Raw genomic sequence first — 72089 nt, forward strand, 5'->3', positions numbered from 1 at the left:
AAAATGTTATAGATACGGCAGTTCCTGCATAGTTTTACACAACTTGAAAATTAATGCATTTGCCTTAGAGATGGGATATGAATAAAGAAGATTTTGCAAGAGAACATTAGAAATAGAGCAAAACAGAGAATCGTGCTTTGCAGTAGGATATTTTGCTGAGGAGAGGAAGGGGCGGGAAAGAGAAACGAGATGATATTGTGAAATACCTAAAACAAAGCAGTTTTTCCGCAAGTGAAGCAGTAATTAAGGTGACACAAATTAGTGTTTATTTACTGTACAAATGCTATTACAGGAATGATTCAGTTTACTAATGAAACAAAATGACATCACCAGAGAACATTTCTGGCAGTGCTGGAGTTCTGATAATCGTACAGAAAAGACAACCAAGCTTGCTCATTTTCAATAAAAGTTACAAAAATCAGATTCTGTGATTTCATAGAGACTTTTAAAACTACTATCACAAAATAAATTGGAGGAGAAAAATGTACAAGTGCTGGCACTGGTTAGGATCTGTAGAACAATCTCCACAGCTAGAGCAAGTCCTGTAAACATTTGAAAGTTAGAATTCATTATCTGGAAATGCTGTTGCTCATTTTAAGGGAATTGTGCTTCAGCAATGATAAGACCATGACTAAGTTTCAGCATTCCTTCCCACAGTAGACAAAAAACTGACAGCTGCAGTTCACACAATTGACACTTCTAGCTCGGTCACTATCACAATTGCAGCAGCACCACTCCATTAATTATTGCTTGATATGTCAGGATCTGCAAGTTATGATTATTTTTTTCATGATTTCTGATTTTCAGCATGTATTTCTCTACTAGAAATAAGCTACATCTTTAAATACCAAATCTTTTACAGTCACTAATGGACATTTGTTCATTCTGAAATCAACTATTCCTAACAAAAATCAAAAAGCACCCCATAACTATCTCCATGAAGCTAATTGTACATGATTTCAAGTTTAAAAGAATTGTAGTTTAGTTTATAAACAATGTTATAAAACATTAGTTTCATTATTTTCCTGTGTTTTTCAATGAAATCCAAGCAAACTATGTATAAAAAATCTCATGCTGCATTTCCAGTTACATCAGTAGAAATACTGAACACAGTGCAATACTCACACATACGACCATCTGATTATTGAGGTCTCCCAATAAATCAAGATTAACTCTTGCACTCATTCTACATTTAATAGACCCAGGCAAATTTAGTCTAAGTCAGATTTTTAATTCAACGCTCTAAAAAGTTAAAAGACTTATTCCTCTCCAAAAATACAGGACTTTAGTTAATATCTAGGTTAGAATTTTATAAGATTGTATAAGTCTTCACATTTAGAAACATGGGCCTTGTTGTTCCTACACCATATTTAACCTAAAAATGATTAGTGTTCACAAAAATTCCTTTAGTACCCTGATGTGAAATGGCAAAAGGATGACAGATGTTCAAGTTCATGAAAAAGTGGTTCTGTGCAACCGCGCAGTAGCATTCCAGAATGTGTAAATCAATGTTGGTTCGGTATAGAGTAGCAAGACGCCATTTGGGAGTCCTTCAGTTTTGGTGGACCAACAGCCTACTGCAGTTGACTTATAGATTATCGCCAGGTTGGTACTGGGGCTCTGTAGCAGTAAAGTAGTCTTCTAGGAAGGACTGTATATATTCAAATGTTGGTCTTTCATCAGGATCCTTTTTCCAACACTGTTTCATGAGCTCATGGAGAGACTCTGGACATCCCTGAGGGCAAGGCATTCTGTAGCCCCTTTCCACTTGCTCCAGAACCTCCCTGTTCACCATACCTAGGGAGGAGGTTTCAATAATTAGCAAATGACACATTTCCACAAATCAAAACATTTCCCATCCTTTATCCATAGTAAAAATTGCATGTTTTAAAGTGCTTACTGCAGTGATGACAAACCTGTACTGTGAATCAGTTAAATAGAAACTAAATTCAGGGGCAGATTTTATGTAGGACTCTTGAAAAATATCAAAGAATACAATTTTGAGTGTCTAGGTTGGCCTTAAAGCCCCAAAACTATTTTTAGCTATGGAATTATTTTTATGTAAGACAACTATTAACAACCATCATTTCAACTATCCAGCTCACAATGCAACTAATTTTTTTTCACACTTTCTTTGCAGTCCACATTTTGGAGTCATGACAAAGTGCAAAAGCTGGTAAACTGGCCTATTATCTTCTGAAAACATTCAAATAGACTATATTCACAATAGTGAGCCCCAGAGTCCCCTCTTCTAGCTTGAGGTCTTCATTTATATTCCATTACACACTTCTACATTGAATTTTCTAACAGGCTTGAGCCCATAAATGTAAGCTGATGCTCCAGTATAGACTGGGAAGCTATAACGCATCCAAAATAACGCGTCCAAAACACAAGACGACGTTATAGGTGAGACCACATTAAAAAGAGGCGTTTCAAAATCACCAAGCCACCAGCTAAAATAATAAAACAAAAACTGAAGACACCCAATCCAAATAAATTAAAGTTTCTTTCTTCTGGTAACAGAAATGTGAATATCTGCATGCATGTACAATCGCTCATTATTGAATGAAAGTGTGAAGAAATCACTAATTTTTAGCTATTCACATTTATTCCTTGCCCCTGCCTTTGTCAGACGTAACACGTTCTGAAGTTGCGTCACACCTGCAGCATTTGATTTTTCATTAGTTAGTAATTCTTCTAGGTAGTGGATGACTGTATGGAATGAAGGCAGCGGCTTCGTCTCAGCAGTGTTGTCGTCGTCGACATCATGATCTTCACCTTGCTGGGCCTCTTGAGAGTTTGGATCTTTCACACTGGCCAAAATGTAATCACCTGTCATTATCACATTGGCAGCTTCTTGGGTGCTGACATTGAGTCATGCATTGATGTAGTCAGCATTTAATTTGGCTCCAAGTATGAAGCTGGATCTGTAATGGTGGAACCAGTCTTTGCAAATTGATGAAGTCATCCAGGCTTTGACAGCACTTGACTTTAAGCCTGGTTGCAATTTTAAGTTTAGATGATGGAAGTAGCATGGTTTGGCGAATTTTATGATGACGAGCAGAGTCAGCTTATGCAGAGTAGTTTTGTTGCAACAAAAGAGGTATGATTTTTACAGCATCCATTCTTGTGGTTTGAGTTCCAATTCTGGACAGGTGTCCATTGGGAAATGAAATCGGATTGTCAAATCAAATTTCACATAGCTAACAAATGTAGAGCCATTCATGTTAATTTTTTTGGAAAACTGATTTGTCTGTTTAAATCATGGAATCTGGTAAAAATCCCAAACAGCCATGGATAATTTTAATTATACCTTGGAACATGATGCAAAGAAAATTAAGCCATCAAACAACTAGGAAAGAGCATCCAATGGAGCACACAACCTTTTTAACCTCTGTATGGGTGTAACTAATTTTAATATTTCATTTCTGCATAATTTGCTCTTTTTCTTTTCCTGTTCACCACAGTTAAAGTGGTAAAGAATATGGCTATTCCTGATTAGTGGCATTCCATAGCGGGTGCAATCCAATCTGTTGGATGATGGGATGGGGGCAAGAGAATAAAAAGAAACGAGGAGGGACTGGAGGTTCTGGCACACTTATGCTCACACTGAGCCTTTAATGGTTCTTTTACTTGAGTCAGCTGCTAGTAATACTCGATTCATTACTATGTTTCCTACTGAAGCTGTAGTAATTGCCTTATTTCAGAAATAAATATTTTTAATATTCTTTTATTTTTAATATCACACTCATCCGTGGCAATGCCATCATTGGATGGATAGTTGGCACTGCGCTTGGCATGGGCGAGGGAACAGCATGGAGTTGATGGTTAGCAGGCCGATAGAAAAGAAAAACCTAGTGCCAAAATATAAAAAACAGCACCTCTGGCCATTGTTTTTTTAAATTATGCATCAAAATCATGGAGCCATGCTACCCATAAAAAAGACAGAGGCTTAACTATGACAAGCCAGAAGTGAATGACAACTGTACTGATAATGGTGAGACTTCCAAGAACCAATTCAACAATTCCAGCTAAAAAACTGTTGGATCTGTTCCACTAGTTCCAAATTACATGCTGTTAGAATGATGTGCTGGCTTCCCAGGTGCTGTGGGGTCAACTGAAATATTATTTAAATATGCATCCTGGATAGGTGGTGCCTTGGGAAAAGAGCTCCATGGTATAACCATAAAGGAATATTGTGAAAAATTGAGATGCAGCCTCTAAAGCTAAATAAATAAATCTATGTAAATAAAAAATGTTGAAAGCTTTTAAAAGGCTGAAAATTGTTTTGAACACACTTCAACCGTTGCAAAAGCTTTAAGGTGTGGTAGAAGCAACTGCTGAGTGTGATAGGACAGAAATTCTAATAGGGAGGGTTGAAGCAAGTTGGTGGGAAAATGGGGCAGCAGCATTAGCACTGAACCCATTGCTTCGTGGCTGGTGAAGTGGACATGCCGCTGCAGGAGGCGAATGTGAAGACTGTTAATCCTGTTCAGAACTCTATTAGCAACATCCCAAGAGGGCAGCAGTTCATCACACCCATTAGAAATGGGAGAATATGCTCTAAATTTCTACTATACCTGCACCACAGGGAACAAAGTGGCCTTTAAGCAATCTGGCAAGACCAAGCAACAGTAACATGCAAATACCTCATGATGTAATGCCATCAAGTGCTGTCATCAGTCGTATTTGCAGTTTGCCATAAGAATCCATTACACAACTTAACATTTGTGTTCGTGCATCTCCAGCAAGTCATACAGTCAAGCTGCAATGTCCAGTTGACAGTCTTGCTAAACGCATATTTACTGTTGGCATCACACATCAAAGCACTAAGATATGAACCTGCCCATTTATCGACACCCTGGAGGAGCTCAAGTTAGGTTCAGAGTGGTCATAAGCTTGCATTTTGTGAAACGGTTTTATTTAGTGTATAATTTAACCTTTAACAATACTTGTTAGGAAAGACCACATGATCTGTAGTAACAAAAAGGAGTGTACCGCGGGCTATTTCAGCAGTGTAGAGATAGAGTTGAAGTTGAAAGCACACGTGTAGTTGCTGCTGAGTATGTTGTAAACAAACAATGTTTCCAATTAAGAAGTGTCTGCAGTTCAACTCTATTACTAATAGTACAACTCGGCCACCCTACAACAAATTGGCGACAAGGATAAAACAGGATTGAACAGAAGAAATCAAGTTAAAAAGAAATTGGCACTGTACCTCGCCTAGTGATTGTAAAAAGCAAGCTCCATTAGAATTGAAGAAGCTATCCTCTCTCATAATGCCACAATTTGGGAAATTGATCCTTTTGAACCAGCCACAGATGATTGGTCTCAATACACAGAACGCCTCGTGCTCTTTTATCAAGCAAATGAGATTACTGGGGAAGAGAAGAGGCGAGCGATCCTCTTGAGTACTTGTGGGAGCAAAAACTATGGTTTAATTTGAAATATGATGGCACCCAGTGCCCCTGATTAGAAGAATTTTGATGAATTGGTATACCTCGTGAAGTGTCACTTTCAACCCAAGCCCTCAGTCATGATGCGGAGGTTCAGGTTTAATTTGCAAAATAGAACCCCCGGTGAGACAACTGCATGCTACATGGCAAATTTGAAGCAGCTAACGGAACATTGAGAGCTCGGTACGACTCAGAGGTCGTTTAGTATGTGGTATGAAAGAGGTCACTAGTCAAAAAAGACCATTGTCCGAAGTGAATCTGGATTTCAAGAAGGCGCTAGAGAAAGCGCTGGCCATGGAAAGCGGCGTAAGAGATTCACAAGCAATTCAGGGTGCGCAAAATGGCACCGTCCTCCACATCGGGCAGGAAACCGCAAACGAAAGTGGTGTGCAAAAGCGAGACTCTGCCGAGAAGCAGGAAACAGCCCTCGCTAGCTGAAGAATAAAGAAAAATAACTTAGCAGTAAAATCGAAGAATAATTTTAATTGAGGTGGAAACAGTCTTTTAGCAATTAGCAGTTTAAAAAAAATCAAATGTCAAAGATATGGACATATAATGAGACAGTGCAAGAAAAGATTCAAGTAGGCTTGTAGACAAAAGAAGTCTAATGAAATCTACAATGTAGAAGTGCCTGAAAAAACAAATTCTGACATTTACTTGTTGTTTAATCTGAAAGTTGGAAAGACAGAACCAATATTTGTCACAGTGAAAGTAAATGGCAAACCTGTTAAAATGGAAGCAGACATGGGAGCTTCCACTACAGTAATTGGGGAACATACCTTCAGATAACTTGAATTATGGTGAACATCAATTAAGTTTGGAACGAATAGCCGCCAGGCTAAACAAGTATACAGGGTGAAGACATTCAAGCAAAAGGCATAAGCAGAGTAACTGTCCATTATGGGAGCCAATCAGCAAAGCTACCAATGTTGGTATTGAGAGGCAGGGGACCAAGTCTTCTAGGGCAAAATTGGCTAAGCGAAATCAACCTTGACTGGCCACAGATTTCAAAAGGAAGCTGAAAACATTCCTGTTTTGGAAAAGGAGCATGCAAGGACTAAACAATCTGAAGAAATGCAGCCTGTCTTAAGCCAAAACCTGGAAGAACAGCAGAAGGAGCTTGAAGAGACCCTGCTTGATGACCAAGTTCGAGACAAGGTAAACAACCTTCGCAAGGAAAAAAGAGAATCTGTTGAAAGACCTTCACACGCTACAAGATGCCCTCAAGTCAAAGTCTGTACTCCTGGAAGAGTATGAAGAGAAACAGAAAGAATTCAGCACTTCTCTGAATAAACTGAAGAATGAGTTGGCAGAAAAGACACAACAATGTTCCATTTTCTAGGAGGCAGCAAACAAATACAAAAAAGAGATGAAGAGCTGAAGAATCAGCTAAATGAAGCCAAAGCGGCTTTGGAAGCAAAAGTCACAGAATATTCCAAAAAGCAGAAAGATAATGAAATTTTGCGAGACTCAGCCATGTTGAGCTTGCATCAGAGAGAAGTCTGGCTAATAGTGAAATCAAAAAGGCAGAGTTAAAGTCTGCGTTAGAAAGAAGGTGGCAGTGGAAAGAATAAACAGGAATACTAATAGGGATTTAATTCTGGCAGCATATGAATACACTTTCGTACACAGGCCTGGCAATCAAATCGCAAATGCCGATGCCCTTAGTCGTTTGCCTTTACAAGAAAATGATGAGCACATCCCAGTTCCACAGGAACTTGTTTTCCTGTTAAATGTCTTAGATTCCTCACTGGCATGTGCTCAACAGATCAGAGACTGGACAAGTCGGGACCCAGTCCTATGTCAAGTACAAGAACAAGTGCTACACAGGTAGTCACAGGAGCCCCTACCTGATGAAATGAAACCATACTTCAACAGAAGACATGAAATAACCAGTCAGGGTGGCATCTTATTTATAGTTCCTCTAAAAGGAAAGATGCCACTTAGTTCAATTACACAGTACCCATCCAGGAATTTCCCGAATGAAGACCATAGCACGCAGCTATCTATGGTGGCCAGGGATGGATGGCGAAATAGAGAGTATGGTAAAGCATTGTGGGCGAGGTAAGCAACTGCAAAAGTTGCCAGTGACAGCTCCATTACACCCATGGGAGTGGCCAGGTAGATCCTGGGTGCGGTTAACATTGTTCTGAAGAAAGGTCCAACGTAGTCAATGTTTCTGCTCACTGTTGATGCCCACTCAAAATGGTTGGACCTATATGAGGTGAAGTCACCAACGTCGGATGCTACAATTGAGAAAGTACGTCAGAGTTTTGCCATTCATGGACTACCAGGAGTAGTCGTTTCTGATAACGGCATGGCATTTATGAGTGCTGAGTTTCTATGGTTTATCAGCCTCAACAGTATCGCTCATGTAAAAACTGCACCTTACCACCCTTCCTCAAACAGGCTGGCTGAAAGGGTGGTTCAAAAGTTCAAGACAGGCATGAAAAAGCTAACTGGTGATTCCTTGGCAAACAATGTAGCACACTTTCTTTTTCATTACAGGACTACCCCTCACCCAACAACAGGTGTCACACCTGTAAAGTTATTGTTGAAATGCCGTCTCAGGGCGAGATTGAGCTTAATAGTGCCAAATTTAGAGGGGGAGGTGGAAAGGAGTCAGAGAAGCCAGAAAACTAAATGTGACTGGCACAGTCGTGAGAGGAAATTTACCGTGGGAGAGCTGGTATATGTGCAAAAACTCGGGGAAGGACCAAAGTGGTTTCCGGGTGAAATAAGTGCGGTGAGTGGGCCTCAATCTTACCACGTGGAGGTGGAAGGCTGGATCATCTGTAAACATGTGGACCATTTAAGGGAGACAAATCATCAAGATATAGTTCCACCAGTGACCGTGACCAGGTCTGCGTTTCCTGTTGAAGATACTCACTCCAGAGCTGACATGTCTGGTGTTCATGTAAGAGTTGAGGATACAGAACTGCAAGTGCCCACCGAAGCACCTGATGTTCAGGCAACTCCGGAAAAGGAGGTGCCTGACAAAGAATTTGAAGTTGTGGAGCTGCGACGTTCCACACGTACCAGGAAACCACCTGAAAGACTGAACTTGTAAATTCCTTACCAAGTGTAAATATTATCTTGTCTTGAAAAACATGCACTTGCAAATATAAAATATGTAGCCGAGTTAAAGGGGGAGGAATGTAATAATTATGGTTTTATTTAGTGTAATGTACTTTTAAGAATAATATTTGTTAGGAAAATCACATGATCAGTGGTAACCAATAGGAAAGTAGCGCGGGCTACTTCAGCAGACAGTGTAGAGATAGAGTTGTAGTTGAAAGCACACGTGTAGTTGCTGCCAAGCATGTTATAAATAAACTTAATGTTTCCACTTAAGTGTCTGCAGTTCAACTTATTATTAATAGTACAACTTAACTAACCTACAACAGTACCAATGTGGTCAGTAGGTGCGAGGGAAAGGAGATGCAAGCAGTAACCATGCTGACTGACATTACTCACCTGTTTTATTTATGCATGGCAGCACATTAGTTCCTTTGCAATGCCTGCCAGAGATGAATGAGGTATATGTACAACAGTTGAACACAGTGGAGATCTTGCAAATTGGCTGCAAATGTTCCTACCACAGATGGCAAAGTTCCGCTCTCCAGACGCAGAGCAAACTGAAGGAGCTGTCCGTCATTAGCAGTCATTGCATCAAGGTCTGGGCAAACTTATTTTGGAACAAATTCTGCAGAATTATGCTAGGTGTTAATTTAAATATTTTTGCATCCATTCTTAATGGACCTTAATAAAACCTAAAGCAAGAAGTGCAAAAGCACTTCAGCTCATTAAGTATAGAACATTGAATTGCAGCTCAAAGCAAGTGGTGTGGAGTGTACTCTCCCAATTCTGTGCTGCCTGTGTTGGTAACGCACCTGCTCTCCTGGTGTACAGGACCAGGACATCTCTGAAAACCAACTTCCCTTCATTAACTGAAACATTCATCTAAATATATTCTCAGCATTTTATTGCAAGACCCATTGGTCAAGAATTTTGCCTTTGTTTACCTGGATATGGCACTCTTCCCTTAGTAACCAACTCTATCAGCAGAATTCCAAAAGACCACACATCAGATTTGATTGTAAACCGCCCATATAAAGCAGCCTCTGGAGCTGTCCATTTGATAGGAAATTTGGCTCCTAAATGAGAAGAATATTTTAATTATGGACTGGACCAGTATACCAATACAAAATTGTCCATGCTCTTAACAAAGGTAGAATTACCAAACTTTACCTTGTCTTGCTGTGTATTCATTGTCTTCAATCAATCGTGCCAAACCAAAGTCTGCTATTTTACATACAAGATTGTCTCCTACAAGAATATTGGCAGCCCTCAGGTCTCTGTGGATGTAGTTCATTCGCTCAATATGCGCCATGCCATCAGCAATCTTATTGAAAACAAAAGTACAACACATTTTAGCAGGTATTTCACAAGTAGTATGATATCAGCATTTCTAGTTAGAATAAAAAAACTGTCAGTATATCAGTAAAAATCTACTTGTACATATACAGTACTCTTTTACTACCATTGAGTATCTGGGAAACAAAAATTAATCACTTGTGACAATTAGCAAAGTAACGACAGGTCGAGTATCCTTTATCAGAAGCCCTTGGGGCCGAATGAGTTTCGGTATTCAGATATTTTCCGTTTATTCTTGGAATTATTGTTATTAGTATTATTCTTGGAATTTGCACATTGAATTTTACCATCTGTAGAATAAATACGACAGAAGCAATAATGAATAACAGATTTTGTTAATTAACGAAACTTATAAATCAATGACAAAATAAGTTTAGATAGTGTGATAGATGGAGAAACCTATGTTAGAATTATAGTTTCTGCTGATATTCAAATAAGGACTTTACTGAGTGATAGGATGTTTTCCAAATCTAAAACTAGACAGGCTGAATGGGGGAGGGAGATGGGTACATGATAGGAATGTGGATGCAGGAGATCCCAACTGTTACCATTGCAATGATATGAATTGTATTAAGATCAAAATCTTATTTTTGCCGAAAGATATGTACAATTTGCCGTGATCATGAACTCAGGCTTACAGATTGAAGTTACTTTCAAGCAGTACTTATGAGTGTAAATGCATTTGTTAAACTATTTCATAACTTCAAAAAAGTGGCCTGTTCACTTTAAAGTAACAACTCTACTAGATGAAGTTCATGCTTTGATTAGGCTACGAAAGCAAAAGAACCCAACAAAATCAAGTAAAACTCTCATGCAATGCCTTACACCAATATACTTGACAAAAAGCAAAGATTCAAGTTTCAAATTTTCAGTTTGGTCTCAATTTTATGCATGCTTCTATAATTATACAATTTAAAATCATTTTTCAAATAATGTAAGCACTTCTATAATAGACAATTTACTGACCTGTGCAGCCATATCAACAAGCTGAGGAAGTTTCAAAACTTTCCCATCACCTTCCTTTACAAAATCCAATAAACTTCCTATAACAGTAAATAAAGTTAACAGTCAGTTTATTTTTTTTACCGATCTCATTCGTTCTTTTTTGAATAATTTGGCCACAATTTAGACACTTGGGCCTGTTTTCTAGTGGCCATTTGATTTACTTTTAGGAGTACTGGATAAAACAAAAGCAGTATATCGAGACAGTAAAATGGGCTAACTGTCAGTACAATAGTGCTGGTTGAGTATTATTGACAGCTTGCTGGACTCACACTTAAAACATGCACAACAAACATTTTAGAAAGTTGCACTTTGCTTACAGTTAACCAAATAAAAACATTTGTTTGATACATATTAGCTCAGTTTATTAGCTGACAACTTACTTTCTGCAGAGTTGCACATCAGCAGAGCTCAGAACAATATATTTTACTTTATACTGAAATTCACATCCAACCACTAACGCAACAGAATGAGTTGCTTATCACATAAGCATTGATATGTGATTTAATGGAGCTGCTATATGAATTTGATCTTATCAACCCAGTTCACAGAGTCATGGCAAAGCACAAATGGTACCAAATTGCCAATTTTACACAAACAATTTAGCTAAGTGGTGGAAAGTTAAAACTCTAATGCTAATTCAGTTTTTGCACAGCTTTATTCTGTGTAACACTCAAATGCAATGGAAGTTTTTGCATTTTCTCCCTATTTCATCATCTATCTGCAGTTTCCCCCACTTCAATGCAGTATTGATTGACTGGTCCATTGTCGTAGACGCCATCTTTTGACCACTCCCTAATCCCTAACTATCATTCTTACCTCAACCAACACCACCATAAGTGGAATACTTGATGTCCTCAGGACATGAAGTAGTATTTTATAAATGCAAGTTTGTTTTTTCTTCACTGAATTTTAGTTACAAGATCCCTTCAATTCCCCACTTGGGTGCCCACTGCATAAATATTTTATTGTTGGCTATTTCAGATTCTATTAATCTACAAACCTGCTTTTCTTCTTACCAGCAAAAGAGATTACTATAGAAAGAACATATGAAGAACAAAAAGGTGCATGACACAAGAGTTCTTGTTATTTAACTGGAATTCACTTGACTGTCATGTGCATGTATTTATATATACAATATCAGTTTACAAGACAGTCATTTACAAATAATCTAACCTTTTGCCATATATTCCGTTACAATGTAAATCGGCTCTTCTGAGACAACAGCATACAATGGTACAAGTTTATCATGACGCAATTTCTTCATAATTTGAGCCTCTTGCAAAAAAGCTTCTGGAGACATGGTACCCGGTTTTAGTGTTTTAATCGCCACTTTTGTGGTTCCATTCCAAGTTCCTGAAAAAGGAAAAAGGGGATAATATACTGGGAGTATGTCCATTATTCAGATGTACTAATTTGGAGCAGGTATTTTGTGTTGTACCTGAAAAACTTAGTCTAATAAACAATTCTCTTTGCATGAACAAAACTGTAACTTGGACATTTCAACCACATCATCTGTGCAAGAATACTTGCATAGCTTTATCCCAGGAATAGAACAGTTTCTCTGCTGCTATGGAGGCTGGCTAAGGAAATTCACCAAAACCATTTCTCTCACGAAGCCCACTGCCACCTTGCGCTAACCTGCATCCATTGACCTCACCAGCCTCCTGAATCATGAAAAGCGTGTACGAACAGTGAGCAGGGTCATCCTTTCCTGACCTGGCACTGCTTCCACACCACTTTCAGTGGATACTTGCACCTCCTCTCCCCAGACCTGCAATTGACTTCCTTCCCTTAGCTTCAGTTGGTGGATCTGCTATTTTGAGGAGCTGTGTGAGTTAAGCTGGATGCTGTCCCGAGTCCCTCTACTGCTTTAGAGTGATGGACAGGCCTGTCAGTCCCAGCTATTAGTAGGTTTTCCTGCAGACCGACTCCTCAGCCAGGAAACTACAGTTTCACTCCTGCACACAATGTGAACTGCTGCTTTCCCTTCCAGAAGTTCTCCTTCGGAAGCTTCACTATAGCAGAACAACCAGTCATCATACCTTCCTCTTTTTTTTTCTATGATTGCCCTAATGCTGCTAAGTAGGATTGAGAAAAACAGTTCATTACTGAAGTTACACTTTGCTATAGTGAAAGCAGAGTGAAATGAAATGGGGATTTAGGTTGAAAAACTGTTAAGGGAACAATCCAGCAACGGTCTGAGGGAGGAGAGTTCTTAGCATCGTTACATTTTTTTAATTCATCCACGGGATGGGGGCTTCGCTGGCTAGGCCAGCATTTATTGCCCATCCCTAGTTGCCCTTGAGAAGGTGGTGGTGAGCTGCCTTCTTGAACCACTGCAGTCTATGTGGTGAAGGTACACCCATAGTGCTGTTAGGAAGGGATTCCAGGATTTTGACCCAGCGACAGTGAAGGACGGCAATATATTTCCAAGTCAGGATGGCTTGGAGGGGAACTTCCAGGGCATGGTATTCACATGTGTCTGCTGCCCTTGCCCTCCTAGATGGTAGTGGTTGTGGGTTTAGAAGGTGCTGTCGAAGGAGCCTTGGTGAATTCCTGCAGTGCATCTTGTAAGCGAAACATACTGCTGCTACTGTGTGTCATTAGTGAAGGGAGTGAATGTTTGTGGTTGTGGTGCCAATCAAACAGGCTGCTTTGTCCTGGGCGGTGTCAAGCTGCACTCATCCAGGCAAGTGGGGAGTATTCTACCACACTCCTGACTTGTGCCTTGTAGATGATGGACAGGCTTTGGGGAGTCAGGTGGTGAGTTACTGATCGCACGATTCCTAGCCTCTGACTTGCTCTTGTAGCCACAGTATTTATATGGCTAGTCCAGTTCAGTTTCTGGTCAACGGTAACCCCAGGGTGTTGATAGTGGGGGATTCAGTGATGGTAATGTCATCGAACATTAAGGGGCGATGGTTGGATTCTCTCTTGTTGGAGATGGTCATTGCCTGACACTTGAGTGGCATGAATGTTACTTACCATTTGTCAGCCCAAGCCTGGATATTGTCCAGGTCTTGCTGCATTTGGACGCGGACTGCTTCAGTATCTGAGGAGTCGTGAATGGTGCTGAACATTGTGCAATCATCAGTGAATATCCCCACTTCTGACCTTATGATGGAAGGAAGGTCACTGAAGCAGCTGAAGATGGTTGGGCCAAGGACACTACCCTGAGGAACTCCTGCAGTGATGTCCTGGAGCTGAGATGACTGACCTCCAACAACCATCTTCCTTTGTGCTAGGTATGACTCCAACCAGCGGAGAGTTTTGCCCTTGATTCCCATTGACTCCAGTTCCCATTTACTCCAGAGGATGAGGATATTTGTGTGGGCTCCTCCTCCTCCAGTGAGTTGTTTAATTGTCCACTACTGATAATAACCTCAGCTGTTGTCTTAGATTGTCAAGGATTTTTTTTTAAACTGAATATACAATGATCATTTTGGAACAAGGACATCTATCAAAAAAGGTAAAACTGATGCCAGTCAGGTGTCTGTCATTCACATTTGCACTGCATTTTTTAAGGGGCTAAATACTTACCCATCCAGACTTCACCAAAACAGCCTTGTCCAAGTTTAATTTCCAGACGCAAGGAATCCCGAGGAATTTCCCATGCATCTTTAGCCAGTCCCTGGGTTTGTGGTTTTACAGTAGGGCATACAGTAGTTAATCTATGGCACAAACCATCTGCATGATCTAAAGAAATTGGTTAAAAAAACAATTTCAAAGTTAGTAAGGTGAAACACATTAAAAAAAATGAACGGAGGGAATATACAAGGAAACATTTCATAATACTGCAATTAATCAATTAAAGATTTTATCCTATAGGATTCAGAATTTGTTAATTTTTATAATTTGTTAGAATATATGCTTTTTCTTTACAATGTAATACCACCTGGCTATAATGAACAGATAGGTTAATTTTAAATCCTGTCCTGGTTGAAGTTAATTTTTTTTAAAAAAGTTCAAACAATCAGCTGAGTCACCCATTCCAATTATAACAGAACAGTCATTATAAATCAGGTCATACTCTGAGATGTTGGAATGTTGTGCATGAATTAGTTGGAGGCAATTATGGAAATAATTACATATTCTATGCAACACATTTCAGAAATGTGGCACATTCATCAAGTGCTACTGATAGAAAGAGACTTCTCTATATATTTAGGCAAGCAATGTAGTTTATTTCTTTTTAAAATGCAATTTGCATTTATATAAGCACTTTTCATGATCACCAGATATCTGAAAAGCTAATGCAGCCAATGAAGTACTTTCTGAACTGTAGTCACTGTTAGAATACTAATTTTCACTCAGCAAACCCCTACAAACAGCAGTGTGATAATTCCCAGATAATTTGAAACGGCGCCATGGGATCTTTTATATCCACCCGAGCAGGCAGATGGGGCCACAGTTTAATGTCTCATCCAAAATATGGCACCTCTGACAATGCAATGCTCCCTCAGTACTGCACTGGAGTGTTGCCTTGATTTTGGTACTCAAGACCTGGAGTGGGACTTGAACCTGGAACACTGTGATTCAGAGGCAAATGTGCTACCAACTGAGCAATGGCTGACACACAGCACAAAGTTTACTCATGTTTACACCTGAGTGAATTAAGTGGTTCTTGGGATTTTGAATGTTGCACTTGTTTCATTCTTCCATCACTTTTGAAACACAGCATATATTTCTGAAACTCAATTATCTGAACCTTTTAGAGGAGGAGGTACCTGTGTAGTGTTTCACCAGCTTCTGTAGTGACTCAAACTGTGCTCTTGTTGTAATATAATAACCACCACTGTCAAGTTTTCTGATTTTGTAGTGTTTGACATTATCACCTTTTACTTCATCCCAATCTCTTATTGAAAGGGAATATGCACCTGAAAGATAATTTAGGAAAATTTAAACTTTAAAAATCATGTTTCCATTTTTAATAGTTTTAGTGAAAGCCCATGTCTCAGTTTTGATTTGTTCAGGTTTTCATTTGTAACAACAAACTAGATAGGAGGATAAATATTTTTAGCTCTCCTTCAATCAACATGACAGTTCCACGACAATGTCAGCACCTAGCTCAGGGATACAGAACAACAGAGAGGTAGGTCCTAACTTACTGTGACACTTAAACCTCAATTTCTTACTTTTGCAATTCTTCATTTCCTTAACCACGTTGCTGGCAACAATGCCTCAAACAATTGCCCACTTATGCTTCAGGCATGCTGTTGCTTGCAACCTGAGCCTTCAATCGCTGTGAGTCTTTGTTTTAGTCAGTTGATTGTATCCCTGCTTGCTCACTCCAGTGCCTCCCCTCCATCAACAGCAATCAATGCTATAAGAATACAGTCATTGTTCTTACACAGGTGTTTATGCACTACACACTTAAATGCACAATTTACTAAAAATGACTAATGTACATACTGTTACTGGAGACCTGTAATTTTTTAAAAGAAATTTGAACAACTAGTTTTTATGCTGCACGATTTCACAATTTAAACAAAAAACTTTACTGGACAAGTGCTCAACAAAATAGGTATAACTAACTTAACACTATATTCTGTAAACACTTGTACTTCAAATCTGAAAGTCTCAACAGACCACTTCCTATTCTACTTTTATTGCGTCCAAGAGTTCCCCTATATTTTACAGGACCTTGAGGGATCCTTCTCTTCTCCTGGGAGCAAGGTATGCCACAGCTCTCAGCAATTCACTGGTTCGCCTCAGAGTTCCCGCTATTCTCCAAGGAATGAGATTTCTTGGGGTCTTTCCAGTAGCATCCGGATAGGCGACCTCCAACACTCTCCTTCAATACTTCATGACTGTAGACTTCCCAGCTCAAGCAGGGGCCTCACTGCATTCTTGTTTAGTGACTCCAAATCATCCTTGGTTTCTGATTGCCTTCTCTTGGTCCAGCTGTTTCAAAACTCTTGGCTGATACCGTCTGCCTGTCTCAAAGGTGTTTCCAAGCTAACTTCAAATAACTGCTATCCTTAACTTCTCTAGTTAGCCATGGTTGTGTCACTTCTCTGGAGGACTTTTTATTCCTCAAGAGAATGTATATTTATTGAGAATTAAGAATTTTTTCTTTAAATCATATCCATCATATCTTTTAATCTAATTGCCCAACCTGAGCCAACATCCTCCCCCATACCTCTGTAATTGGCTCTGTTTAAACTTAAGACCCTTGCTTCAGACTTAATATAAAGTTTGAGGTTGATATGGTTAAGTACTATCATATTATGATCACTCTTCCCTAGAGGATCCTTTATGATAAGATTACTAACTAATCCTGTTTAACTGAACAATACTAGATCCAAAATAGCCTGTTCCAAGGTTGGTTCCTTGACATATTGTTGTAGAAAACTGTCTGAAATGCCTTCCATAAATTCATCATCCAAGCTACTTCTGCCAAGTTGTTTGCCAAGTTTATATAAAGATGAAAGTCCCCAGATATTGCTTTACCCTTGTTACATGCTCCTATAATTTCCTGATTTCTTAATTTGTTCATTGTTTGCTTTACAAAACCTCCTCCATAACTGTAAATCTTTTGGATTATTTACTGCCACATTAAGCATTTAAAATGGCTCTTACCTTTTGTGGTTTCACTCTCTCGAACTAAGAATGTGCCACGTGGATTTTCTGGATGTAGCAGCAATCGCTCTGCGTCCTTACGACCCATTTTACCAAAATACCACCTAGAAACAAATCATACAAAGAATGCATAACACTGGTTAACAATGTTGTCATACACTTAAGATTTCTAACGAAACCATGTATAAATCCAAAAACCAGGAAAAGCATGCTGCAGGCCTGCAAGCAATGACAAAGAACTGTGCTGTTGTCAGATTTCAAGCTTGAGTCTTTTTGCAATTTATATATAAAAAGATTTTTTTGCAAATTAGCTTGACCATGGGAACATCCCACTAGAGGATGATAAAATCAAGAAACCAGTTTTGTATGAGTGGAAAACCAAAAAGCTGAGGGGTTAGAATTGCAAAACTGAAGTGAGAACCATAGAAAAATGCTGTAGAAATGTTAGAGACCAAAGGTACATTTACGCCATAGTGTCAGTGCCAAGCAGTTTCATTTGCTGCAGTCCAGTTTTAAAGTTCTCCAAGATCCAAGTATCAATGTTTTGTTGTGCCACTGTAAACAATGAAACAACTTTTCTATTACCAAATTTGCCCTTTTATGGCAAACTACAACCTTTTAATAGCTGTTTCCTTGGTTTATTTTGTAATTCCCAGCCAAGTGTGTTTTTCCTAAGTTCGAGGGGCGGAGCACACAGCATTGGCCCTGTGTTACAGGCACACAAATGCAAAAACTAATCATGCAAAATTGGGGCCATTGTATACATGCTGTCTGAATATGGAATCTAGCTCTGACCCTGGCACTGAACAAAATGAAGATAATTAATTCTACTTCTCTTTGGAGTAGGTTTGCAGGCCTTAATTCCACATTTATATTTCACAAGTTTGCTGTCAGTGCAAAGCCAAAACTATAGCATCACTGCAGAAGTTAGTGTAAATGTAGTCAAAGCAACTGGTAATACAGAAAGGAAACCGAGAATGCGCACATGTACAAAATGTTTGGAAACCAAGTTGGTGATTTGCACATTATTAGGTTGGAATATTGGGAGAGGAGGTGTCATATATTAATATATAAAATTGGGAATGAATTATTGCTGTCTGATGGCAGGGAAAAAAGCATCTGTACTTTGGGGGAAAAGTGTTGGTTTAATCTGCAAGTGTCATGAGATAAGACTGACAAAAAAGCTTGTACCATCATTTAAAAGAAGGGGCGGTTGTGCAAAGCTCGTCTTGTGTATTTGACTGAAATACTTATACAACTTTGAGGTGTTGTAATGACGGGATACACAGCTATGTGGAATTCAGATCATCAGCCTATAGGCAATATGTCAAATCAAGATCACTGCTGAGCAAAGTACAGGTAACAATGGTTTTGAATTGTATTTGGAATAGTTAAGCAAGGAATGGTAGGCAACAACCGAAAAGCCAATTTTTGTTCAGGTTAGTGGCCTTCAAATTATCGTTATTCCTTGCGGTTATAGAATTGCTCAATTTTAATTAAATTTGTGAAATGTAAGAAAATTTGCTCTCACTTGCTTTAAAACATCTAAACGCTTAGTAATTATTTTTAAAAAATGATGTTCTATCAGATAGTTGTTTGTGGGTTACGTGTGAATCGATTCATAAAGCAAGCAAGCACGCATCGATAAAAGACTATTAAGTCTGCCTGTGAAATTGTCCTAGCCATGGAAGTGATAAATAACTAAGCAAATTTCAGGAAATGTAACTTCACTAGCCACTAACAATAAACAAAATTGCTGCTTCATGAGTGAGATAAATGGATAGCATGATATATTTGGGTGCAACATTGCCTTTATGACTTTCAGGACATCCAAAGCACTTTAGAGCTTATGACTTTCTGAAGTCATTCTTAAGTAGAAAACGTGGCAGCCAATTTCCACACAGCAAGCTCCCACAAACAGCAATGTGATAACATCCAGATATTTGTCTTTGGGATGTTGATTCAGAGATGAATATTGACCCAGACACCAGGAATGACTCCCCTGTTCTTCAAAATAGTGCCATGTGATCTTTCATGCCCACCTGAGAGCGCAGATTTGGTTTATTGTCTCATTTCATTTTCAGAAGTGGAAAAAGAAAAACAGTGTAAAATAAACTGAATAAAGTTGTTGTGGGAACTACTTCCCAGAATTGCAAATCTAGGATGTAAAATGCCGTCTAAGAACAAAAACAGGACCGATAGCACAAATATGCAAAAATATCAATTCAATATTTACCAAGTGAAGATTACTTGGCAGTCTGTGCTATGCATATGGCCAGTTTTTAACTTTTGGTGGAGAGAAAAAGAGGGAAAGGAGGGAAGGGAGATTTTGCAGAGAAGGATTAACAGTGTTTCTAGTGGATAGCTATTTAAAATGGTTGTAGCTTTTTCCCAAGCTGCAGGCAACTACTAATACCAAAGCCAATTAAATAATTTTGAATTTATTTACTTCTTAGACAACAGGCCTGAGGAAACAACCTTGGACAATGAACCACACTTCATTGCTGCAGAATTTGCTAACTTTATGAAACTAAATGGAATTAACATAATTTTGTCTTCCATACCACCAGAAAGCATTTTGGAATGATTTGAAAACATTTAAACAAGTACTCTCTAAGCATATCCTACTTTCTGATGAGTGGAAAATTAAATTGCTCCTGTAACAGTTTTTAAGCTTTCTACCGATGTAGAAACACTCTAAACTCTAATTGACCACTCTCCTGCCACATTATTATTTTCTTTCCAACGTGCAAGCTTGTTGAAACCTGACTTGGCCAGTGATTGAAGCAAAATAAGGATGGCAGAAGGATCGGCATAGCATAAGTCAAATAATATTTAATATACATTGACAAGCGTATGTGAAAAGTTGGGGAAAAGGAACCTTTTGGTGGGGTGGGGGATTGGGTCACCCCAACTACATCCACTAGTGTAATTAATGTTTAGATATGATTTGAGCCAAAGCTATTAGACATTTGCCTTTGGAAGGACTGACACAGTCTGCTCCTCCCCGTTTCCAATTTCAGGAACAAAAACTCAGTATCATCGAGTTAAGTTTCCATTATGCGAAGACTATAGAAACAAAAACTGAACTAAGGATTAATGAAAATATTAGTGGGCTTAGAAATACAATTGGGAGATGGACTGAAATGCTAAGTATGTAAAGCAATCTGCTTTAATATTAATCATATTAATGCAGTCTGGTGACAAGAAAGTAGTTTCCAATATGGGAAGGAAGCTCTAATTTGGTAGCACCAAGGTACAGACTGGTAGTCCAATTATAAATTGGGCTTTGGTTGCTGCTTTGTGTGTCTGTTTGAAGCTGTCGATGCAATTAAGACAGGCATTACAGAGTGAATACAGAACCTTTTTAAATCTATTTGTAGGATGTGGGCATTCCTGGCAAGTCCAGTCTTTACAGCTCATTCCTAATTGCTTTATTCTTTTTTTGAGTAACTTGACACTTATTCACATTATATTCCATCTGCCATGTTCTTGCCCATTCATTTAGCCTGTCCAAATCCCCTTGAAGTGTCCTTGCATCCTCCTCACAACTCTCATTCCGACCTAGTTTCATGTCATCAGCAAATTTGGAAATCTTACATTTGGTCCCCATGTTCAAATCATTTATATACATTGTGAACAGCTGTAGTCCAAGCACTGAACCTTGCGGTACTCCACTAGTAACAGCCTGCCATCCTGAAAATGACCTGTTTATTCATACTCTGTTTTCTATCTGTTAACCAATTCTCAATCCATAGCAGTATATTACCCCCAAACTAATTTTTAAAAAATTATTCCAGATTTATTTAATAAACTGAATTTAAGTTCCTCAGTTTCCATGGTAGGATTTGAACTCATGTCTCTGGAATCGTTTGTCCAAGTCTCTAAATAACGTGTCCAATAATATAATCACTGTGCTTCCATACCATTATTAATATTTGACTATTCATATATATGGGTATACAAAGTACTGGTGACAGTGTCAATCAATCAATTAAAAATTATATTAATTTAATATCTAACATGAGAAATAAATTGTATTTATTACATATTTTCACATCGGGAAACATTTCAAATATTGAAATGCAGTCAAACATAGTCAATGCTATGCACAATTATGCACAAAAGTGATGGAAAAGCCAAGCTGCTGATCCACAGAACATGCCTCTCACAGTCATGCTGCAACCGTACATCAGGACCCCCAATTCTCTTCACCCGCCAGCAGATAAAATTCTGGTAAATTCTTCTCCGAAAACCAAAGGCAATGAAAATGAGTTCCATCAGGCCACAGTGACCACAAAACAGCCAATGTCCTACCTGTTTTTTTGTACATAGTGATACTAGTCATAGCCAGAAACTGGTCCAGCTCCCTTCGATTGCTTGCAGTGACTCTGCACTCACTTCACGAGACAACAACTTATTCCAAAGGTAAATGACCCCCTGCAGAAAACAACCTTTTGACGTTTGACCCAGTTCTATGTTTATGTAACTTACACACATATCTCCCCTTTCTCCCAAACCTAGCTAATTCAAATAGCCAGTTCATATGGACATGCTCTAGTCCCTTCATTATTTTAAATACCTCTATATGTTTTGAGTAAAAACACCCAGCTCCCTATGATGATAACTAAGGGGGTTTAAACTGTTTTGATGAATCCAATAGTCCTCCTTTGAACCTTTTCCAAGACATCCATTTCACCCAACATGTGAAGGAACCAAAACTGGAGTAAATATTCTAAATGAGGCCTACCAAAAAAATTCCCACAAACAGTAATGAGATGAATGATATGTCATTGGTGGTGGCTGTCGGATGAGTGTCCGTTACACCATTGCAAAACACCTTGCTCTTTGTATAGTAATGTGTAATATAAGATGCCCACCCAAACAGGCAATCTGTTTCATTTGAAGAGCAGGGACAATGCAACATTCACTTAACACCAGACTGAAGTGTTATCTCTAATTATCTGTGAAAATCCTAGAACAGAATTTGATCCCAGGACCTACTGAACGAAGGACAGATTGCTACCAGTTGATAACTTAATTCACTTCAGGCGAGTTCAGAAACTTTGAGTCATAGAATCATAAAGGTCTACAGCACAGAAAAAGGCCCTTTGGTCCATCGAGTCTGCGCCGATCAAACAAGTACCTAACTATTCTAATCCCATTTTCCAGCACTAGGCCCACAGCCTTGTATGCCATGGCATTGCAAGTGCACATCCAAATACTTCTTAAATGTTATATGGGTTTCTGCCTCTACCACCCTTTCAGGCATTGAGTTTCAGATTCCCACCACCCTCTGGGTGAAAAATCTTTTCCTCACATCCCCTCTAAACCTCCTGCCCCTTTGGATAGGAACTAACAAACACTAAATCAAATAGTTTGGGCCACACACAAGAGCTTGCGTAAACTGGAGGCACTCCTCTGGGCATATAGGTCAGCATAGCTGCTCAAACACAATCTCCAGATACGCACATTACCTTGGACTCTAAATCAAGGTAATGCAATTCCACTGGAGGTTAACTATTTCCAAGCATCACTAAAATAAAATGTGCATGTGTACACACAGATAGCCAACTCCTTCCATGCCCTTCCGATTTGTCATTACCACTTCAGGAAAAAGCATATAACTGTGCAATGGTCTGATGATTGCTTAGAATATAAAGAACAGCAGAGAATACCTAAAAGGTTAATCTGGAGAAAGAAATTGAAGTATGAGAGGAAGCTAGCTAGAAATGTAAAAACAGATAGCAAGAGCTTCTTCAGGTATTTAAAAAGGAGAAGAGTGAGTAGAGTATTGGTCCTCCACAGAGTGAGAATGGGGAGTTAATAGTAGATAATAAGGAAAAGAGGGATGAAAGGAACAAATATTTTGCTTGTCTTCACTACAGAGGATACAAAAAAACATTCCAGAAATAGCCATAAATCAAGAGGTAGAAGAGAGGGGAACTTGGGGAAATTACAATCACTAGGGAAGCACTACTGAGCAGAATGTTGGAGCCGCGAGCTGACAAGTCTCCAGGTCCTGATGGACTTACATCCGGGGGTCTTTAAAGAGGTGGCTAATGTAGTAGATGCATTGGTGTTAATTTGCCAAAATTTGATAGATTCTGGAAAGGTTCCATCAGGCTGCAAAGTAGCAAATATTCAAGAATATTTTCAATTCAAGAAGGGAGGGAGGCAGAAAACAGGAAACTAAAGGCCAGTTAGCCTGACTTCTGTCATGGGAATGTGCTAGAATCAATCATTGAGGAGGTTATGGCTAGGCACTTAAAAAAACTCAAGGTAATTGGGAACAGTTAGCATGCTTTTGTGAAAGGGGTTCCTCCAAGGAGTAACTTGGGAGGTGTCAGCTGTGGCTCAGTTCATAGCACCCTCGCCTTTGAATCAGAGGGTTGTGGGTTCATGTCCCACTCCCGGAAACCAAGAACTGTGATTGTACTCGAAAGAGTTGCAATCTGTGACTGTTGATAACTCGAAAGAGTTTCAAGGAGTAACTTGCGCCTGTAGGCACACTGCACTTGGATTTCCAGAAGGCATTTGATAAGGTACCACATCAAAGGATATTGCAGAAAATAAAAGCTCGTGGTGTAAGGGCTAACATATTAGCATGGAAAAAAGATTGGTTGGCTGGCAGAAAACAGAGTATGCATAAATGGGTCATTTTTTAATTGGCAGGATGTAACGAATGGAGTCCCACAGGGGTCTGTGCTGGGGCCCCAGCTTTTTAGAATTTATATCAATGACTTAGATGAGGGGAGCAAAGGCATGGTAGCTAAATTTACAGATGACACAAAGATAGCTGGGAAATATGTTGTGAAGAACACGAGGTTGCAGATGGATATAGATAGGTTGAGAGAGTGGGCAATAATGGAGTATAATGTGAGAAAATGTTCACTTTGATAGAAAGAATAAAAAAGCAGAGCATTGCTTAAATGGAGAACAACTGCAGAATTCTGAGGTGCAGAGGGATCTACGTGTTCTAGTGCATGAATCACAAAAAATTATGCTGGTACAACAAGTAATTAAGGCAGCTAATGGAATGCTATCTTTTATTACAAGAGAAATTGAACATAAAAGTAAGGCTCTGAAGAAGAGTCATTTGGACTCGAAACATTAACTGTTTTTTTTCTCTCCACAGATGCTGTTAGGCCTGCTGAGTTCTTCCAGCATTTTTTGTTTTTGTTTCAGATTTCCAGCACCCGCAGTATTTTGCTTCTATAAAAGTAAGGATGTTATGCTTCGGTTATACAGGACATTGGTGAGACTGCACCTCCAATACTCTGTGCAGTTTTGGTTTCCTTATTTAACGAAGGAGGTAAATGCTATAGAGGCAGTTCAGAGGATGTTTACTAGATTGATACCTGGAATGAGTGGGTTGTCTTGTGAGGGTAGGTTGGACAGGCTGGGCTTGTTTTCATGGAGTTTAGAAGAGTGAGGGGTAACTTGATTGAAATATGTAAGATCCTGAATGGTCTTGACAAGGTGGACGCGGAAATTATATTTCCTCTTGTGGGTGAGCCCAGAGCTAGGAGGCACTGTTTTAAAATTAGGGGACTACCCTTTTAGGAGTGAGGTGAGGAGTAATTTTTTCTCTTAGAAGGTTGAGAGGCTTTCGAACTCTGTCTGCCTCAGAAGGTGGTGGAGGCAGGGTCATTAAACATCTTTAAGGCGGAAGTAGATTGATTCTTGTTAGACAAGGGAATCAAAGGTTATCGGGATTAGATGGGAATGTAGAATTAGAAATGCAAACAGGTCAGCCATGATCTTATTGAATGGCGGAGCAGACTTGAGGAGGTGAATGGCCTATTTTGTATGTTCTAGTAGAGCCCTTCCATCAGATCTACCATAATCCACCCATGAAACTTTGCCATATTAAACCCTGAAAGCAACAACAGATCTCATTGAAATTGTAGGATAAGAAGAAATATTTACCATGTTTATTTATAAAACTATTAGGTTACTTCTGGCTCCTATAGTTAAAAACATTTTAGAACTAGGAAAAGTGAAAACTGATCACAAAGCAATAGTATGAGAAATGCCAGGAAGAAAGAACTGCAACAGCAGAAAGAGTACATCATATTGCGTAGCTAATGAAACTTCAAGTCAGCTATCAACCTCGATCCAAACAAGCATGTTAAAATAAACATTTTTAAAAAATTAAACAGCTAGCAAACTTCAAATGGTGAAATTTTAGACACCTGCATCAAACTTCCTCAAAGACTTGAAACAGAGAACAAGGTCTTACTCTTCTGCTTGGATGGAGTCAGCAGGAGCCACATAATTGCTGGGAATGTAACCTTTTTTTCCTGTAGTGATAGATCGAGCTTCCCACCAGTCGCCTTCCCTGTAACAGCAAAAGAGCACCAAATGTCTAGCAGTTTTTTGAGTTGGTCATTCAGAGGTATTGCAATAAATGTCACTTTATAAACACTTCAGAAAAAATCCGAAGTATGAAACTGGATTTTGAAATCATGTCAAAAAATATTTTAAGAAAGGGGACAGAGAACATACATTTATACAACACCTTTTACATCCTTGCATTGCCTCAAAATATTCTGCACCCTACAAAATACTTTATTGCACATAATCACTATTCCACTGAAAATAAATGATCCTTTAATCTGATTTTTGGTGGGGTTAGCTGAAGGCTGAATGCTGGCTAGGGAACTGTTCTTTTTCAAAATAGTGCTATGGTGTCTGCTAAACAGGCAGACAGGGCCTCAGTTTAACACTGATCTGAAAATGGCACCTCCCACAATGCAGCATTCACAGTATTGTGCCATCAACATTGTCTCCTCTGAATTTAAAGTGTTAAAATACAAAAAGCAACTTTAAAATGCTTCTTAGCAAAGATTAACATCAAGAAATTGGAATGGATTCATGAAAAAATGTAAAGTCTTAAATAGTGATCACTTTTATTAATATCTACTGCATGTAGATACTCAAATTCATGGGTTGTATGAAAAAGAGATGAAGCTGCAATTTGTTTTACGGAACTATTCAAATCAAAGTACTTGCAGTACAGTTTAGATCAGTGGTTCTCAAACTTTAAGGCATAGCTTATTGTTGAGTTGCTTGGAGTGTCCAGGTGGAGCATGGCAAGTGGGTTGAGAAAAAAAAGCACTAAACTTCCATGGTAGCAGCCATACTCTCCCACTAAGCCCTAATCAAAGTATCATGCACACCAACAAAGCAATGCAATCCCAAAAGCACTTTCTCTCACAGGGTTAGCACCTCCTTTAAAAGGTGTAAACGTCTTTTCTATAATGACCATTACTGAACAGCCTAAATTGTTAATATTTAAATCAAATCTGTAGAACAGCTTTCTTAAGAAATTATTTGCATTTGAAAGATAAATGTATTTAAATCTTAAAAGTTCCTTGTATACTTCCAAAACGAAGTGTCAAAATCATGAAATAAAAACAGAAAATGCCAGAAAAACTCAGCAGATCTGGCAGCATCTATGGAGATAGAAACAGAGTTAATGTTCCAAGTCCGCAAAACTCTTCTTCAGTCGAAATCTTTCTCTCTCCACAGATGCTGCCAGACCTGCTGAGGTTTTTCAGCATTTTTTGTTTTAGTTTCAGATTTTCAGCATCCACAGTAGTTTTGCTTGTATTTTAATGTCAAAATCATGTTGTTTAAAATCATGATTTTAGTGGAATGTGTGCAATTGCAAATGCTTAAACTTGTGGTCTGGGTGAGATATATGTGCATGAAAATGAAGGTAGTCTGTCTATCAAATATAACTATAATTATAAAAATCTTTTGAATCCTACAATATTTCAATAGAATTTCCTATTTTGCTTTTAGTTTCCCACCACTCATATATTGTAATTTCTATCAAAGGTAACTAGCACCTGTATCTAGAGAAACTAATTATTTTACCAAAGTCAATATGCTACGAAAGCAAAATACTGCAGATGCTGGAAATCTGAAATAAAAACAAATTGCTGGAGATTCTCAGTAGGTCAGGCTGTATTTGTGGAGAGAAACAGAGTTAACGTTTCAGGTTGATGACCTTTCATCAGAACTCTGGCCAATGACCTGAAATATTAACTTTGTTTCTTTTTACAGATGCTGCCTGGCCTGCTGAGTATCTCCAGCATTTTCTGTTTTTATTCAAGATGTATATCTAGCAGGATGTTAAAGGCAGTGTGACTACCAAAAGTTTAGGTGCTCCTTGTTTAAGGGTCTTTCAGTACAGTGATGTCATCGATGCTTTTCAATGGAAATGAATGAAGAAGGAATGCTTATGACCTACGGCTTTAGTGTAGCATAGTGTTGAAGCTTTTAGAGTTGATCATCACAAAACTCACTTGATTTGTAATAAACATCCACCTTCAAAAATCAAAATACTTACGTATTGTTTATGATCTGGAATCTCTCAGCCTTTTGGAAAGACAGATCTTCTGTTGTTCTCGCTTCATAATCGTATAAGGCCACAAAAATAGTAACACCACCTTCAAGAAGATGCATAAACTTCAGTTACTACCTTTTCTAAATTAGCAGTTTTCAAAAATTAACACTTTTAACACTGATAATTTAAACTTAAAACCACACGTTAAAAATTACTAATTTTATGGTAGTTAGGTATGTGAGAAGTGCATCTTTGTATACACACTTCCTCTTCCTGCTATTGGTTCACACGCCTAGGCTTGCAAGTTATAAAAATGTGTGAAGAGGAGATTTATGCAATAGATTTTGCTCCTGATTATTTTAGATAACTAACTGCTGCCAGTAGGCTTTCTTGTTCCGAAGCGCACACAGGGCTGTCTCTGGCATAAATCTGGCAACAGCCAATAAGAAGAATCGAATCAGCTTTTAGAAGAGACCCATCTATTGGGCTTGATTGATTTTACCACCCTCCTCATTTTATTGACCCAAAGAACAAACAGAGCTCCCCCACTGACAGCAGCTAATTGTGAAATATAGTTTCGGTTAGCATATGAAACTAGAGACCCTCAGCTGTGCAGTATAGATATCATTCTCAATTTAAGCAACTTCACTTACACCAGATTTATGAGTGAAATACTATGGATACATATGATTTACAAACTGCAGAATGCTTAACTGTTGCATATTGAAATAACGTTTTATAAACATTTATACCAAGTAGTAATTTGAAGAGACAAAGCTAAAAGAGCAAGGGCTAAAGTTGAAAAAAAACTAAAAGGTAATTTAGATAGCTGTGACTAGGTGACACCAAATCTGAGCTTTAGAAGCTTTAATTCTTGCACCATAATGAGAAATTAGTAGTAAGGAGCTCTGGTTTTAGGAAGAAATAAGTTACAATAGAAGACTGCAGTGATCTCTAAATCGACAGTGAGGATTTAAGGAAGAGGAAGTGTGTATACAAAGATGCACTTCTCACATGCATAGGACATCTTTTAAGTTACAATAAAGATGATTGGAATATGGTGGCTGAGTGTGTTGAAAGGGTAGATAAATTTGAGAGGCTAGGGTGAGGAGAAGGATTTCATGTAGAGTTTGCAATCAGAGAGGGAGATGACAAAGTAGAGGAAAGTGGGTAGAGAATTCAAAGTTCAATCTGAAGACGAGACTGCCAATGACGAACTGGGAAAAGAGATGACAAATACAGTGTTAGAAGATTGATGGGTCCATGTATGGCTGTAAGACCATGATCACTAAGATAAGATGAGTCAAGGTATCAAGAGTGCTTTGAAACGAAGATTAGAATTTTCAAATCAATGACCTGGAGCATTGGGAGATTTGGGATGACAGCAGTATGGAATATCAACTTGTCTAGGGTTGATGTGGAATGGTCATTTACACTGACTTTGAAGAAGTCAAGCTTGGGGTGAAGGGGGAGTAGGGTTCCAGTAGTAGATGGGAGAGATCGGGCAGAGGTATCAGACTTTGAGGGGGAAACCATTAAGTAATGAATTGGATGTAGAGAAGGAAGCAGAATGCAGAGTCAAACAGTGGCAGGGTTACAACATTTCTGTCTCAGCACGAGATCATGGTTTCACCAATCTCCCTGGTTGCCATCAGAGGCATAGAAATGAGAACAACCTCCTAGACATGGGAGTAATATTAAAGTGGATAGACCTGGGCTTCACAGGCAATTAAGAAGTTTGAGGAGGAAAATGTTTTGGACGACAAAGGAAACAGCTTTAGAAATAGGGGTGTGGGATTTCAATGTAGATAATGAAGCTGAGAATACTGGAAGATTAAGCAAGGTTAAGGGTGAAGCCAACAAGGAGTTACAGATGGTATCTAGTGGTTAAAGCTGCAAGACATGAAGAAACTGTGGCTGAAAAATTGAAAGATTTTGACTGCTTCAGAAGAGGATGGGAAAGGCCCAGAAACTCTAATTCAACAACTGTAGAGGGAAATGAAGGTTGTGAGCAATAAAGATGTAAAAGTTTAAAGTCATTACTGAATCTACAGTGGAATCATAACCAAAAAGTGGATAGAGCTGGGTGAGAAGTGGAAAATTAAGTCTTTAAAGGAGAATAGGATAGGGAATTGAGTGAGAAAGGAGAGTGTCTTGGGAAAGCTCTGACTTAATAGGTAAAAATGAATCTATAGAGTGAACTATGAACCACTGCCCAGTGCAGTGATTTCAGTGGAAATAAGACGGTCATGAAAGATAGCTCGGAAGATGAGCTCATGGAGTATAATCGGGCTAATTTCTTGGAGCAGTACACTTTAGTGCCAACCAGGGAGCAGGCTATTTTAAACCTGGTAATGTACAATCAGACAGCATTAATTAGTGACCTCATAGTGAAGAAGCCTCTAGACAACAATGATCATAACATGATAGCATTTCATATTCAGTTATGAAGATGAGTAGTGAGAGTCTAAGAATAATGTCTTTAGCTTAAATAAAGGTAATTACAGGGTTGTGAAGGCAGAGTTAAATAAAGTGAATTGGGTAAATAGGTTAAAAGTTAAGACAGTGGAGAAAAAGTGGCAGGCATTCAGAGATATTTCATAAATCTCAGCAAAGATACATTCCATTGAGAACCAAAGACGATGACAAGAATGCACCCACCTGTGATTAACTAAGAAAGTTAAGGATAGTATCAAATTGAAAGAAAAAAGTGTACAAAACTGCAAAGATTAGTGATGGTTCAGAAGATGCATAGATTTTAGAAAACAGCAAAGAATGCCTAAAAATTAGACTATGAGAGAAAGATAGCTAGAAATATAAAAAAGGCAGTAAGAATTTCTACAAAATATTTAAAAAGGAAAAGAGTAACAATAGTGAGCATTGGTCCCCTAGAGGCTAAGATTGGGTAATTCATAATGGGAAACAAAGAAATGGCAGAAGTGTTGAAGTATTGTGTGTCACAAAAAAATCACAAGAATATTTGAAGATAAAAGGTAAAAGAGAGGGAGGAACGTAAAACAATCACAATCACTAGCGAAAAGGTACTGGAAAAACTATTAGAACTAAAGACTGACAAGTTCCCTGGGTCTGATTGGCCTGTATCCTAGGGCCTTAAAAGTAGCAGCAGATGCATTCTTCATGATCTTCCAAAATTCCCTAGATTCTGGAAAGGCCCCAGTGGACTGGAAAATCACAAATGTAACACCTCTATTCAAGAAAGATAGGCCAGTTAACCTAACATCTGTCATAAGGAAAATGTGAGAATCCATTATTACGGAGGTACTAGCAGGACATTTAGAAAATCTTAATACAATCAGGCACAGTCCACATGGTTTTGTGAAAGGGAAACTGCGTTTGACCAATTGATTAAATTTCGTTTAGGATGTAACATGTAGGGTGGATGAAGGGAAACCAGTAGATGCAGTGTATTTGGATTTCCAAAAAGCATTCGATAAGGTGCCACATCAAAAGTCACTACACAGAATAAGAGCTCATGCTGTAGGAGGTAACCTATGAGCATGGGCAGAGGATTGGTTAGCTAACAGGAAATAAGAGCAGGGATAAATGGATCACTTCAAGGTTGGCAAGCCATAACTAGTGGAGTGCTACAGGGATCAGTGCTGCGGCCTCAATTATTTATAAACTATGTCAATGACTTGGACGAAGGCACCAAATGTATGGTAGCTAAATTTGCTACCAAAGATAGATAGGTAAGTAAGTTACCAAGAGGACATAAAGAGTATACAAAAGGAATTTAGATCAGTTGAGTGGGCAAAAATTTTGCAGATGGAGTATAATGTGGGAAAATGTGAACTTGTCCACTTTGGGGGTAAGAATAGAAAATGAGTATCTTGTTTACATGGAGAAAGGCTGCAGAGCTCAACAGTACAGAGGGATCTGGGTGTCCTGGTACATGAATCACTAAAAGTTAGTTTGCAGCTACAGCAAATGATTAGGAAGGCAAATTGAAAGTTCTCTTTAATTGCAAGGTGAATGGATGATAAAAGTAGAACTATCCATAGCCAGAAGTGCTGAATGGATGATCCATATCAGCCTCCTCCTAAGGATCCCATCTTACAGATGTCACAGGCTTCAGCCAATTCAATTCACTCCACGTGATATCAAGAAATGGCTGAAGGCACTGGAAACTGCAAAAGCTATGGGCCCTGACAACATTCTAGCAATAATACCGAAGACTTGTGCTCCAGAACTAGCTGTGACCCTAGCCAAGCTACTCCGGTACAGCTACAACACAGGTATCTACCCAGCAATGTGGAAAATTGCCCAGGTATGTCATGTACACAAAAAGCAGGACAAATCAAATCCAACCTGGCCAACTGCTGCCCCAGTCTACTCTTGACCATCAGCAAAGCGATGCAATTTGTCGCCGACAGCACTATCAATAGACACTTACTCAGCAATAATCCACTCACTGATGCTTTGTTTAGGATTCGCCAGGGCCACAGCTCCTGACCTCATTACAGCCTTGGTCCAAACATGGAAAAAAGAGCTGAACTCAATGGGTGAGGTGAGAGTGACTGCCCTTGACATCAAGGCTGCATTTGGCCGAGTGTGGCATCAAGAAGCCCCGGCAATACTGGAGTCATACCTAGCACAAAGGAAGCTGGTTGTGGCTGTTGGAGGTCAATCATCTCAGTCCCAGGACATCAGAGCAGGGGTTCCTCAGGGTAGTGTCCAAGACCCAACCATCTTCAGCTGCTTCAATGGCCTTCCCTCTATCTGGTCAGAAGCGGGGATGTTCGCTGATGACTGCACAACGTTCAACACCATTCTTGACCCCTCAGATACTGAAGCAGTCCATGTCCATATTCAGCAAGACCTAGGCAATGTTCAGCTTGGACTGATAAGTGGCAAGTTACATTCATGCCACACAATTTCCGGGCAATGACCATCTCCAACAAGAGAGAATTCAAACTTCTTGTCACTCAACGGCATTACCATTGTTGAATCTCCCACTATCAATATCCTGAGAGTTACCATTGACCATAAACTGAACTGGACCAGCCACATAAATACTATGGCTACAAGAGCAGGTCAGAGGCTGGGAATTCTGCAGCAACTCACCTCCCAATTCCGAAAAGCCTGTCCACCATTTACAAGACAAAAGTCAGGAGTGTAATGGAATGCTCTCCACTTGCCTGGATGAGTGCAGCTCCAACAACACTCAAGAATCACATCATCATCCAGGACAAAATAGCCCGCTTGATTGGTACCCCATCCATCACCTTAAGCTTTCATCTGTTTACCACCAACACACAGTGGCAGCAATGTGTACCATCTACAAGATGCAATGCAGCAACTCACCAAGGCTCCTTCGACAGCATCTTCCAAACCCGCAACCTAAACCACCTACAAGGACAATTGCAGCAGATGCAAGGGAGCACCACCACCTGCAAGTTACCCACCAAGACGCATACCATCCTGACTTGAAAATATATCACCATTCCTTTACTGTTGCTGGGTAAAAATCATGGAACTCCCTTCCTTACAGCACTGAGTGTACTTACACCACATAGACTGCAGGGGAGGCGGCTCACCACTATCTTCCCAAGGGCAATTTGTAATGCGCAACAAATGTTGACCTAGCCAGCGACACATCCATCCCTTGAAAGAATAAAAAAAATTGCTACAGTTGTACAGGGTCTTAGTGAGACTGCATCTGCAGGGAAGGCGGTGACATAGTGGTATTGCTACTGGACTAGTATTCCAGAGACCCAGGGTAATGCTCCGGGGACCCAAGTTCGAATCCCACCACCGGAAATGGTAAAATTTGAATTGAATAAAAATCTGGAATTAAACCAGACCACGAAACCATTGCCAATTGTTGTTAAAAACCCATCTGGTTCACTAATGTGCTCACCACCACCTACCCACGGTAGCCTAATGTGTTACCATATGACACCAGACCCACAGCAATGTGGTTTACTCTTAAATGCCCTCTGAACAAGGGCAATTAGGGACGGGCAATAAATGCTGGCCTAGCCAGTGACGCCCACATTTCATGAATGAATAAAACAAGTCTCTCCACTTAAGGATATATTTGCATTAGAAGCAGTTCAAAGAAGGTTCACTCAACTGATTCCTGGGATGAAGGGGTGATCTTATGAGAAAATTGAAACATACAAGATCCTGAGGGGACTTGACAGGGTTTTTAAAAATTTGTTCATTGCTGGGTAGGCCAGTATTTATGGCCCATCCCTAATCGCCCTTCTTCAGAGGGTATTTAAGAGAACGACATTGCTGTGGTTCTGGAGTCACACGTAGGCCAGCAGATTTCCTTCCCTAAAGGACATTAGTGAACCAGATGGGTTTTTAACAACAATCAGCAATGGTTTTGTGGTCATCAAACTTTTAATTCCAGATTTTTCTTTATTGGATTCAAATTTCACCATCTGCCATAGTGGGATTTGAAACCAGGTCCCCAGAGCATTAACCTGGGTCTCTGGAATACCAGTCCAGTGACAATGCCACTATGCTACCGCCTCCCTAATGTTTCCCCTTGTGGGGAGTTTAGAACTAGGGGAACACAGTTTAAAAATTAGGGGTGTCCAATTTAAGTCTGAGATCAGGAAAGGTTTTTTTCTCAAAGGGTTGTTAGTCTGTGTAATTCTCTTCATCAGTAAGCAGTGGAAGCTGGGTCATTGAATATATTCAAGGCTGAATTTGATAGATTTTTGATCAACAAGGTGGTCAAGGGGCACAGACACGAAGTGCAGCTGAGGCCACAATTAGCCATGATCTTATCAAATGGCGGAGCAGGCTTGATGGGCCAAATAGCCTACGTCTGCTCTTAATTCTTGTGAGCATCAAAACAAAAAATGTTGGAAATACTTAGGTCTGCCAGCATCGGTGGAGAAAGAAACAGAGTTAATGTCTCAGGTCGATAACCTTTCATCAGAACTGGGAAAAGGTGGAGATATGATTGGTTTTAACCAAGCACAGAGTGAAAGGGGGATGGGTGGGAAAAATAATAAAAAGGGAAGTCTACATTTGGGAGGAATGCATCCACAGTGTTTTGCTCTTGTAATCATGAACATTGTTTGAGAAGCCATATAATGATACTACATATTTACAAATGGTAACAAATCTTGTCCAAGATGATGGCAAATGATTTTTAAGAGCAGAGAACAGGCAAAAAAGTCACTTCTGGGGCAGACAAGCTGAAATCAAACATAGAGAAGACCATTCCCCAGTTTGTTTACATTGATTCTGCATCAAAAAGCTCCGAGTTCCCTTTCCTAACAGTAGCTCATATAAACATTTAAAAAATTGCAATGGTTTTCTGCTCCATCAAACCAGTTAGTAATCTATGCCATAATTCCAATATACTCTTGTGGGGAAAAAAGTTGTCCATATTTTCTATTTTAATATTGTTAATGTTAGCGACTGTTCATTGTTCCTCAAACCCTGGCAAAAGACTTTTCTTGGGTCCAAATACTTGTGAAAATGTTAAGGACCTGCATCAAGTCAGTCCTTCCATGCTTTCCAAGACAGTAAGTTCTCGTGACAGACAATGTTTTCTCATAACTTAGTCCCCAATGTTCAGGAATCATCCTCAACGCTCTACTCTGGACATCTTCCAAAAATTCTGAGAGTAAAACTGAACACAGTTCTCTAAGGACAGCCTCATTAAGGTCAGATACATCAAAATTAGCTCCTTTGACAAAGTTTCAACCTTAGCTATAAATTCCAACATTTTATTTGCTTCTTCACCACTTGCACACACAGAAACTAATGGTTTGAATGACTTATAATCTTCCTTGCTGTTATCTGAAGCAGAAATTTGCTTCACTCCAAAGTCATCGTCTTCTACCTAATGTCTGACTTACACTCACTGTGATGACCTTTAACTGCCAGCTCCTTGTCCAATGACCTAACCGGTCTCCATCCCTTTTGAATTACAGTATTTTGGCTTGACTGGCCACTACACCCAAATTGATGCCATATGCAATCTCAAGACACAACAAATAGTATTCTGCCTTTCAAGTAATCTATAACAGCAGCAGGCCCAACACTGATCCCTGTGGGATATTACATCACAGAATCTTTACAGTGAAGGAGGCCATTCAGCCCATTAAGTCTGCACTGGCTCTCGAAGAGCATTCTACCTAGTCCCACTCCCCTACCTTATCCCTGTAACCTTGCACATTCATTCTTTTCAGATAACAATCTAATTCCCTTTTGAATATCTTGCTTGAACCTGCCTCCACTACCTTCCCAGGAAGTTTGTCCTAGACTCCAACTGCTCGCTGGGCGAAATTTTTTTTCCCTCACATCAGTATTACTCCTTTTTGCCAATCATTTTCAATCTGTGCCCTCTAGTTCTTGATGTACTCGAGTGGGAAACAGTTTCTCACTATCTACCCAGCCCATGGCCTTAAGGGTCTTGAATACCTCTATAAGGTCTCCTCTCAGCCTTCCTGTCTCCAAGGAAAAGAGTCCCAACCTCTCCAGTCTATTCTCATAGCTACAGTTCTTTATCCCTGGAATCTTGTGAACCTCCTCTGTACTCTATCTAATGCCTGCACATCCTTTCTCAAAGTATGACGCCCAGAAATGGACGCAGTACTCAAGATGAGGCCTAACTAGTATCTTATACAAATTCAACATGACAGCATTACTCTTGTACTCAATGCCCCTATTAATAAAGCCTAAGATACTATATGCTTTATTAACTGCTCTCTCAACATGCCCTGACACCTTCATTGGCGGTCTTTTCTGCTCAGACATTACTTGATGCTTTAGCAGTCTGTCTTTCAGCCATAAGAAATAGGAACAAGAGCAGTCATACATGAATCTATCTTGATATTTTGCCATCCCTTCCATAAGACCACATTCTGTGAATCAGTCATATTATATTTGACAATGCCAAACATCTTCCTGAAATATAAACAGGTAACATCCACTGCTTGATCCTTATCCATCAATAAGCAACTGCTTCAAAAGGATTCTAGTAACTTGGTCATAAGTGTCTTATCCCATCTGAGCCCATCCCAGTTTTCTTTAAGGTTTGGTCTTCCCCACATGATCTCAATTTTTTCCCCACAATTGAGGCAAGGTTTACAAGTTTGTAATCTGAAGTTACATGCCTTGCCTATTTTCAAGATGATGTTACTTTCGAATCCATGAGGGTGTTATTTCACACCAATGGGTTTTGCAAGAAGCCAGAGGTAATTTGCAATTTCTTCAGTGAATTCATTGAATGTGCTCTCTTTTGAGGAAACTGATCACTCATGGTACTAATAAAGATTGCACCAGAGTTTTCAAGATGATTGCCAAAATGAGAGATCAAAATGGTTTCCATGACTTTAGAATGCAATGATACAAAAGCAATAGCAGTCTGAAGGTAGAAAGAGCTTGTCACTCATGAGTAGGATGAATATGAACAAATTATCAGGGAGAAAAAGATAAAGGTGAGTCTAGAGGCACACAACTTGGAGGCAGATCAGCTATGATTATATTCGCTTTTGGAAAAGGCTCAAGGGGCCATATGGTCTACTTCTGCTCTTAACCTGTGAATGTTAAGACAAACACTGTCAAGATCAGAGAATGCAGTATCAAAAGAGCTGAAGATAAAATGTGAAGTTGGTATATTGGTAAAATAAAAGGAGCAATGCTGAGAGTTTTTTTAAATTGAGATCTTTGAAGTTAGAATGAGAGGGGAGAGCAAGCCAACATGTCTCTTTAGAACAAGCAACATGATTAAGATGCCTTCTTGTTGAGTGGTTTGCATTAAATTTCATGGAATAAAAAGCCACATCTTTATCATACATTCTGAACTTGTTTTCAAGTTCGAATATTGTGTATATTTACATTCAATTAATAGATAGTTATATAGAGTGCTCTGATTAATCTATCAATCAGCAGAATAAAGTGCTTTAAAAGGAACTCTAACATTCCAAATCTTAAAGATATTCATCACATGCTACAAAACTGCTCTTCCACACTCCTTGCAAAAGAAATAACCAACAATGTGTGCATGCCATGAAGGGATGATTGCAGAAGGACACTATATCCTGTTTCAAGTTTGTATCAGTGTGCTGTTATATTGGTCAGTTGACTTTCCACTGCGCTATACATGAGGCTTCATTCTGAATTGCACTCTTCCTTCTTTAGTTCCAGAAGACATGAGTTAAATAGGAATATACTGAAGAATAATTTAACAAAGGGAAGGGGCGAGGGAAGCAAGTATGTGGAGGCTAAGTCTTTTAAAGAAAGAAGACCATGCCAACAGTAGCTAATCCAATATTCTCTCATTTCTTTGACCTTTTTATACCAACCAGAAGCAAAACAACAGTATAAAAAGCAGCAGTGTCCTCAACTCCATGGTAATCCTGAGTGAAAGCACGCAGATTGTTCCTCATTGCTGCTTTACAGATGTTTCTTTTCTTTCCAATTACCTCCTTTCTTGAAAGCTGGAGTTTGGCCCCACAACCAATCAGTAAATTGCACTTCTATAGTGATCTAATGTAAAAAATATTCCATTGTGAAAACAAGTGTGGAGCAATGGGTTTTAGGAAAGATGAAGGTGGCATAGTAATTTTGGCTTAAAGGAAACTTTGGAAGGAGGGAAAAAAGCTGCAGTTTGCTGGTGTTTAGTTATGTAGATCCAAATGGCCATTATTTATATTAACTTCAACATTGTGTGTAAGCAACCTTTCTGGCTTTGAGCATACAAAAGCCTAACCCTTCACCTAACAACCACAAATGAGCTTCCAGGACAGGATGCAAGATAGTGATCAGGAAAAGGAACCACAATGATGTCACATCTGTAGCCGAGGGATGTTGTTTTAGCAGTTTATCATGTTTGAGATTTTTGATTATTTTGTTTCCCTCAGAGGATTTGGAATAATCAACATTTGTTCCTTTTTAAAAAAAAGATAACAGAGGTTTATTAAAAAAAACAGGCTGCAAAAGAGACAGCAAGGTTTAATGTATTAGTGAGTCAACTACCCTTATTAATGTCCAAAATGACTGGGAACATTAAATAACTCATTGTTTGATGGCCTAACAAAAAACACACCTGTTACTGTAGGGATAATTCCATTCATGTGAACCCAGGATGGCTGCTGAGAATATACTCTTGGAAGAGGAGGTAGTCTGTTTGGTTGACAAGCCTACTGGCGAATATCTGAACAGGGAAGGAGTCGGAGGCCCCACCCTTCCACTTCCTGTGAATACTCAAGAATACAGGAGAAAAAGAGACAAATGGACAGGTAGTGAGGTTTTAAAATGGGAGATTGTGTAAGCTAAAATAAAAGGTAGGTTTTTTGAAGTTAGCAGTTCTAGAGAAAGAAAAGTAATACCAAAAACAAGTCAGTTAGCACACAAAGACAGGGTGCGCAGTTTATCATATTTTCCAAAAAGAGAACAGAATTGAAGGAATAAAATGGGATTTGCTTTAACAATTTCTTTGCATACTCACTTGCAGTAAGATAAAGCAACTTAACTATTTGCATCAGGTCTCATCTCACTAGCATTCTGCATACTGAACATTTGAAAGTATACATGTGATGATACGTGCAAAAGATGGAGTACGTAGTTCAGGTTACACCCCTGGGTTATTCTTTCACATAATTAAATATCAGGCAGCACAGGCACAGTTCCTAAAGCATAACATTTTGGGAAGCTGTATATAAGCAACTTGATACGTAACAGGTGACTTTAGACCAACAGTTCCCAAAGCTTGTCACCACTGAGGGGTTTACCCACCTTATGAGTATCTTGTAGATCAACTGAATAGAACAGGTAGTCAAGAACTCTGTTATTGCTGCATCATGCCGTAGGAGGAGAACTAGATGAATTAAAGTCTTTTTTCAGCTAGCAATTCTTACACACAAGGATTAGCCAACAATATAGAACGGGGATTAGATTTGGCACTTTAGTCACTGGGCAAATTCACTGAGTGGGAAGCCTTACAAATAAATATCGGAGTAGAATCCCCTGCATGTTCCCTCAGGATAAGGTTGCTGCACAAGTAGAATGACCCAGCAAATGCTGCTTTGGATCAATCCCAGTGGCTGGACAACCATGATATTCTATGGAAATTTTAAAACCGGCAGAAAGGCAAATATGAACTGAATTATGCTAAATTAAAGCAGATCCAAAATGCTGGTGCCTATTGGGAAGTAAAACTTTGCCAAAACATTTTAACTCAGTTTTTTATTTGTTGAAGTTACAAGTAGAACTAGCTGTAAGAAACTCTGTTAGTCTTTTGTTTTCAAAGTTAGCAGAGTTTAATACAATCAATACTTTTTCTTATTTTCCCCTACTTTCTTTCTTTGCCAGTTTTAATCACTGACCTATATTTTCTGATGATATCAAGGGTAACATATTCATTTTAAATTGGATAATCAATATTATTAGATGACCGAGGCCACTGATAAGATTGCCTTTTGGAATCTTGCCCAAGTGAAAGACAACTGGATAAATCAACATGCCTTGGGCAAGGTTGGGCTGTGGGTGAAGAGAGAAAAGGGAAAGAGCACATCATAGCCGAAGCTGATCTTGTTAAATGTGCACATCCAACAAATATTATTGGATACTGATCAGAAGTAGGAGCTTTGAGGCCAATTGTAGTACCCTTACCACCATTGTGTAAAGATCAATTACTCAAAACAGACCAGCGATTAAAGCTGGGACACTGTTCACAACTATTTACTACTTTAATTAGATACACCAGCATGCAGGCAAATGTTTTTCTGATGTGAGCAGACAACAAACTTGGAAGAAAAGACTAACGTTGTGGTTGGGGTGACGACCACCCAATAAAAACAACAGTAGAACAGGTCAAATTTCTTAAAACGACCTTAAATGTGGTTTTATTTCACCTACTTAAATGTTCAGGCAGAACTGTAGAATAAATGCTATGAATGACATGACTTCTTATTTTAAGGTCTCTAAAAACATCTAGAAAAGATGGTGATGTTACTTTGTGGAGGAAATATGATTAGCTCCAAACAACTCCACAGATGAACATGATTGCTGTATTTTGGGAGAAAACCCATGCACAAATGTTTAAGGCTCCAAGACTGGTCCCTATCCTATTTTGTACTATAGATGTAAAAGAAACATAGTACCCTGAAGAGTCAACATGATCTAACTGAATGGCCACCAACTAAAACTAGGTCTTCCAACTTTACTCTTCATTTAAATAAATTTAAAACTAATTCCTCCAAAATGGAGCTCCAAAATAGATGACTACGATTGAAAGGGAGATTACTGTGTACAGTTTTGATTATGCTCATTTTTGTTAAGGTTAATGAATGAAATTTAATGTAAATTTATAAAACAAGCAATCAAAATAGAAGCAATCCAAGTAAAATGCACCCATTTATAATATACACACAGCACAAGAAATGTGGTGTGGTCATAATGGTAATTGTCAACATTAGCATGCCTAACAAGGTGAAACACAGTTGAGCAAAACATCACAATCAACCCAGCCTTTATTTACACTACATTTGTGATGTGGGGGAGTTGTGAGGGCAGTGATATTACTATTTGCACAACAGCAGCACCCTCATTTCTATAGTCACATAATTCAAAAGCACATTTTTTTAGCTGCAAGTTTTATTCACAATATACTAGTATAACAAATATGGGTTCGTCCACCTACTTCATTAAAAGTTATGTCATTTGTTACCACAAATGGCATTTAAAGAGCCAAGGTCAGCTATGCAATGCTGATGCTGCTGCAACATACTTTGCCATATAATGGTAAGATGTGGATATGGCAGATAAGTGATCATAGTACAGCATCAACCCAGAAGCCAAGAGTTCAAATCTCATCATGGAAAGTGTGATATGGAACTTTTTGTTTTTACATAGTACCATATATACTGTAAAAAAAATAACAGATTTGCTCATGTCTTTCAGGGAAGGGAAACTGTCAAGTCTACCCTGTCAGACCTACTTCTGACTGCAGGTCCATAAAAATGGCCCTACTTTTTAGTGCAACTAAGGATCACCCATATTCAGAGAATAAATAAGAAAAAACATTACTTCCACATGGAAGGTTCCTAATGGTGTCCAGGGGAGTGCTAAATAGAGGAAAAATAGCAAAGGTAAATCAAACGAGGACAGTCACACATACTTAATGACTACTTTGTAGTGGTCTGGAAGCATGGTGCATGCCCATTTTAGGGAACAGGTTTTGACATGGACACGAGTACAAGATGGAAGAAAACCACAATGGAAGAAAAATAAACCAAAACAATGAAGGAAAGTGGTGCATTTGTACTATGAAACTGGAATAGAGAGTCTTATACTGGTGAATTCACTCAAAGAATTCACTCCGAATAGACCAAACAATTTGTGTTGGTGTAAGTTGCCATATGGTTACAGCTGGCACTTTGCTCAACTGCCACCTGTCACTGTGCCTGAAAAGTATGTTCTGACTGTAACAAGCATAGAGGATAAACAATATTTTAATCACATTTATACCTGCAGCTATAATGCTTCTAGTTAGGGTGTAAAAGCTGAGGCAACTAAAGCTCAAGTCGAAAGCAAAACTTGGCCAAGATCTTAAAACTACAAGTTAAAACAAAAACTAAGATGGGAATCATTGCTTGTTTTACGAGTGATGTGATGCTTAAATGTGAAAGGCATGAGGTTGGGACTATTATGGCTTTTTAAAATAAAATTCAACTGGGTAATAATGTGTCTCTGAGTTCAATCATCTTGCAAGTGTAAAATCCCTTCCAAAGGAATTATAGCAACTGAGCACTTGTTTGCATCCTACTCTAAAGTGTACAGGGTGTAACTCGAGAGAAAAACATACATCTTCACAGGCAACAAGCAATTACTTACGGTTTGATTATCCAAATAAACCTTCCGAATTCCACAACTAATGCACCATTGCGCCCAAAATATTCTTGTTTTGTTACTCAATTTTATTATTCAGTGATACAAGGTAATTTTTCCAAAAATGCAAAGCACTATCATCTGACCCTGGCAACCTCCCAAGCACTACAGATTCATCTTTAAAACACATCAGCAGTTTGCAGAAATCTTACTAATTGTTTAAAAAATCATTTTTGTAATGCCAAGCCCACCCGTAGCATGGCAGTCTGTTTGCAAGTTGTAGAATGACAAGGTAGAAAGGCAGATCACATGCTCAAAAGTTGGCATCATAACTCACCTGTAACACCACTTGTGTACTGGCTCGGCACAATCGTAAACGATGAAGAAGCACCTCCAAATGGTGCCATGCCAGCTGACCCACCAAATGGTGTGATGGAATGTTTGCTGAAATTACCCGATGGTCCCTTTGGTGCTGGTGACTGTGTTAGTTGGTTGGGATCAGGACCATACTGAGAAATATGTGCACCAACAGTTCCGGTAGTGTCACCTGGTCTGTACTTCATAGCTGGCTCTTTGTCCTCCTTGCTCTTTATGCAACCCATGATTGAAGCTGCAAATAAGATAAAAGTATTAGTGTGCACTATAAAACCAATATCCATACAACTTTTAAACACAAGTGTCTAAGCAAAAACAAGAGTACAGAAATACAACAAATTTATAGAAAGGAAAACTCACCCTGGGGATAAAAGCAATGCACTTGCCTGTTTACACAGCGGTTACAATAAAGAAATGCAACCTCAAAAAGATTAGACTAATTATTTGGGCTAAGGAATATACTATTATGAAACTTACAGTATTTAAATGTTGGACAGTAAAAGTAGTTCTTCACTAGACCGTCATGCCTTAGGTTTTAAGTGCTGAGGTTCAAGTTTCCAAGTTTTTAAATTTTAGGCAGCAATGGCAGACACAGACATCAATGTGAGAGTGAGCAATGGTGAGGGGACAGCACTGATCGTGGATCAGATCCGGTCAGGAAACAAAGAGCAAAAAGCCAAGGAGCTAGCCAATTTCTGTAGGGAGGTTTAAATTTTTGTGCGAAGAGATTTTGATTCTGTAAGCATAGTGGGATTCACACTGCACATGAGGATTTCTGATTTTTGTGATGGCAGGTTAGGATTTTTTGGATGGTGGTGGAGGATATGCACGCAAAAACAGTTGAGAAAAACCACTTTCCCATATGTGCGGAAATGTTTTATTAGAAAATCAGGTAGTGGTGTTGGACTTTATGCTTGATCAGATCCCCCCTGACCTCAAAGTATTTTTAAATCATAAGCAGCCCAATCAATGGTTGTGGTATGTGTATCCAGCATTGTTCTTAAAAGGTTGGACCACCTTGGACTGACAAATGCTAACACAGTGGGCAGGCTGCTTACGTACCATAGCATTGAACAGAGATTAACACTTATTTAATAGACTCTTTCATATTAATAAAAGCAAAATAATATGAACACTGGAAATCTGAAATAAGAACAGAAGACGCAGGAATACTCAGCAGCATCTTAATGTTTCAAGTCAAATATGACTCTTCTTCGGCTCCCGAAGTGGAGTCACATTCAATTCGAAATGTTAACTCCGTTTCTCTCCCCACAGATGCTGCCAGATCTACTGAGTATTTCCAGCACTTTGTTTTTATTTTAGGCTCTCATATTGACTACTTAACATAAATCTCTATAAACTCCACCATTTACTGAAGAACTCTTCTTTAATCTTTAGAGCCAAGCACTAAATCAGATTTTTAAAATCAGCTGACACAGAAACTAAGTTTCAGAAGGGATATTTTCCCCCAGTTACCAGATAGCAGCTGGCAAATGTCTCTGGAAATTAAATAATCCTTGTTAATTATCAGAAGTGAGGAACTAGCTCCTCACGTCCTTTGAGAGCACAGAATGGCACTGACATGTAAACATTAGCGATATGTTAAAGGTTGTTAATCATTAACTTTAAAAAACGCCCTACAGTAAGTTAAGTTCCAGTTTTTCGTGAGTTCAGCCTGCAGCAGCTGGCTCTGACATCTGCAAATGAAAGCCGTAGCTGAAGTCCCAAAAGCATATACTCAACACCAAAATATCTGACCACCCGAGAAAATAATATTCAGAAACAGTGAAACTGGACTGATGAGAACTTCCCCTTTTCTGGTGCAATATCACTGTTATAAACCTGCGAAAAGGTTACATTTCATTAATGAGATGTAACTGGGCTCTTAAAAGCATACGAAGTCATAACTATTGCTGAATAACCTCCCTGGCTTTGGAAAGTGTAATTTTATATTTGTGTAATATCAATTTTTCCATTTATGATAAAAATTTCAGAATAATTGGATTTAAATAAAAAGTTTCTAACTATGTTGTGTCTGAACCTTTGTTTCACATTGTGTAAAATTTATAAAGATTGAAGGAAAATATACGCATTTTACTTCCTGGTTTGCTGCCAGGAGAATTCTTCAACGTGATTGGCCACTTACCCTGCTCGATGACCCTATAAATTTAATAGCTCCAAGGACCTTCTGAGTTCCACATCTAGGATCCTTGCTCGATGACACTGTTTCTAGATACCTAAAGACCCCCTTGACCTGGTGCCAGATTCAAATTAATGTCTGGAAATGTGAAATCCTAACCAGAAATTGCTAGGTCTTTGTGCACAGCTTTCTTTGAGGTCAACAGCAAGTGCTGTCATTTTGCCACTGACCATGAAACGCGGGCCCTTATGATTTTAAGCTGGGATCCTAGAAGTGGAACTCAGGAGGTCCTTGGAGCTATTAAATTTATAGGGTCAACATTTTTCAATTTTCTATTTTAGTTGACTTCCTAGCACAATTTTCGTGACAGCTTAACAATGAAATAAGTTTTCAGCAATTAAAACATACTGTTTTCCTTTGGGTAGCTCAGATCAGCTTTTAGAGAAAAGAAGTAGGTTCCTAGGATTGTTGACCTTTGCCTGACACAAAAGAAAATTTGAAAACCACTGCTTTTCTCATGAGCTCAATTTCTGTAGTGGGTCTTAAACTCAATAATCCCCAACATTAATATCTGATCACTAACACAAGGTCAGGTGAGAGAAAGGTTAAAGTTTCACAACTGATTAAAAGATTTCTAGCCATTGCATGGTTAACAGGTTGTAGCACCAATGTATGACTTCTAAATCTGCTATATAAATACTTGAAACTTAAGACAAATAAATCTATTTGTGGCAAACTCGTTAAAATATTCTCAAATCACATTTCCCCAATGTAAGAATGAAAACTTTAACTTTCTCCCAAGTTGTCAATCACTTGTGAAAGAAATTTATTTGTGATTATTTTACTAGTTAAACAGTATCATATAAAGAAAAATAAATGGCAAAAAATGCAAGGTAGGGGAGGGAACAGAATGCTGCATCACAATTACTATCTCTCAGCATGGGCGAGCGTAAAACCCATGCATCCTGTTGTCTGATGACAGAAACATCCTTAAAAGAACGAACAGAAGTCCCCCTCTGCCCCCCCACCTCTTTTAAAGGATTGCAGAGAAAAGCATACAAGTATATTTAACTTTCACCTGGGTTTCACCAGCTGCAGGCAGCTGGGATGGGCATCTCATTTTTCTGTCAGCTGTTCGAAATTCACAAAGTAGGTTCCTTTCACTTACAAACTACAACAGCTGACAGAAAGGTCACCCCCAGCTATGGTCTCAAACTAGGACTCAAAGGGATAAAGAGCTTAAAAACATCACATTTCAAATTGGTTTGGCAATATTTGATTGGGAAAACAGCAGCTGCATTAAAAGAATTGCAACTTGGTGCATTGCTGGAGATGGTCTGAAAGTAAAAATGAAGCATTACCTGTAACTCCATTTGACGCCATCAACTGATATGACTACTTGTCGAAATAAGCATACACACATACTCAATTGTCCTTCATGATAAGTGCCATGTGTCTGCAGATAAAAATCTTTGCACCTCCTCTAACATTTTTCCAATGCCTTTTTTGGCTAGGGAGAAAGCTTCTGGTAGTTACAACACTTCATTTAAAAGAATGTCAGCCATTGACAGGTAAACAGGTTTAAATTAAATTCAAATTAATTTCAGTGCTGCTACATATCCTCCAAATAGACAGGAAGTTGAGGGGGAGGGATAAGGGTGGAGAGATGGTAAGGGAATAGCTTCTTCCAGGACTAACTATATCTGCATTTATGTTAATCTATTGGTAACTATCTTTAGCCAGTGCTCTCCTAATCTAATTGAAGGAATCCCGAATATGATTTCATTAATTTTTTTTGCCTTTTTTTTAAGGCGATTTGACTCCCAACAGTTAAGATTAGTTATTTCTGTTCTATGCATATGGTTTTATTAATTATGAGTATCTGCATACATGTGTACTTCATTGCTTACTAGTTTTATTATTTTCAATTATGACACATTGTAATTTTTTCAAACATTTAATTTGGTTATTTATAGTCCACCAACACCAGGATCTACTACACTTAGGGCTTTTTGGTGGAGAGGAATTAAGATTCAAATGCCAAAATCAGGTGTGGGTCTAGAAGAATGAGATGCTGACCCTGAAATAATATTTTACAGCAAGCTATACTTTGAATACTTAATTTAGTATTGGAAATTACAGTAACAATTACCAATGAACATTCTGTACTGTCCTACAGCTATAACAATACTGTTGCTACATTGTAAATAAAAAGCAAATACAAACCAAGCAGTTATTTGCAAGGTCAGTTGGCTTTTTCAGAAGTTGATATACTTACAGAACCTAATTAAATCCAGATGCTTAAATACTTTTAGGCTGTATTTTCTGAGTTTTACATTATGTTAATAAACCTGACCTCATTACAGCCTTTTTTCAAACATGGACAAAAGGGCTGAACTCCAGAGGTGAGGTGAGCGTGACTGCCCTTGACATCAAGGCAGCACTTGACCGAGTATGGCATCAAAGAGCCCAAGCAAAACTGCAGTCAATGTGAATCGGGGGAAAACTCTCTGCTGGTTGGAGTCAAACCCAGCACAAAGGAAGATGGTTGTGGTTGTTGGAGGTCAATCATCTCAGTTCCAGGACATCACTGCAGGAGTTCCACAGGGTAATGCCCTTAGCCCAGCCATCTTCAGCTGCTTCATCAGTGATCTTCCTTACATCATAAGATCAGAAGTGGAGATGTTCAGCACCATTCGCGACTCTTAAGGAACTGAAGCAGTCTATGTACGAATGCAGCAAAGACCTGGACAATATCCAGGCTAGGGCTGACAAGTGGTAAGAAACATTTGTGCCACACAAGTGCCAGGCAATGACTATCTCCAACAAGAGAGATTCTAACTATTGCACCTTGACATTCAATGGCATTACCATCACTGAATCCCCCACGATCAACACCCTGGGGGGTGAGGGGAGTGTTACCATTGACCAGAAGCTGAACGGGACTAGCCATATAAATACTGAGGCTACAAAAGCAGGTCAATGGCTAGGAAACCTGCAATGAGTAACTCACCTCCCGACTCCCCAAAGCCTGTCCACCATCTACAAGGCACCAGTCAGGAGTGTGATGAAATACTCTCCACTTGCCTGGATGAGTGCAGCTCCAACAACACTCAAGAACTGGACGCCATCCAGGAAAAAGCAGCCTGCTTGGTTGGCACCCCATCCACAAACATTCACTCCCTCCACCACCAATGCTCATTGGCAGCAATGTGTGTGCCATCTACAAGACGCATTGCAGGAACTCACCAAGGCTTCACCTTCCAAACTCACAACCACTAGCATCTAGAAGGGCAAGGGCAGCATGGGAACACCGCCACCTAGAAGTTCCCTCCAAGCCACTCACCATCTTGACTTGGAAATATATTGCTGTTCCTTCATTGTCACTGGGTCAAAATTCTGGAACTCTCTCCCTAACAGCACTGTGGGTGTATCTACACCACATGGACTGCAGTAGTTCAAGAAGGCAGCTCACCACCACCTTCTCAAGGGCAATTAGGAATGGACAATAAATGCTGGCAGAGCCAGTGACACCCACATCCCGTGAATGAATTTTAAAAATACACAAATTCCACCGAATCTAACTAATTCTAAGAGTTAAGTATTTGCTATATATGCCAGTTTTTCATTTGGTAGTAAGGGGGAGACGTTTCTAGCAAGTTACTTATACATGATTTAGCATATTGTCATAATGCATGCATTTCTTCATCTGAACTTAGAAACTGCTCTGAAGCTGCAGCACCAAGCATTAACCCCTACCTCATTTCCTCAGCTGTAAGCAAGCTACAACAAACAACTTAGCAACGTTATCATTAAGAGAAATAAAAACATTTTTAACTTATCAGGCACAATCCTCAACTTACCAGGCACAATCCTCAACTTATCAAGACAGAGACATAGAAAATAGGAGCCTGCTCTGCCATTCAATGTGATAATGGCTGATCCTCTATTTCAATGCCATACTCCCGCTTTCTCCCCATACCCCTTGACGCTTTTAGTGTCTAGAAATCTATTTCCTCCTTAATTACATTCAGTAACTTAGCCTCCACTGCCTTCTGTGGTAGAGAATTCCACTAGTTCATCACCCTCTGAGTCCTCATCTCAGTCCTGAATGGCTTACCCTGTACCCTCAGACCGTGGCCCCATGTTCTAGAACCCGCAGCCAGGGGAAACATCCTCCCTACATCCAGTCTGTCCAGCCCTGTCAGAATTTTATATGTTTCAATGAGGTCCCCTCTTATTCTTCAAAACTCCAGGGAATACAAGCCTAGTCGACCCAACGTCTTCTCATAAGACAATCCTGCCGTCCCACGAATCAGTCTCGTGAACCTTTGCTGCACTCCCTCTATGGCAAATATATCCTTTTGAGGTAGGGAGGCCAAAACTGCACACAATACTCCAGGCGTGGTCTCACTAAGGTCCTGTACAGCTACAGTAAGACATCCTTGCTCCTATACTCAAATCTTCTTGCAATGAAGGCCAACATACCATTTGCCTTACTAACTGCTTGCTACACCTGCATGCTTGCTTTCAGTGACTGATGGACAAGGACACCCAGGTCCCAATCTATCACCATTTAAATAATGCTGTCATTTTGCTTTTCCTGTCGAAGCGTAACTTTACACTTATCCACGTTATGCTGCATCTGCCCTGTATTTGCCCACTCACTCAACCTGTCCAAATCACCTTGAAGCCTCTTAACTTCCTCCTCACCACTCACATTCCCACCTAGGTTTGTATCGTCAGCAAACTTGGAAATATTACATTTGGTTCCTTCATCTAAATCATTGATATACATTGTGAATAGCCGGGGCCCAAGCACTGATTCCTTCGGTACCTCACTAGTCACCGCCTGACACTCCAGAAAAGATCCATTTACTCCTGCTCTGTCTCCAGTCCGGCAACCATTTCTCAATCCATTCCAATATATTATCCCCAATCCCATGCGCTTTAATTTTGCACACTAACTTCTTAAATGGGACTTAATCAAAAGCTTTTTGAAAATCCAAATATATCACAGTCACTGGTTCTCCCTTATTTATTCTACTAGTTACGTCCTAAAGAAACTCCAGTAGGTTTGCCAAACATGATTTCCCTTTCATAAATCCATGTTGACTTTGTCTAATCCCATTAATATCTTCTAAGTGTCCTGTTATCACATCCTTTATAATAGACTCTAGCATTTTCCCTGCTACTGAAGTTAGGCTAACCGGACTGTAATTCCCTGTTTTTTCCCTCCCTCCTTTTTTAACTAGTGGGGTTACATTTGCATCCTCCAATCTGCCAGAACTGTTCCAGAATCTACAGAATTTTGCAAGATGACAACCAAACGCATCCACTATTTCCATGGCCACCTCCTTTAGTACCCTGGGATGTCGAATTATCGGGTCCTGGGGATTTATCGGCTTTCAGACCCAATAATTTCTCCAGCACTTTTTTTTTTACTAATGCTAATTTCCTTCAATTCCTCCTTCTCACTTGACACTTGGTTCCCTTGTATTTCTGGGAAGTTATTTGTGTTTTCTTCCATGAAGACAAAACTAAAGTAGTTGTTTAATTGCTCTGCCATTTCCTTGTTCTCTATTATAAATTCTCCCGTTTCAGACCATAAGCAACCTACATTTGCCTTCACTAATCTTTTTCTTTCTACATACAAGGCAAAAGTGAGGCATGTCCTGATCAGAGAAGATCTGAATGCTGATGATGCTGCACTAATTGCCCAGACAGAAGATCAGCTCCAAAGGTTCAGGCATCATCCGTGCCATGCCTGTATCATATTCTACCTCACCATCAGTATCATGAAAACTAGTTATGGGACAGGGTGTTGCCTCTCCACCAGTGATCAGACTCAAGAACACACCACTGGAAGCAGTCACCTTGGATTTACAGCGGCAGGCAACTTGTTTCTTGACAAAGAGTTCAGCACATGCATTGGAAAAGCAGTCACCAACTTTGGCCGACTAGCAAAACAGGCATAGAAAAACAAACTGATCCACACGAGCAAGATGTCCATCTACAAGGCCTGTATCCTCAGCACATTGCCGGATTGCAGCAAAGCCTGGTTAGTTTACACCTACCCAGAAAAAAAAGGCTCAGTAACTTCCATCTCCAGTGTCTATGACCCATCCTTGGCATCATACGAAAGGCAAAGTCACCAATAAAGGGGTCCTTTCTAGGGGCAAACATGCTAGTGAAAATGAAGCAAAGGCGGCTTCACTGAGTTGGACAGTGCATAGGGTGGAAGTAATTGGGGAGGTAGCCTGTGCCAGCAGGGCATCCAAAATTCTGATTCAAGGATGCTGTCAAAAGAGGCATGGAAGTGAATGATTCTAGCTGACGATTGATGCCAATGGGCACAGCAGCTGTGGGCAGAAATTCAGCGCTGCAAAAGACATGTGGTTTTAGAAGCTCCAAAACAATCGCCAGCACTACAAACAAGGCTTCAGCATAGATCACCCTGCGCCACCGGCAAGGGGCAACTTCAAGCGTGGCACTTGTGGGAGACCTTGCCTTTCCAGAATTGACTTGTTCAGCCATCAAAATAAATTTTAAAAAATTTATTTATTCACGGTTCTCAAAACAGAAGTGTGAAGGATTTGCGCATTATCAATATAATAGCTTGGTTATATTCTTTTTGGAAGTCCTGCTGATGATTGGCCAGTTTAAGGGCTAATTATTTATATTTTGAGTCTAAACGAATGTTCACTCATGAAAGTAACAATTAGTTTCTCTCTGTTGCCCATTTTACTCTAATTTAGTCCGTGTCCCTTATTTTTCTCTCATTCTCCATCTGTCTCTTTTACAGTCTCCCACACTTTTACTCAATGTGTCTCAAACTTTGTGCACTATTTTTGAATTTCCTGTTTCTTTTGTATTTATTCATTATCAGCAACTGCTAAGATCTCATACATACAAGGTTTAGAATGGAGAATAAATTTTGCAGTCTCAAAGCACTGGATTTACATTTGTAACTAAATCACTGAAATGGAGTGATGATAAATCCAAAACTACAGAAGCAATTTTATGCATATCGCACAATTATCTGGGATAAGCAAAAAAAACTGCTGAGATAAGCATCTACTCATTGTTACACGGTGCCAGGATCCTTTACACAGTGCCAGGATCCTTCAATGTTAAACAACATATTTACAATCCAAGAACAATGCAGTGGTATGACCTACACCTGTAACTGGAAAAAGCAACAATGCTTTTGTACGTGCACAAGACATTTTTCTTTTATTTAGGAAGAGTCCAGGTAACTTTTCAAATTAGACAGACCAGAGTGATAGCAAGGATTTTAGTTAGGAATAATGGTGGGCTTATCACTTCCTGGACAGAAAACATTTTGCCACCAAGATACATAATAAAAAATATTTCCAAAATGCATGGTAGTCATTTCACTGGCCATATTTAGTGGTCATTTTTGACCCCTATAACAAAGCAATCTGCTCCAATTACTGTAAAGCCTATTAGTGCAACCACTCTTTAAAATCAAGAGCTTGAAAGATCTCAGATTGATCCATGACAATTTCTTCACTTGCTAATTGATGCATGAATCTCTCTCAAAATTAACACTGACCACCTTTATGAAAAATCTAGAAGCCTGAGGAAACTGGCAATTAATTATCTGCTCCATGTGTTTTCATTGAACTAAATTCCACTCTGCCTATGCCTAGTTACAATATTGCCATTTGTCCCTGAATGTTTCCAGGATGTATGATTGTTATCTCCTCATTGTAGTGGTTGAGCTGATCTTCTCAAATGAACTCAACTTTGAACTCCCCTCAGCAACAGAATGTTACACCACATACAATTTTCATTGTAACACATACTGATCTGATCAGACCTTTGTTAGTTTGACATCTGACACTTGGAAAATCTATCATGCATAATAATTTCCAAACCATATTAATGAGAAATCCATGAATGGTAGTTCTGTTTAGCAGACATGGAGTGCAAACACTTGCATCGAGTGGGAACAAATCCCTTTGCACTTTGAATGTCTGATTATATTGTTGTGAATTTGAATCCTAAGTGGGCATAACCACCTGCAAAAAGGTAGGAGGGCAATAACACTGGATCGACATCAATCTAGTACATATTGCTCGTAGGAATATCTGATAATCACAGGAAAATTGAGACAATTGGGGAATTCCATTTGAATAATTTAATGTTTTCCTGATGACATAATTTAGATATCAATCCAATTCTCCAATGTTCCTGCAAAATGAGGATGCAGGAAATCTGAACTATAAACAAAATATGTTGGAAATACTCAGGTCAGGCAGCTTCTTTGGAGAAAGAAACAGAATTAAGATTTAAAGGCTGATTTTTCCCAATGCTCCTACTTTTTTTAGGCCAGCATTTATTGCCCATCCATAATTGCCCTTGAGAGGGTAATGGTCAGCTGCCATCTTGAACTGCTGCTGTCCATGTGCTGTAGATACACCCACTGTGCTGTTAAAAAAGGAGTTCCAGAATTTTGAGCCAGTGACGGTGAAGGAATGGCGTTTTAGTTCCAAGGCAGGATGGTGTGTGACTTGGAGGGGAACTTGGAGGTGGTGGTGTTCCTATGCATCTACTGCCTTTGCCCTTCTTGGTGATAGAGGTTGCGGGTTAGGAGGAGTCTTGGTGAGTTGCTGCAGTGCATCTTGTAGATGGTAGACACTGCTGCCACTGTGCATTGGCAGTGGAGGGAGTCAATGATGAAGGTGGTGGATGGGGTGCCAATCAAGTGGGTTACTTTGTCCTGGATGATGTCGAGCTTCTTGGGTTTTGTTGGAGCTGTACTCATCCAGGCAAGTGGAGAGTATTCCATCACACTCTTACCAGAGGGCAAAATAATTCCCCTCCACCCCCACCGAGGGCTCTTTGAGAAAAATAACTGCCTAGCTTAATTTTATCGAGGGTTACTTGTTGATTTTGAGGGGCTCCTTTTCACACAAGGACATTCATTCGGAAATATGGGCTGATGCACTAACACACATGGGTCCAGGATAAAATTGAACATAGTCAACAGTTAAACAATACACTCCTTTATAAATCTTCTTTAAGGCTTGTAAATCCCAACGTATTCATTGCATACATTTGAAGATACTTGCAGTTATCTCAAGTTCTTATCTAACCTGCACCCTCTACACCAGTGTTTCCCAAACTATTTTCCAATGTGAACTCCATGCACGCACACTAATTTTGTTGTGTGTTATTTTCATCTCATTGTGAGCTGCTGATGGCTCTCTCTCCCCTTCTCTGGTTTGTTGCCAGAACCTTTCAAGTTACAGAAGATTAAACTAACTTCAGCTGTCAAAGCGCTGCTTCTCCCTTGACAATGAGTGGAGAGCGCACTCTTCGCAATTTTAGATATGTATGTGTTTGTGTGTGGTTCTCTCACTCTTTCCAGGATTGCCAAGAAATTATTGAAGAAAACTCTACACACAAACACATACGTATTTAGAATTGCAAGAGTCTCTCCACTTGCATTGTCATGGGGAGGGGGAGGGAGAAGCAGTGCTTTGAGTGACAGCTGATGTTAATTTCATCTTCCGTAATCTCCAAGGCCCCAGCAGCAAACCAAGTGGGGGAGGAAGAGAGGGAGGGCGAGGGTGTGGGAGAAACAACAACCAGCCGAGACTTGGGGAGGGAGGGAGGTGATGCATAAAGATGCAAAAACGCCACAGTACAGCAACCTATTTGCAAGAATGCAAACATTCCCGAAGAGGATCCAACACAGGATGTGTGGGGGCAGCCTTTTACTATTTTGAATTTTTCACACTTGTCATGAAGAGATATTAATGTCTATAATGTTACTGGAAATTATTTTTTTCAATAGAATTGTAGTGGGGTCTGTGTCTATGTGTCTTAAGTAGATTAAAGCCAGCTAGTCTGGGTGCTTTGATGTATAGCAAGAAGGTTTGAAATTGTAATTAGAGAAACATGGGGACGTTTAGAAACATAGGTGTCAAGGGGGAAATTTGCATTTTTAAATAAAGCATTCAAGAGTGGGAGTAAAATTTTGCACCTAGCTGGGAGACGCCAAACAATGTGTTTATATTACTAATTAAATTAGTGGGATGAAAATGTTATTGTTAGAAGATGTGACATTAAAAGCCTAGGAAACAATGGAAAATTTACATTCAAAGGAAAAGCTAGGTATAAACAGAAAGGAGTTTGTGTGTAAATCAGAGGCATTTAAGATCTAACCAGCCTGTAAGCCTACAACGATAAAAACTAAAAGCTAAAAGTTTTTCCAGGTAATTCTGTTTTTGTAAGCCTACAACTGTCTGCAAAGGAACCTCATTTTGAATTTGTAAGGTCAAATCTGCTTTGCCTGGTGTCTGTTTAAGTCTATGGGTTAGTATTACCTTGGTGGGAGTGATTAATTTGGGAATTTGTTTAAAAGTTATTACGGTAGCAATTTGTGGACGTGTATGTTTAATTTGTTGTTAAATTAATAAATGTTTAATTTAGTTTTATATAAAAACCTCTTGAGGCTTAGTGGTTTTATTCCTGAATTCAGAGCTACATCTCAAACATACCAATTGAAAATATAGGTTATGATAGTTGTTCAAGTTTCCCTCTGGGATTTAAACAAATTAGTCTTTACCAACTGCTGTGTCATAACACACATCTTTAATTTTCTGCAGGCTATGTGTAAGGTTTTGAGGCGAAGTTGTCTGCCTCAGTCTGCTTGAACCTTGCTACTTACCCAACACTGTTCAAGTTTTCGTCTGGGTGCGAATGGTTGCTTGGGACTAAGTTGCATATATGTTGGTTCGTTTAAAGAAGCCTGTAAGGTCTTTTAGATCCTTGTGTCAACAATTTTGCTGCTGTCATACTGATGGTCAAGACGCCCTGCAGTAAAACTTTTTTTTTCTTCAACAGCTGCAATAGCACCAAAATGGGTTTCCCATGAAAATCCCCTTACATTGGTACTGATGCAGGTTGGTGGAGGGGTGTTACCTTGCTCTTAACATCCAGCGGATTTCAGTGGCAAAGCAGTATCATGGGCTTTCTTGCAACATTATGGAAGGCCAAACGGGTCATGTAGCAACCGAAAATTTTTTCTTTACTTTTTCATAGGATGCGGGCGCTGCTGGGAAGGCCAGCATTTGTTGCCCACCCTTTTATTTGCCCTTTAACTGAATGGCTTGCTAGGTTATTTCAAAGAACAGTGAGTGAACCACATTGCTGAGAGACTGGAGTCACATATAAAGACATTAGTGAACCAAATGGATTTTTACACTTGATCATAGTTGTCATGGTAAGACTAGCTTTATTAATTTAAATTCCACCAGCTGCCATGGTGGGATTTGAATCCCTGTCCCCAGAGCATTAGCCTGGGCCTCTGGATTACTAGGCTAGTGACATTACCATTACGCTACTGTCACTTCTCCATATATGTTTTTGCAAAGCATCCTTAATCTTTCAAATAAGTTGAGAAATTAAGTATATTAAATGTATATTTAGGACTTTTTGATGTATTTTAAAATTTTCTTTGTGGATGTTTAAGCTAGTAGGCATGCACTATGACACATGCACACTGGCAATATTCAGCACTACTTCTCTGCCACTGTTCTCAACCCATTCATTAACTGAATGTGCTGCAGGCCTGCTTGCCCAAATTCCAGCATCGGATGAGCTGCAGTTTCCCCCAGTTAAACATAGAGAACTTGGTACCCTTGTCAGGTTCTATTATTTTCCCTGGTCACTGTCTCAGATTGAAAGAATGTTCGCAACTTCAACATTGTTTGAGCCCGAAGAGCCATCAAAATCATAAGCACCAAAATGCCCCCCCACTGCTCACTGGCTTAAAATGGCTCATCCAATATTCAAATTCTCATTCCTTAATGGCACGATTGATTCCTCCAGCCCTACAACATCTGAAAACTGAGTGATCCTCCAACCGTAGCCTCTTGTGCAACGCCCACTCCCTTCTCTCCATTATTGGTAACTGTACCTTCAGTTGTATAAGGCATCATGGTCTTGAATTCCCACTCTCAACCCCTCTACCTTGTCACCATCCTCTCTTCCTTTAAGACCATAGTTAACGTCAATGTTTGACTAAATGTTCACTATTTTTACCATCTTGGCTTGACACCAATTTTTTGCCTAATTATGTTTTAGTAAAGCACTGTCAGACTCTTTCTACATTAAAATTACTCAATTTTTTAAACCACAAAACTTTTCTATATGTTAAAGTTTCATATTAAGTCATCATTTTAAACCTTGGTTTAACTTGGGGATTCTGGCAGCAGTTAAAAACCTTTCTTGTTTGACTGGCAGTATAGGATGACATTTGAACGAGATTGCTTCAATATTTTTTAACCACTCCTAGAAATCAAATGTTGGCATATTTGAAGTGGCAAATATAAAATGGACAGAAACTGAAAGGAAGCCAATCACTCTAAGTAATAAATAGATATGGCCGCAGCCTTTCAGTTTTAGCTTCAAAATATATACAGTAATCAGAAGCTTGGTTGCACTGCAACATGTTTTACATAGACTTTAAGCTTTGCCAGTATGCAACCTCTAATTTTGAAAAGGATTTTTTAGCAAAATGATGAAACAAAACAAAGATACAATGAAATTGAATGTGTCTTTATTTGGTTTCGGCTGTAGATTATGTTACAATGATTAAGTAAACCAGCATAAGAAAACTAAACTATGTGTAGCATCTAGTACTAATTGACTAGGGGTAAAGCTTTCGATCTACTATTATGTAATGAAACAGGGTTAATTATGCCCGAGTAAAACTTCCACTGGGAAGTAGTGATCATAATACTGTTGAATTCCATGTTAAGTTTGAAAGTGACATACTCCAATCACAAACAAGAATCTTAAACAAAGCTAATTAAATAGGAATGAGGTGAGAACTGGTTAAGGTTAATTGCGTAAATAGACTAAAAGGCACGCTGGTAAATGAACAGTGGGAGACATCTAAAGAAACAATTCAACATGTTCAACAAAAATACATTCCACTGAAAAACAAAAAACTCAGCAAGACACTGGCTCACTCAGGAAGTTGCGGATAGTATTAAATTGAAAGGAGAGGCTTACAATCTTGCAAAAAAATAGCAGCAAGTCTGAGGATTGGAAGTGTTTTAGAAACTAGCAAAGTGTTACCAAAAGGTTGATCAAAAAGAGAAAAATAGAATGAGAGTAAACTAGCCAGAAATATAAAAATCATTGTAAGAGCATGTACAAGTATATGAGGAGGAAAAGAGTAGCTAAAGTAAATGATGGTCCCTTAGAAGCAGAGGCAGGAGAAATTATTAAGGGGAATGAGGAAATGGTGGAGGCATTGAATAATTTGTAGGTCTAACAGCATCTGTGGAGAGATAAAAAACACAAGAGTTAATGTTTTGAGTCCTTATGACTCTTCTTCAGAGCTCAGCTCTGAAAAAGATTCAAAAGGACTCGAAACGTTAACTCTTTTTTTCTCTCCACAGATGCTGTTAGACCTGCTGAGTTTTTCCAGCATCTGCAGTATTTTGTTTTTACCTGGAACAAATATTTTGTGTCTGTCTTTACACTTACAAGTTTCATATCAGAAATTGACAATAACCTAAGGGCTAAAAAGAGTGAGGAAATTAAAGAAAAAGGATTGGAGAGATTTAAGGGGCTAAAATCCAATAAATCCTCATGACCTGATGGCCTACACCCTAGGGGTTCTAAGAGATAGCTGCAGAAATAGTGGATGCACTATGTTTTTCCAAAATTCCTTAGATTTGGGAACGGTCTCATCAGATTGGAAGTTGGCATATGTTACACCACTTTTCAAGAGAGGGAGAGAGAAAATAGTGAACTACAGGCCAGTTAGCCTAATATCAATTGTTGGGGAAACATTACAATCTATTATTAAGGGAGTCTTAACAATGCACTTAGAAAATCATCGTATGATTAGATCAAGTTCACATGATTTTATTGAAGGGAAATCCTGTCTGATAAATTTATTAGAGTTTTTTTGAGTATGTAACTAGTAAGGTAGATAAAGGGGAACCAGTAGATGTAGTATACCTGGATTTTGGCAAGATAGGGGCTCATGGAGTGGCTTTTCAGGTTGGCAGACAGTGAATAGTGGAGTACCATGAGGATCAGTGCTGGGGCCTCAGCTATTTACAATCTACGTTAATGACTTAGATGAAGAGGCAGAGAATATGTATCCCAGTTTGCTGATGATAAAAAGCTAGGTGGGAAGGTAAGTTGTCGGGAGGATATGGAAATGCTGCAAAGAAATATAGACAGGTTAAGTGAGTAGGCAACAAGATTGCAGATGAAGTATAATGTAAGCAAGTGTGAAGCTATTCATTTTGCTCATAAGAATAGAAAAGCAGAATATATTTTACAAGGTGAGATACTTGTAAGTGTTAATGCTCAAAGAAACTTGGGTGTGCTCGTACAAGGAATGCTGAAAGTTAGCAAGTACAGCAAGCAATTAGGAAGGCAAATGGCATGTCAGACTTTATTTCAAGGGGATTGGAGTACAGGAATAAAGAATTGCACAGGGTTTTAGTGAGACCATATTGAGTGCTGTTTTTATCTTCACATTTAAGATTATACATGCATTGGAGGCGGTACAGCGAAAGTTCACTAAATCGGTCCCCTGGGATGAGGTGGTTTCCTATGATGTGAGGCTGAGAAAACCGGACCTATATTCTCTGGAGTTTAGAAGAATGAGGGGCAAACTCATTAAAACATACAAGATTCTGAAGGGGCTTGGTAGAGTGGATGCTGAGAGATTGCTTCCACTGGCTAGGGAATCTAAAACACGGGGGCAAAGTCTCAGGATAAGGGACTGATCATTTAGGGCTGAGATGAGGAAAAATTACTTTACTCAAAAGGACTGTGAATCTTTGGAGTTCTCTATCCCAGAGGGTTGTGAATGCTCCATCGTTGAATACATCAAAGGCTGGGATGGACAGATTTTTGGTCTCTCAGGCAAATCAAGGGGATATGGGGAGTGGGCAGGAAAGTGGAATTGAAACCCAAGATCAGCCATGATTGTATTAAATGGCAGAGTAGGCTCGATGGGCCACGTGCTCTCCTCCTGCTCCTACATCTCGTGTTCTTCGAATGTTTACTGACATTTTGGTTGAGGGGAATGAAAAATGAAGACATTTTCTTTTTCAAGTCATTGCTATTAAAAAATAATTTCTTCCCTATTTTCTCCCCTTTATCCCTCTCATCTCCTGAATTATGCTGACTCACGTTGGGGCTTGGGTCAATGGGTGATGGCTTCCCTCCAGTACCTTGCCCATGCAGATATTCTTCATACGAGTCTAAATCAGTGTCAGCAAGCCATTAGGCTCTGGAGAAAGTCTTAGCCAAGTTGGTTCTGTTTTTGAACAAAGTTCATAAGTGCACCTTCCAGCAGAAGCCATAGGATAGCAATTAAGTAGGAATCCAAGCCATGGTCACTGAAGTCAAGTACAGTGCTATAACTGCTGTTAAAATTGTGAGCAGCTAGCTCTGCACAATCTGAAAACTTCTGACCTTCTCTCATCCGTACAACTTAATGCAACACAAACAGTGCCTTCTATTCACACTGCCATACCATGAGCAGTAAATCCTCATTTCCATCTCCTGTGCCATACTAAAACAAAAGACAGAAATACCTGGAAAAAACTCAGCAGGTCTGGCAGCATCGGTGGAGAAGAGCACAGTTGACATTTCGAGTCCTCATGACCTTTCAACAGAACTAAGTAAAAATAGGAAAGGGGTGAAATATAAGCTGGTTTAAGGGGGGGGTGTTGGGACAAGAAGAGCTAGGTAAAGAGCCAGTGATAGATGGAGATAACCAAAAGATGTCACAGACAAAAGGACAAAGAGGTGTTGATAGTGGTGATATTATCTAAAGGAATGTGCTAATTAAGGGTAGAAAGCAGGACAAACAAGGTACAGATAGCTCTAGTGGGGGTGGGGTGGGGTGAAGGAATACTAAAAAGACTAAAAGGTAGAGATAAAACAAGGGGTGGAAATATGTTTAAAAATAATGGAAATAGGTGGAAAAAGAAAAATCTATATAAATTATTGGAAAAAACAAAAAGGAGGGGGAAGAAACAGATAGGGGATGGGGATGGAGGAGAGAGTTCATGGTCTAAAATTGTTGAACTCAATATTCAGTCTGGAAGGCTGTAAAGTGCCTAGTCGGAAGATGAGGTGCTGTTCCTCCAATTTGCGTTGAGCTTCACTGGAACAATGCAGCAAGCCAAGGACAGACATGTGGGCATGAAAGCAGGGTGGAGTGTTGAAATGGCAAGCGACAGGGAGGTCTGGGTAATGCTTGTGGACAGACCGAAGGTGTTCTGCAAAGCGGTCACCCAGTCTGTGTTTGGTCTCTCCAATGTAGAGGAAACCGCATTGGGAGCAACGAATGCAGTAGACTAAGTTGAGGGAAATGCAAGTGAAATGCTGCTTCCCTTGAAAGGAGTGTTTGAGCCCTTGGACGGTGAGGAGAGGGGAAGTGAAGGGGCAGGTGTTGCATCTTCTGCGGTTGCATGGGAAGGTTGAGGAGTAGGGGGTGATGGAGGAGTGGACCAGGGTGTCACGGAGGGAACGATCCCTACGGAATGTCACCGGGGGGGTGAAGGGAAGATGTGTTTGGTGGTGGCATCATGCTGGAGTTGGCGGAAATGGCAGAGGATGATCCTTTGAATGTGGAGGCTGGTGGGGTGATAAGTGAGGACAAGGGGGACCCTATCATGTTTCTGGGAGGGAAGAGGTGTGAGGGCGGATGCCCTTGTCCTCACTTATCACCCCACCAGCCTCCGCATTCAAAGGATCATCCTCTGTCATTTCTGCCTACTCCAGCATGATGCCACCAAACGCATCTTCCCTTCACCCCCCCCGGTGACATTCCGTAGGGATCATTCCCTCCGTGACACCCTGGTCCACTCCTCCATCACCCCCTACTCCTCAACCCCCTCCCACGGCACCTTCCCATGCAACCGCAGAAGATGCAACACCTGCCCCTTCACTTCCCCTCTCCTCACCGTCCAAGGGCCCAAACACTCCTTTCAAATGAAGCAGCATTTCACTTGCACTTCCCTCAACTTAGTCTACTGCATTCGTTGCTCCCAATGCGGTTTCCTCTACATTGGAGAGACCAAATGCAGACTGGGTGACCGCTTTGCAGAACACCTTCGGTCTGTCCACAAGCATTACCCAGACCTCCCTGTCGCTTGCCATTTCAACACTCCACCCTGCGCTCATGCCCACATGTCTGTCCTTGGCTTGCTGCATTGTTCCAGTGAAGCTCAACGCAAACTGGAAGAACAGCACCTCATCTTCCGACTAGGCACTTTACAGCCTTCCGGACTGAATATTGAGTTCAACAATTTTAGACCATGAACTCTCTCCTCCATCCCCACCCCCTTTCTGTTTCTTCCCCCTCCTTTTTGTTTTTTCCAATAATTTATATAGATTTTTCTTTTTCCACCTATTTCCATTATTTTTAGACGTATTTCCACCCCTTGTTTTATCTCTACCTTTTAGCCTTTTTAGTATTCCTTCACCCCACCCCACCCCCACTAGAGCTATCTGTACCTTGTTTGTCCTGCTTTCTACCCTTAATTAGCACATTCCTTTAGATAATATCACCACTATCAACACCTCTTTGTCCTTTTGTCTGTGACATCTTTTGGTTATCTCCACCTATCACTGGCTCTTTACCTAGCTCTTCTTGTCCCAACACCCCCCCCTTAAACCAGCTTATATTTCACCCCTTTCCTATTTTTACTTAGTTCTGTTGAAAGGTCATGAGGACTCGAAACATCAACTGTGCTCTTCTCCACCAATGCTACCAGACCTGCTGAGTTTTTCCAGGTATTTCTGTCTTTTGTTTTTATTTTGGATTTCCAGCATCCACAGTTCTTTACTTTTATCCTATGCCATACTGTCTCTCTGAATCAATGTGGAAGATGGGCATTCCGAGCCATAAACTTCCATAGTTTAAGTTAATATTTTGTAACTGGCTGCACTGGGGATTGACAAGGGAATTTTTTTTCACCCATTCCTTCTAGTATAAACTGAAATGTGAAACATTTGTGGCATATCACAAAAGCCAAATGAGTGGAAGAACTTGCTTGTTAAGGATAACAAGTTCAAACAAATCAAAGTATGCACTCGAGACTGGAGTTCAGTATAGCAAGGGATGCCAGTTTCTTCCATTTTTGGCCTCAGTATGTTGAAATATGAGGCGTGATGTGCAGAGTGCAAAACAGCCATAATATGTGTGTACATGAATCTGCTTTTCCTGGAAACAGACAATGCTCAAACAAGTAGGCCCTGCTTTGCAATGTAATCCTGGATGCCAACAGAATTTGTTATGTTTGAACACGTATGCACACAGGCATGCAAAATATCACATCTCACAATGAACTAAAGTTTCCCTTTTCGTTAGCTGTGGGCTCCACCAGTAGTGGTTATATTTCCTGAACATGCTTTACAAAGTGGCATGCAGAAACTCCAAATTGGAAAATGTTAATGATAATATTCCAGCCAATCAAAGAGAACTGCTTAGGACTATAAATGTTGCAGACTAGCTATATCAAATGTGTCTTTAGCCTCTGATTGAAGTACTTCTTTAAGTTCAAAGTAAATTGCAGTACTACCTTGAAATTACACTTTTGAATAATAGCATACCAGTGTTTAATGAGTTAGTCAGAAATCCTTCTCGTCTTAAATGAGATAACACATCCCCATTAAATTAAAGGAAAGGAGCTTTTCAATAAACATATTAAGCATCACACAGTGGTATGTGTGGTCTAATTTTTAAGACCATAGAGAAAGAAAAGAAAGTTCTATCCCATGCCATACACAATTTCCTAGCTAAAGACCAAGCATGTTACTAACTGGCTTCAAGAGATAACTTGCACTTTACAGACACAAGTAATTTTGATAACCTAATCTGAGGAGTGAAGTCCAACAATGCAGAATATGCCAAGGCTGAAGAGACTAATAATCAGGAACCTAGGAAGTAATGATTATTTGATTCTAGGCTTGGGTTTCAGAAGCCTAAAGACTGCAAAGGTTCAGCGGTTTTGCTATCCCTGCAGAGATGGAGTTCAAGTATACTCTAATTCATGATTACCGTTAGTCATGATCAACACAACAGTAAATTTTTTAAAAATCTAAGAAAAGTGGAGGTATGGGGATGGGAGTGACAGTACGTAACAGCAAGCTTTGTTAAAAGGCATGGTAATCCTAGAATAATTCCTCCCAAAAATAATGCTCTGGAGAAATGTGATGCAACACAGCATACAAATTTTCTTGTACTTTTTTCACAAACCTTAAAACATTTTTAACAAGGTAACTTGCAGTTGACAGTGAGCAATTTTGATAACTCAATGTGAGGGGTGGCCAAAACTGTAATGCGGAACAATGAGGAGATAGGTCGGGCACAGTAAAGGTACGTTCCCACAAGGGGGAAAAGACAGGACAAACAAACACAGAATTCCCTGGATGGCGAAAGAGATAGACTGTAAGATGAGGCAGAAAATGTGTGTGCATGTGACAAATGTCAGGTTAATAATACAAGTGCGAACCAGGCTGGATATAGAAAGTTCAGAGGAGAACTGGAAAAAGAAATATGAGTATGAAAAGAGACTTGCAACTTGCTTAAAAGGGAATCCAAAAGTCTTCTATTGGCATATATACAGGGAAAGGATGGCAAAAGGAGTGCAATTGTTTAGGAGTTTACATATGGAGGCAGAAGGCATGGCTGATGTACTAAATGAGTACACTTACCAAGGAAGATGCTGCCCAAGTCATAGTGAAAAAGGTAGTTGAGACACTGGATGGGCTAAAAATTGATACAGGCATTAGAAAGGCTAGCTTTACTTAAAGCTGATAAGTCTAGACTAGGCCAGATGCATCAGAGGATATTGAAGGAGGTTAAGGGTGACTGTTTTGGAGGCATAGGCCACTATTTTCCAATCCTCCTTAGTTACAGGGGTGGTACCAGAGGACAGGAGATTTTCAAATGTTAACCTTTGTTCAAAAAATTATGTAACGATAAGCCCAGCAACTACGGGCCAGTCAGTTTAACCTGAGTGGGAACACTGCTTTTAGAAGCAAAGATTTAGGGAAAGTTAAGTCACTTGAACAATTGTGCCTTAATTAATATAAACCAGCATAAAATTGTCAAGACAAATTGTGTTTACCTATCTTGATTGAGTTCTTTTGATCAGGTAACAGAGAGCGTTGATGAGGGTAATGTGGCTGATGTGGGACTTCTAAAAGGCATTTGATAAAGTGCCACATAACAGACTTGACAGCAAAGGCCAAGGAATAAAAGGGACAGTGGCAGCATGATATGAAATTGCCCAAGTAGCAGAAAACAGAGCGTACTGCTGAACAGCTGTTTTTCAGACTGGAGGAAGATTCATAGTGGGGTTCCCCAAGGGTTGGTAGTAGGACCACTGTTGTTCTTGATCTATATTAATGATATAGACTCGCATGTACAGGGTACAATTTCAAAATTTGCAGATGGCACAAAACTGGGAAGTATTGTGAATTGTGAAGATATTGATGGTCTTCAAGAGGACAGGAAGGTGGAGTGGGAAGACATGTGGCAGGTGAAAGTTAATACAGTGAAGTGTGAAGTGATTCATTTTGGTAGGAAGAGGCAATATAAAGGGTGCAATTCTAAAGAGGGTGCAGGAGTGGAGGGACCTGGATACATATTTGCATAAATTGAAAGTGGCAGCGTAGCTCCAGAGAACGGTTAATAAAGCATATGGGATCCTGGGCTTTATCAACAGAAGCATAGAGTAAAAAAGCCTGATAAGTCTGTGTAAAACACTGGTTTCGCCACAAGTGGAGCACTCTGTTCAGTTCTGTACACCACACTATAGGAAGGATGCAAAGGCAATAGAGAGAGGGTGCAGAAGAGGTTTCTGGGAATGGTTTCAAGGATGATAGATTTCAGTTACATGGAGAGATTGGAGAAAATGGGGCTGTTCTTCTTAGAGAAAAATGAGAGGAGATTTGAAAGAGCTATCCAAAATCTTGAGGGGTCTGGACAGAGTAGCTCAGGAGACACTTAGGAAGGATTGAGGAGGGAGAGAAAAAACAGGGAATTACAGACCGGTTAGCCTAACATCAGTGGCAGGGAAGATACTAGAGTCTATTATAAAGGATGTGATAACAGGACACTTAGAAAATTTGACATCTTTTGGCTATCTCCACCTATCACTGGCCCTCTATCCAGCTCTACTTGTCCCACCCCCCCTTAAACCAGCTTATATTTCACCTCTCTTCTATTTTTACTTAGTTCTGTTGAAGTCATACGGACTTGAAACGTTAACTGTGTTCCTCTCCGCACATGCTGCCAGACCTGCTGAGATTTTCCAGGTATTTTTATTTTTGTTTTGGATTTCCAGCATCCGCAGTTTTTTGCTTTTAACTTAGAAAATATCAACAGGATTAGACTAAGTCAACATGGATTTATGAAAGGGAAATCATGTTTGATAAACCTACTGGAGTTTTTTTTGAGGATGTAACTAACAGAATAGATAAGGGGGAACCAGTGGGTGTGGTGTATTTGGATTCTCAGAAAGCTTTTGACAAAGTCCCATATAAGAGGGTGGTGTGTAAAATTAAAGCACATGGGATTGGGGGTAATGTATTGGCATGGATTGAGAATTGGTTAGCAGGCAGGGAACAGAATAGGAATAAATGGGTCTTTTTCAGAACCACAGGCGGTGACTAGCTGGGTACTGCAGGGGTCAGTGCTTGGGCCCCAGCTATTCACAATATATATTAATGATTTGGATGAGGGAATCAAATGTAATATTTCCAAGTTTGCTGACCACACAAAACTAGGTGGGAATGTAAGTGGTGGAGGAGGATGTTAAGAGGCTTCAAGGCCATTTAGACAAGTTGAGTGAGTGGGCAAATAAAGGGAGATGCAGTATAACGTGCATAAGTGTGAAGTTATCACTTTGGTAGTGAAAACAGAATGGCAGAGTATTATTTAAATGGTGATAGATTGGGAAATGTTGTGTACAAAGGGACCTGGGTGTCCTTGTACACCAATCACGAAAAGTAAGCATGCTGGTGTAGCAAGCAGTTAAGAAGGGAAATGGTATGTTGGCATTCATTGAGAGAGGACTTGAGTGCAGGAGCAAGTATGTCATACTGCAGCTGAACAGGGCTTTGGTGATACCACACCTGGAGTAGTGTGCACAGCTTTGGGCTCCTTATCTAAGAAAGGATATACTTGCCATAGAGGGAGTGCAGCGAAGGTTCAGCAGACTGTTTCCTGGAATGGCAGGATTGTCATAGGAGGAGAGATTGGGCCAACCAGACATGTATTCACTGGAGTTTAGAAGAATGAGGGGGGATGTCATTGAAACATATAAAATTCTGACGGGGCTGAACAGACTGGGTGCAGGGAAGATGTTTTCTCTGGCTGGGGTTGCGGGGGGGTCTAGAACAAAGGGTCACAATCTCAGGATACGGGGTAGGCCATTTAGGACTGAGATGAGGAGAAATTTCTTCATTCAGCGGGTGGCGAACCTGAGGAATTCTCTGCCACAGTGGGCTGTGGAGGCCAAGTCACTGAATATATTTGAGGAGGAAATAGATTTCTAGACTCTAAAGGCATCAAGGGGTATGGGGAGGGAGCGGGAGTACGGCGTTGAGATAGAGGATCAGCCATGATCATTCTGAATGGCTGGCTCAAAGGGCCGAATGACGTACTCTGGCTTCTATTTTCTAAGTTTCTATGTAACCAGAGGACATGGATTTAAAGTGATTGACAAAAGAAGCAGCGGCGACATGAGGAAAAACATTTTTACGCATCTAGTGTTTAGGATCTGGAATGCATTGCCTGAGTGTGGTGGAGGCAGATTTAATCGTGGCTTTTAAAAGGGAAATGTGGATAATTATTTGAAGAGATAAAACCTGCAGGGCTATGGAGAAATGGTGGGACAATGGGACAAGGTGAATTGCTCTTGCGGAGAGCCAGCATGGACACAATGGGCCGAATGGCTTCCTTCTGCATTGTAACTATTCTACAATTCTAAGTGAAATTTGCAAGCCAAATACATGCCTATTCTGATATGTATAATGCACATATACCAATGAATGTTGTACTGCATCCAATTTTTAAAATGATCAGCTGCAAAGCTCTAACTAACTTGGGCATTCTACCTAAAATAAAAAGGTGGCACATAACCCATGCTTCCTATGCCAGAAAGTAGAAAAGATTTGCTTGTGTGTGTTAGAATTTCATTCAAAAAACACTCTACACAGGTATCTGCACGTAAAGAATAATTCATAATGCCTGTTACAAGTTTAGGGTCCTGCCATAGATAACATCATATTAGATACAGCAGTACTAGTCACTCTTGTACATGGTCTTAGCAGCTTACATTTAGGTGTCCATACTGTCCTCTCTCTGCCCTAACATAACTTACATAGCATGACCTGAACTGGATATTTATATCTTTCATTCATATGCAAAGGTGCAGGGAAACTTATGGTGATATAAGAACAAATAGGAATGAAAAAGCTGTCTTATTTCATAGGCATTCCTAAACAAACATATTCTCACTGGTTGGGCATATTATAAGATCACAGACTCGAGGCACAATTCCAGACTACCTGAACGTGGCCCAACATAGAAAATGGCCGTGCAGAAAAAGAGCCCAGATACAAATGAAATGTTGTGCTTTACTTCAATATCTTATGAGTGCAAAAATATGAAGGATAGTAATAGCTAAAGAAAGATTGCAGCATTAATTTTTTTTATTCTTTCATGGGATGTGAGCAAGGCTGCCAATGCCAGCATTTGTTGCCCATAACTAATTGCCTTTGAGAAAGTGCTCGTGAGTCGACTTCTTGAACAACTGCAATCCATATGCTGTTGGTACACCCACAGTGCTGTTAGGAAGTTCCAGGCCTGGCGACAGTGTAGAAACGGCGATATAGTTCCAGGTCAGGATGGGGAGTGGCTTGGAGGGGAACTTGTAGGTAGTGGTGTTCCCAGGCATCTGCTGCCCTTGTCGTTCTAGGTGGTAGAAGTCACAGGTTTCACAGGTGCTGCCGAAAGAGCCTTGGTGAGCTGCTGCAGTGCATCTTGTAGATGGTACACACTGCTGCCATTGTGTGTCAGCGGTGTAGGGAGTGGATGTTGAAGGTAGTGGATGGGGTGCCAATAAAGTGGGCTGCTTTGTCCTAGACGGTGTCAAAATTCTTGTGTTGTTGGAGCTGCACACATCCAGGAAACACACTCCTGTTCTTCTAGCCACAGTATTTATATGGCTAGTCCAATTCAGTTTCTGGTCAATGGTAACCCCAGGGTGTTGATAGTAGGAGATTCAGTGATGGTAATGCAATTGAATGCCATGGGGCGATGGTTAGATTCTCTCTTGTTGGAGATGATCATTGCCTGGCACTTGCATGGTGCAAATGTTTCTTGCCACTTGTCAGTCCAAGCTTGGATACTGTCCAGGTCTTGCTGCATTTGAACATGGACTGCTTCAGTATGAGGAGTCTTGAATGGTGAACATTGTGCAATCATCAGCAAACATCCCCACTTCTGACCTTATGATGGAAGGAAGGTCATTGATGAAGCAGCTGAAGATGGTTGGGCCTAGACCACTAGCCTGTGGAACTCCTGCAGTGATGTCCTGGAACTGAGATGATTGACCTCCAACAACCACAACCATCTTCCTTTGTACTAGGTATGACTCCAGCCAACAGAGAGGTTCCCTCCGATTCCCATCGACTCCAGTTTTGCAAGGGTTCCCTGATACCACGGTCAAATGCTGCCTTGATGTCAAGGGCAATAACACTCACCTCACCTCGAGTTCAGCTCTTTTGTCCATGTTTAACCAAGCTGTAATGAGGTTAGGAGCCAAGTGACCCTGACGGAACCCAAACTGAGTGTGAGCAGGTTATTACTAAACAGGAGCTGCCTGATAGCACTGTTGATGACCCCTTCCATCACTGATGATCGAGGGTAGACTGATAATTGGCTGGGTTGGATTTGTTCTACTTTTTGTGTACAGGGCATACCTGGGCAATTTTCCACATTGTTGGATAGATACCAGTGTTGTAGCTGTGCTGAAACAGTTTGGCTGGGGGCGTGGCAAATTATGGAGCACAAGTCTTCAGTACTATAGCCGGAATACTGTCAGGATCCATAGCTTTTGCAGTATCCAAGACCTTCAGCCATTTCTTGATGTCACGTGGAGTGAATCGAATTGTCTGAAGACTAGCATTTGTGATGCTGGGGACCTCAGGAGGAGGCAGAGAGGGATCATCTACTCAGCACTTCTGCATGAAGATCGTGGCAAATGCTTCAAGCCTTTTGCACTGACATGCTTTTATCTTTTGCACTGACATGCTGGACTGCCCCATCATTGAGGATGGGGATATTTGCGGAGCCTCCTCCTACACCCCCACTGAGTTGTTTAATTGTTCACCACCATTCAAAACTGTATATTGTCCAGGTCACGCTGCATTTGCCTTGTAGATGGTGAACTGGCTTTGGAGAATCAGGAGGTGAGTTACTGTCCTCAGAATTTCCAGCCTCTGACCTGCCCTTGTAGCCACAGTATTTATCTGGCTGGTCCATGTCAGTTTCTGGTCAATGGTAACCCCCAGGATGTTGTTCGTGGGGTTTCAGCAATGGTAATGTCATTGAATGTCAAGGGCAGATGATTAGATTCTCTCTTGTTGGAGATCATCATTGCCTGTGGCATCAACGTTGCTTGTCATTTATCAGCCCAAGTCTAAACGTTGTTCAGGTCTTGCTTTATATTGGCAGGGACTACTTTAGTATCTGAGGAGTTGCAAATAGTACTGAACATTGTGCAATGATCAGCAAACTGCCCCCTCCTGTTCTTATGATGGAGGGAGGGTCATTGATGAAGCAGCTGAAGATGATCAGGCCTACACAACACCGAGGAACACCTGCAGCAATGTCCTGGGATTGAGATGATTGGCCTCCAACAAACCACCCTCCTTTTCACTAGGAGGCTGGTGCTTTTACCCCCTAATTCCCATTGACTTCAATTTTGCCAGAACTCAGTCAAATGCTGCCTTGATGTTGAAGGCAGTCACTCTTGCCTCCCTTCTTAAGTTCAGTTCTTTTGTCCATGTTGGATCAAGGCTGTAATGAGGTCAGAAACCAAGTGGCCCTGGCTGAACCCAAACAGCAGTGACTGACCAGTAAGTGCTGCTTAATAGTCGACAACACTTTCCATCACTTTGCTGATGATCAAGAGGAGGCCGTGGAATGGTAATTGGCTGGATTGCCTGGGCAATTTTCCAGATTGGCTGGCAGATGCCACTGCTACAGCTGTACTGGAACAGCTTGGCCAAGGGCTCAGCTAACATTGAAGAATTGTGCTCCAGAACTATTGTCGGGATGTTGTCAATGCTCATAGCCTTTGAAGTGCCTGGTGCCTTCAGCCATTTCTTGATATCACCTGGAGTGAATTGAATTGGCTGAAGGCTGGCATCTGTAATGCTGGGAAGCTCAGGAGGGGACCAAGATGGAACATCCACTTGGCACTTCTGGATGAAGATTGTTGCAAATGGTTCCTCCTTATCTTTTGCACTGATGTGCTGGACTCCCCCATCATTGAGGATGGGGATATTTGTTGAGCCTCCTCCTGCAGTGAGTTGTTTAGTTGTCCATCACTATTCATGACCAGGCATGACAGGACCTCCATAGTTTTGATCTGATCCGTTGAATGTCAGATCGCTTAGCTCGGTCTATCGCATGCTGCTTATGGTGTTTGACATGCAAGCAGTCCTCTGTGGTAGCTTCATCGGTTTGACAGCTCATTTTTAGGTCTGCCTGATGCTGCTCCTGGCATGCCCTCCTGCACTCTTCATTGAACCAGGGTTGATCCTGGCTTGACAGCAATGGTAGACTGAGGGATATGCC

The 72089-nt window shown here is 40.0% G+C and overlaps 1 protein-coding gene across 1 annotated transcript; it reads right to left on the reverse strand.

Moving 5' to 3' along the window:
* Positions 1–243: 243 nt before the first annotated feature.
* Positions 244–43274, reverse strand: yes1 (YES proto-oncogene 1, Src family tyrosine kinase). The gene is made up of 11 exons (XM_078540628.1): positions 43004–43274; positions 27844–27943; positions 25726–25824; positions 17481–17584; positions 15626–15775; positions 14439–14594; positions 12072–12251; positions 10860–10936; positions 9708–9861; positions 9482–9613; positions 244–1797 (listed from the first exon to the last, which is right to left on the reverse strand). The coding sequence occupies exons 1-11, from the start codon at positions 43266–43268 to the stop codon at positions 1589–1591; spliced, it is 1626 nt and encodes a 541-aa protein (XP_078396754.1). The 5' UTR covers positions 43269–43274; the 3' UTR covers positions 244–1588.
* Positions 43275–72089: the final 28815 nt, after the last annotated feature.

Source organism: Cetorhinus maximus, chromosome 4, assembly GCF_964194155.1.
Source record: "Cetorhinus maximus chromosome 4, sCetMax3.hap1.1, whole genome shotgun sequence".
NCBI lineage: Eukaryota > Metazoa > Chordata > Chondrichthyes > Lamniformes > Cetorhinidae > Cetorhinus > Cetorhinus maximus.

Bases quoted from the DNA above. Each gene is read 5' to 3' on its own strand.
- yes1 (XM_078540628.1), bottom strand. From the start codon at position 43,268: ATGGGTTGCATAAAGAGCAAGGAGGACAAAGAGCCAGCTATGAAGTAC. The intron at 17,585-25,725 runs GTAAGACCTTGT...ATTTGTTTCTAG, and splicing joins GACTCCATCCAAGCAGAAGA to GTGGTATTTTGGTAAAATGG. The intron at 15,776-17,480 runs GTAAGAGCCATT...ATTATCTTTCAG, and splicing joins AGAGAGTGAAACCACAAAAG to GTGCATATTCCCTTTCAATA.